Raw genomic sequence first — 72089 nt, forward strand, 5'->3', positions numbered from 1 at the left:
AAATCCTGCCTTCATGAATTCTTTCCTGATCCCTTACAATTCTAGTACCTTCCCTCTAATGTTAGTTCTTATTTATTCCGAACATATCTTCTTTGAATATAGTCGTTTATATGTTATCCTCCCATTTGACTATGAAATCCTTGAGGATAGGGATTATTTTGGCTTACTTTATATCCCAAACAATCTGTTAGTCAATTAGTATTTATTAAATCCCTCCTATGTCCCAGGTAGCTAGTCAACAGGGTGGATAGAATGCTAGACCTGAATTAAAATCTAGCCTCAGACAATTACTAGCTGTGTGACTCTGGACAAGTCAATCAACCCTGTTTGTTTCAGTTTCCTCATCTAAATGATGAGGAAATGAGCTAGAGAAGGAAATGGCAAATGGCTCTGGTATCTTTGCCAAGAAAACCCTAAATGGGATCACAATGAGTTCGATAGGAATGAAATAACTGAACAGATGTACCAGGGTTCTTGTGTACTAAACCCAACACTTAACACAGTCCCAAGCTCATTAATAAATGCTGCTGACTTGATCTACCTCACAGAATCTGTGTGTGAAGATCCTATAGGTTTAGAGCTGGAAGAGATCTCAGAAATCATCATAAAATGACCCTCTCATTTTAGAGAAAAGGAAATTGAGGCCTAAGGAAGTGAAAGGCTTTCCCTAAGGCTATAGTAACTCCCAGAACTCGGGTTTTCTGACTTCATTCAAAATGCTCCTTCACATCAAATAAGATCTTAGGATAATAAAACACACTATATAAATGCTATTACCATTAGGCATGCCATAGTTAAATAAATGTTGATAGTATGAGAAACTTTCTCATTGTCAAATATATCAACATTTGGACCTAAAATACAAGATACAAAAAATTTACCAGCTGATGGAAGGACAAGCCTTAGAGCTACAATTCAAGGGGAGCACAAATATTGTGACACTTACTTTGGCCTAAAAATAAGCCAATACTGCAAAACCAATCAGCTCAAGGTTCCATAAATATTCAGAGGATAATTAAATGGCTGAGATTTCAAGCAGAATATATACAATCTCCTTTGTGCAGGTACTTCCCAATGTGAACAGACTTAAAATTAAACAGCTTTAGTTCCTCTTCGTGGCAGATGATCCAAAAGTGTATTCAATAAGTCATCCTGGCAATGTACATCATTACTCTGACGCAGATCCTGTCAGGAAGTCTTGTTTTGTCTAAATAAGACAACTTAATTTAGTGCAAAGTGAATAATCCAAGGCTCCCATAAATCATTCATCCCTGGATTAAACACTATGGATTTTTCCATTAAATATGCATCTGGACATGTGATGTGTGTTAACTCGTTGGTTACTTAGCTTTGAACTACACTCTTCCCCAGAATGTGTTATACCTAGGATACTTACTAGCTGTGCCATCATAGACATGCTATTTAACCTCTTAAAACCTCAGTTTTCTCTTCTGTGAATAATAAGTGATAATGCTTGCACTACATACTTCCCGTGGTTATAAAGGGGAAAGTAGTTTGAAAATCAACCAATCAATCAATAGGCATTTATTAAGGACCCTCTATTAGTTATGTAGGCACTTGGCACAAGGGATATAAATATAATGAATGAAACAATCCCTACAGTCAAGAAGCTGAATGGAGCACTATTTCCCTTTGAAGCTCCATCTTTGGCAAATGGTAATCTAGCCTCAACTTGAATAGTTCCAGTGAAGGGGAAGCTCACTGTCTCTATCCTATTATTGCAAACCTCTGTTGGTTTTCTTTAAAAGTCTTCTTAGGACATTACATATGGCTAAATAATCATACTATCACTCTTTGTGTTAGCTGAAAACTGGAAGTCCAATGGATATCCCATTCATTGGGAAATTCTGAACAAATTGTGGCATGTGAGTATATTGGAATAGCATGTCATCATAAACAGAGACAAATATGAGAAAGTTGGACTAATAGGGTAGGATTGGCACATAGAGAAGTAAAACAAAGGGAGGAATTAATACATAGAGAAGAAAGAAGAACTGAGAGAATAATATTCAAAATGATTTCAACAAATCAAAAATAATACTAAGAGCAGGAAAAGTGAAGAATTATAGTAAATAATCTTCATTCTGAAGAACTAAAAAAAGAAAATCATTTTCTCTTCTTTTTGGAGGGTACAGGAAGTCCTATAGCTGTGGAATGAGGTATTTATTGTGAGATAGTTGTATATCAGTTTTACTTAAATGTTTTTCTTTGTTACATGGAAGAGTTCAATGGTGGAGAGCCACTGAGGGAAAATGATGAAGGTGAAAACAAAAAAGCAATAGTAAACCTTTTCTTTTTAGTTACATGCCAAAGATCAGGAAGAAAATGTGTTTTCATTTCTATCCATAGATTGAGGCGAGATTTGTCAATGAGGCTTTGAAATAAGATGAGTTCCCATCCTTAATGGGTGATGTAGAAAGTTCTTTTACTCAGAGTATGTAACTTCCGGATTATTATAGCTAATCAGGATTTTTATTATCTTGGAATGATATTGATTATCATGACTTATGTAGACTTAATAAGGTGATTTTGTAGATTGTTTTAGAAGTATGCTGACCCAGGGGGAAAAGAAAAATGTAATTTTGTTGACAGACCAACATATTTGCAAGAAAACCAATAACAAAGAGAGAAGAGAAAAGAGGAATGGGGAACAGAGAAAACCAAGAAAAATGAACAAATGAAATTAAGAATTTAGTCACATGAGAAGTAACCAGCATTTGATCACCAAGGTGACCAATTATAAACTGAGAACAACGCAACAATTCTGCATCTATTTCTGCTCTGAGTATCTCCATAAAGAGTAGTGAGAGGCATTATGCTAATCACTAGGGATATGAAGAAAGACCAAAGATGGTGCCTGAGGGCAGCTAGATCACCTAGTGGATAGAGCACAAGGCCTAGAAACTGAGAGAAATTCTGGGTTCAAATCTGACCTCAGACACTTTCTAGCTTTGTGATCCTGGGCAAGTCATTTAACCCCCATTGCCTAGCCTTTACTGCTCATCTGCTTTGGAACCAACATTCAGAATTGTATCTAACACAGGAGGCAAAGGTGTGTGTGTGTGGTTTTTTTTAATTAAATAAATAAATTATAAAATAATTATATATAAATATAAAATAAATTTTTTAGTTAAAACACAGTACCTATTCTCAAAGAGCTCATAGTCTAATAAGAAAGTCAATATACAAACAAGTGTGTTCATTCAAGTTACAGAGGATAAGTTGTAAATAATCAACAGAAGGAAAGCACTAGAAATAAGGGGGAATAGAAAGGCTTCCAGTATCATATGGTAGAATTTTAGCTAGGACTTGATGGTAGAAGGTAGAGGAGTAGAAAGAAAACAGACAGAAAAATAACAAGTTAGGAGATAGAAGGTCTTGTTCAGGAAAGAAAAAGGAGATCAATAGCACTGGATGGAAGGGTACTTGAGGCAATGAGAGATATAAAGAAAACTGAAAAAGTAGTTATACAATCCTGAGCAAGTTACTTAACCTCTGTCTGCCTCAGGAAACTTCCTTGGGAATTATCTACTTGGTTTAGAATCTCTGTTAGTGGAGTGTGTGTGTGTGTAAAAGAGAGACAGAGCTAATTGGTATTTAAATTAAGAAACTTTATTTGAGTGGTCTCTAGAAGACAGAAGTTTAGTTCATAGCTCAGATATACACTACACAGGCAACATGGCACTCTAAGGCAACTCTCTAAGTCTGTAAATTATAAGGAAGGTGTAAGACTCCATTTGTAGAAGTTTCCTCACTTGGGAGTTTCCTAACTAGTGAGATCATAGACTCAGTCCCTACCCCTAGTTAAGTGTCCCCAATGCTCTAAATGACTCCTGGCTTTGACCTCTGTTCTCATCCTCCTTTGGGTTCATATATTGTCTAGATCCATCCCCTCACACCCCCTTTCATTTCCTCTTTCTCATTTTGTGAGAGTGTGTATATAACACCTCACACCCACTTTCTTCTCTCCCCTCTCTCCAAGCTTCTGAGTTTCTCAATATTTGGATTTGAGGACCCTTTTATTCTTTGTTCCCTCCTTCTTACCTTTTAGCTCCTCTAGTAAATGCATCAAAAATGAACTGAGCCCTTGAGGTAATGGAATGCACAGTCACAGTGGAAATGGGCCATATGTGCTTCCTGTTATAATAGGTTTTTTCACTTCTGAAGAGGGCCCCCCACTGGAATTGGTTAATGGAAGGCATATGGTTAGGAACAACCTGGTTTCAATGGGGCTTTTGGAACCCTGTCCTTCATTTTTCAAAGGTAGTCCTATGAACAAAAGTCCTCTCTTCCTTTCCTCTCACTGAATAATCATGGAATCATCTCTTCATTTATTCCTCTGGTTTCTTCTGAAAAGATATATAGTTCTATCTTTGCCATAGGCTTATCTTTTCTATATTTTTCTTTCCTATCTTCTCATTATCCCCTTCCACTTTCCAAATATTCCTATCGTCATTTTTAATTACTCTAATAGGTCTTTTCCATACTAATAGGGACATTTAGGACATTATCTTGTCTCTTCAGACCTTTTTTGGACAGTTTATTGGTCATTTTATTGAGCAAAATCACTCACAAGTGCTGGACTCATGTAAAATTATGACTTAGACTCAAACTTAATCCTTGATTAATTAACTACATTACTTCATGGTACAAAGCTCCCTTCCCTTTAGACTTTCTAGACATAATACTATTCAGTCCTGACATTGAATCGAAGCAAATTAAAATCCACTTGGGCCCAACTGAAATGTCCATATGTAATGCCTTAATAATTGCGATAGATTTAGGAGCCTAGATTGATGGTAGAACATTGAACCAGGAAGATTTCTCTCTAATTGCTACATCACGTTACCCAGTGTCTTATGAAAGTAATGGAGTCGGCATAAGCACACAGTTCTGGGACTGCAGACTATGTGCCCCACTTGTGATGTCCACTTCCTAGGACTGGTTATTCTGGAAAAGGCAGCTAGCACTGATGTTGAACTGAGTACATGAGCTATGCATAGCAAAAGCTTAATGAACATTATTAACTCCTAAGGATGTTAAGTGCTTAGCATTACAGTTTTTGACTGTCTACAAACATAAATTTACATTAAATGTTTGATCTGGAAAGGAGGTAGCACTGTCATGTTATTAGATTGAAGGGTAACACATAGATAGTCTAAAGGATGCTCTAGTATCCAAAAAATGTTAACAAAACCAAAGGAAAACTCCCATCATGTGGGATGGATCCTCTAGAGAGCACTTGTTGAAAGACAAAGATGAGATGGAAAGGCATAATGAGGCATGTGATCTGTGCCAATGGAAGGATTATCCATACTAATGAGATCACAGTTGCATTTGAATTATTGTGTATAAAAATAAGTCTTCATCGATTTCTCCACCAGAACTTTGGGGTCTGGTTTGGTTTCCGTTAGGTTTAGAAGACACATTGATTGTATCTTCTGTGTACATAGCCCCATACTTAGCCCTAGTAGAAAGAAAGAATATACAAAAGAAAATATCCTTTCTGTCAGATTCCTAATCACATAGGTGGGAGCACAAGGGACAAAGAATTTAATGGGATGCCATCATTTAAGAGAATAATAATCACCTAATCTTAGAATCTATTCCATAGATTTATCTGTAAACTATTGAGCCTTAAAAGATTCTAAGAACCATCCAAAAAGGGAGTGGATGCCCAGTGGGGTGAGCATCTTGTCTTGGGGTGTTGATAACTGTGAGAAGGTATTCCTTTCTGTGGTGACCCAGAAATCATCATCACCACTTCTCCTACCTTATATTCTGGCTCACATTATGCAATGCACATTCTAACTCTCTTGCCCAGCCTCACTCTTGAGATCCTGTTGCTTCTACATAGGACTACCTTTTCCCCATAATTCTCTATAAAGGAAAAAAGTAGAAGTCTCTGAAATATGGATTGCTACATCTTCCAACATGACTATACCCCTATGTGTCCTCATGTCCTCACCACCACTACCACCACCATCCTACCCAGCTGTTTTTATCACAGGTAAAAAGATTCCTAATTATAACTCTGATCCCTCATATTTCATCCATTCATCAGTTTAAGGATCAAAATCATAGGAGTTTAAGCTAGTAGAAACCTTAGAGATCATCTGGGCCAACCCCTCCATTTTTTTAAGCCCTTACCTTCTGTCTTAGAATCAATACTGTTTATTGGTTCCAATGCAGAAAAGTGGTAAGGGAGTGAAGATTAAGTGATTTGCCTGAGGTCACACAGGTAGAAAATGTCTGATTCCAGTTTTGAAGCCAAGACCTCCACTGAGCCACCCAGCAGCCCCCTATCCAACTGTTGTTAATCCAGGTGAAAGGATTCCTAATTAAGACTCTGATCCATCCATCATCTTAAGGATTGTAAATCACAGGATTTAAAACTAGTAGAACCTTTAGAGATTATGTGGGCCAACCACTTCTTTTTAAAGATGAAGAAAGAAACTGAGGCCCATGATATTAAATAATTCAAATAAAATCATACAGGTAGAAAGTAGCTGGATCTAAATTGGAACTCATGTCCTCTGACTCAAATCCTGCATATACTATACCACATCAGGCTCTATTTTAAGACATCCAAGAAAGGACCCATATTCAACTGAAACAAGGTATTCGGCTTAAGGCACAAAGTGGATCCAACTACTCTTTTGCCGACAGCAGTCTTTGAGCTCTCTCTTAAGTGTCTTTAAATTGACATTAGTATTCATCTTGGGCTGGAAGGCTCTCCTTTACTGTCCTTCGTGTCCTCAGAGTACTGAGAGCTATTAGAGAGAGGTATTTCTTTTCCAGGCTGTAACATGTTTACAAATTCAAAAGAAGCTCATTTTCAGTCTGAATCTTTTTCGGCTTTCAAAGGTTTCCTCGTCTAGTACTTCACTCCATCGGGAAGTTGGCTTTGCAACTTTCTGTTTTCTTTAGAAAAAGAAAGAGCCTCCCCAACCAGCTCTCACAGAACTCCTGTTAACCTTTCATTAAGTGGGATGACAGCTGGTATCAGTTCTTCATGAATTACTCGAACACATTTCCATTTAAATATGTCCCACCTGGCTTCATTAAAGTACCAGCCAGGTTTTCTGCTGGCAATTTCCTTTGTAAATTTAAATCTGATTTCTGAGTAAATAATGGTGGGGGGAAAGGGATGGAGAAGGGAGAGAAGGCAGAAAAGAAGCAAGGGTTAAAGAACAAATCCAACCTGGGGCTAAACATACAATTCTAGATCTCTACATTCCATATCATATCTGGACCAAAAAGTTGCCTCATTTGTTCTTTGCTTGTCTTAACATATAGCAAGAGTCCAGTCAGTCAGTCGATAAACATTTATTAAGCACCTATTGTGTGCCAGGTCTTGTACTAAGCACTTTTAATGCAAAGAAAGGTAAAGCATCCTCCTGCCCTCCTCTCCTGGTACTACCAGGGTCCCATGAGCAGCAGAGAGACTACTCTCCAGATCTCTATCCCCCAATCAGAAATTTGGTGAGTCACGCACTGTAACAAAATTCTCAGTGGAACTAGTAGAAAAATAATTGGACTTCTAGGCTACAGTCCCAGCTCCATCATAGACCAGCTGTATGAGAATAAGCAAGTCATTTAACTCAGGGTCACAGTTTCCTTACCTATAAAATGATGTCAATAAGGCTTGTAGATAGATTCTGGATGCCATATAAGATATATATAATATATAACATATCATACATATATGTAACAAAATATATAAATTTTACATAGTTATTACAGAATTTTATATTTACTATGTTTGTTATAAATTATTTTTTCTTTTCCCCCAATGGCATGGGAAGTGGGAGACACAATGGATTTTTTTTTTATTAGAGAGGTTGGTGAGTTACAGATTTGTCATATGCATTTTCAAGGGAGGTTGTTAGTTTGACTTAAATGTTTTTCTTTGTTGCAAGAAATCTCTCACAAGGTGGAAGTAATCTGAAAGTATAGATAACATAAAAGAAAAGCTCATCAACAAAATTTTTTAAAAACATCTTAGTGTCTTTACATGGCCCTACTGTAAGGAAAATGCTTTTGTGAAGAAGATATAGTACCTATAAGGAACTGGAATCAAGAAGCCTTGAGTTCAAATCCTATTTCAGACACTGATTCTGGGCATGTCATTTAACCTCTGTTACTGAGTTTAGCAAACCTTAAAGTGTTATATAAATGTTAGCTATTATGATATACACATTGCTATATAAATACAAATGGATATTAATATTCTGTTTCTTTTTCTAGAACTTATATCTCTCCCTCCCATATTTAGTGTCTCTTTGATTTACCTCCCTAGCTCTTGCTTCATTTATTTCTGCTACCTATAGTTACTATCATAGCCATAGGCCCTCTTCCTCTCATTTCCAACAGACTCAATCTTTGGCCCAAATTCATCAGTATTCACCTCTCTTTCTGTTGTTCAGTCATTTTCAGTAATTTCTGACTCTTCATGACCCCATTTGGAGCTTTCTTGGCAAAAATACTGGAGTGACTTACCATTTCCTTCTCTAGTTCACTTTACAGATGAAGAAACTGAGGCAAACAAGGTTAAGTGACTTGCCCAGGGTCACCCAGCTAGTAAGTTTCTAAGGTCATGTTTGAATTCATGAAGAGTCTCTCTGACTCCAGACCAGCACTCTATCTGTTGCCTCTGCTCTGCTAATCCTTTCTGCTGCATTCAGGTCTCATCTGCAGGATTGTACAGGTTGACACAGTTCTTTTAGAAGGATATTGATAAGATGGTGATTGTCCAGAAGAGGGCAACATGAGTGGTAAAGGGATCCTTGACTCTCTGTCATAGGATTGAGAATCAGAGAAGAGAAGGCTTGGGAGGATATGAAAGCTGTAAGTGTTTAAAAGGCTGCCATGGGGAAGAGGAATGAAGACTTCTTCTTCTTCTTGATCCTAGAATACAGTCCTGGGAACAGCTGACAGAAACTACAAAGAGTCTAATTTGGACTCCATGATAACAAACACCTACTAGGTTAAGTTGAACAAGTTCACTTAGCCCGTGTGTACCTCAGTTTCTCCATCTGTAAAATGGGGATAATAATAGCATCTCTCTCTCCATCCAGGGTTGTAAGGATCAAATGATATGATACTTGTAAAGTGCTATAGAAATGCTAGTTCTTATTGTGCTGAAAGGAATAATGAACTGGAGGAATTCCATGTGACCTGGAACAACCTCCAGGAATTGATGCAGAGTGAGAGGAGCAGAACCAGGAGAACATTCTACACAGAGACTCATACACTGTGGTACAATCAAATGTAATGGACTTCCCCATTCTTGGCAATGAAATGATCCAGGACAATTCTGAGGGACTTATGAGAAAGAATGCTATCAACATCCAAAGGAAGAACTGTGTGAGTAGAAACACAGAAGAAAACAACTGCTTTTCATCACATGGGCCAATGGGGATATGATTGGGGAAGCAGACTCTAAGTAATCACCCTAATGCAAATATTAATAATATGGAAATAGGTTTTGAGCAATGACACATGTATAACTCAGTGGAATTGCTTGTCAGCTCCAGGAGGGGGAGGGAAAAGGGGAGGAAAAGAATATGAATCATGTAACCATGGAAAAATATTCTAAATTAATTAATTCATTGAATTTTTTTCAAAAGAAATGCTAGTTCTTTTCTTACTTTTTATTCAAAGACATTTCATTTTCTCAATTGCACATAATAACAATTTTCAACATAGTTTTTCTGAAATTATAAGATCCAAATTAGCTCGCTCTTCCTCCCTTGCTATTTGATCTGGATTATACATGTATTATCATGCAAAACATATTTCCATACTGATCATTGTTGTAAGAGAATATTGACATAAAACCATAAATAAGCTAAAGTGAAAAATCCTATGCTTTCATCTGCATTCTGACTCCAACAGTTCTTTCTCTGGAGATGGATAGCATTCTTTGTCATAATTCCTTCAGAATTGTCCTGGATCGTTGTATTGCTGAGAGTATTTAAATCTTTCATAGTTGATCATCTTAGAATGTTGCTGTTATTGTGTACAATGTTCTCCTGGTTCTGCTTACCTCACTTTGCACTGGTTCACATAGGTCTTTCCAATTTTTTTAAAACCCTTTTAACAACAATAATAAACAATAAACTCTTTTATACTTTGTATTGGTTCTAAGGCAGAAGAGTGGTATGGGCTAGGCAATGGGGAGTAAGTGACTTGGCCAGGGTCACACAGCTAGCAGCTTTTTTCTGAAAACATCCTGCTTGTCATTTCTTATAGCACAATAGTATTCTGTCACCAACATGTGCAACAATTTGTTCAGCCATCCCCAACTGATGGGCATCCCCTCATTTTCCAATTCTTTACCTCCACGAAAAGAGCTGCTATAAATATTTTGGTAAATCCTTTCCCCTTTTTTTACTATCACTTTAGTATACAGACCCAATAGTGACATTACAGGATCAAAGGTTTAAGCTAAATAAATCTTAAGTTATATAAAAAATACATTAAAAGTTTTGTAATTCTTTAGGAATAGCTCCAAATTGCCCTCCCAAATGGTTGGATGACTTCACAACTCCACCCAAATAAGAAATGCTAGTACTTATTATTCAATTCAGCAAACACTCATGAACTATATTCAAAGTACTATGCCAGGCACTGGAGATACAAAGACATGTTTGAAACAGTCATTGCCTTCAAGGCCTCTCTATCCCTCCTGGAGGGATAGAGACTGGACTTTTAATTCCATTAGTATAGGGAAATTCCTCTATCAGGCTAGGTAGGCACATTCTCTATAACTTCCAGTCTAAGAAAGTTGCCTAGAACCATAATTAGAACTGTTTAAAAGTAGAATGGCTTACCTAAAGGGTTAAATAGTTCTCGCTCCTTGGGCATTTTCTAGAAAAGTCTAGATGACCACTTGTCAGGACTTTTAATAGCAGAATGAAGATGATGGCACACTGAATGGAGAGCCAAGTCTAGAGATGAGAGGTCCTGGGTTCAAATCTGGCCTCAGACACTTCCCAGCTGTGTGACCCTGGTCAAGTCACTTGACCCCCATTGCCTAGCCCTTACCACTCTTATGCCTTGGAACCAATACACAGTATTGATTCCAAGAAAGAAGGTAAGGGTTTTATAAAGGGGGAAAAAATACTATTGATTCTAAGATGGAAGGTGAGCATTCTCAAATAAGAATAAGAATAAGTGAGTAGACTGGGTTATTATATCTGAGAAAGACTGATTCCATATTGTTAAATCATTGATTTTTTACTTCTGAGTTCTCTGAGACAACCTTTATGCAAGATATGCTTAATTCAAAGTGTCAGAGAGACCCTTTCCCAATGTGCAATTACCCACACTTGCTCTTTCTAAAACCACATCCCCATGACTTGTTCCTCAAACTTCTTCTTTGTTCCTCCTGCTGGTGGCCTTGATGCTGAGCCCACATATTCTCCCCAGTAACTAAAACCCAATATAAGCCCCAAGCCCCTCGTGGTAGGCTCTTTTTGAGGTATAAGCCCCTGTATACATCTCCACATTGGATGCTGCCCATGTGCTACCAAGAGTACCAGGAGTCCCATCACCCCCAAACCCGTCAGCCTAATAAATGAATCAATCGCTCTGATCTCACTAATCCCAGCAGCTTTGGTTGGTTTGAGTTCCTCTACAATCCTTCTGGCTCTTTGTCAGCTGTCAAGAGGGATTCCTTTTGGGAATGAATTGAACTAGGCAGCCTCTGTAGTACCCAACTCCCCAAATCTGCAATTCAGTGAATGCCAGTTCTATAGTAAACAAACTACGAAATCCCTGACTTTTTTCCCACAGGGGCCACTTTCTCTATCTTTATCTGAAAACTGACTTTTCCTGATAACTCATCTTTTGTTGTAAGCTTCTACAACATAGTTAGCTACTCTTTTTATTATACTATTCCCCCTGACCACAGGGAAAAGAGGAAGGGCCTAAAGTCTGCCATTTGTGGGTTATTGCCACCATCACTCAACAACCTCTCCTCTTTTGAAATTCACATTGACTTTTTTTTTAAACCCTTATCTTCTGGCTTAGAATCAGTACTCTATATTGGTTCCAAGGTAGAAGAATGATACAGGCTAGGTAATGAGGATTAAGTGACTTGCCCAGGGTCACACAACTAGGACAAATTCAAACCCAGGTCCTCTCATCTCTAAGCCTGGCTCTCTATCCACTGAGCCACCTAGCTCTACTATACATTGACTTCTTATTGCTCAGGCTTCCCATTTTGGTTGTAGTGTATAAGGAATATTAACAATTTCTTCAACCTTTTCCTTAGTCTGGACAACCAAGATTGTTTACCAGTGGTGAAAATGCTCACATAGGAAATTTAAGTGATTTCAAGACAGTTTAGTTGATTCTAGCACACCCCAAGTGTGCTTCCCAAGTCCCAGATCCAAGCTTCCCATTCCCTGCCTCCAGTGCCTTGGCCTGGAAAAGAACTCTATAAAATCCAACCTCATTTCTTCTATTTGGGGAGACTAATTCAATCCAGGAGCCCAAGTAGATAAAGCACTGGGCCTCCTCAGGAAGAATCAAGTTCAAATCCAGTCCCAGAAACTTACTAGCTGGGTGACCCTAGACAAGTCAGTTAACCCTGTTTGCCTCAGTTTCCTCATCTGTAACGTGAGCTAGAGAAGGAAATAGTGAACAATTCCAGCTAGAGAAGAAAATGGTGAACAATTCCAGTATCTTTGCCAAGAAAACTATAAATGGGGTCTTGAAGAGTTGGACACAACTGAAGGAACTGAACACCAATGGCAAATTCTATCAAAAATCCCAAGGGACTGACCTGTGTCTATCATCCCTGACCATCCCTCCATATTATATTGCCTCTCAGTAAAAGTTGCTTGCTCTACTTTTTTTCTGCCCTCTCCTGTTTCATGCTTCATTTTATTTTATGATTTTCCAGCTTTTAGATGAACCAGTTTTCTTAGAAACATCAGCTTGCCCAGGACTAGGACTAGGCTTTGTTGTTTGGTCATTTCACTTGTGAAGATCAATCTTCTGATTCCAAATCCAATGCACTATACACCAAGCCACCCAGCTAGCTAGCTGTCTCAAAGCTTCAATGTAGGGACAATTAAGGAACATGGGATAAGGACTGAATTGGATGATAGAATCTTCCTCTTCCCAGACACCAGGGTTGGGATCAGAGGCCATGTTCCAAATGACATGCTCCTGGGGCTTTTCCCTGGACAACAAAAGACAATGATATGGAGATATTTGTATTTCCTGGCACTGCTGTTTGGGATTCCTAATCTTACTCAACCTGTAATAAGTTGCAGTTCTCTATCAAAATCAAGAATGTTTTCCTGCCTTCTTCAAAGATTTTACTATCTAAATAAAGGTCATGCTTTACTCACTCAACCATCCATTTAATTCAGCTTCAAAAACATTTACTCAGCATCTACTATGTGCAAGGAACTGTTTGAAGTTCTGGGGGAATAAACATGAGGAAGAATACACACCCTGCCCTCAGTATTATAATTTAATAGGACTGGGGAAATAGGGAGGTACAACATGTGCATAAATAAATGTGATTCAAGATGTAATTTCATGAGGTCAGGAAAGAGAACCAGGCAAAGAACTCTAGAAAAGTTTTAGGTGGGAAAAGGCATTTCCAGTTGAGGAGATAAGGGAAGGCTTCCTGGAAGTGGCCTGAACTGAGCCTTGAAGGAAAAGAAGGATTTTAGCTGATAGAGATGAAGCAGTATCACCATACAAGCAAGGGGCTGACCTGTGCAAATGCATAGCAGTGAAAAAAGGAAAGCATGTAAGTAGTGGAGTTTGATTAGAGTATCAAGGTCATAAAGGAGAATAATGTGAAATAGAACTGGAAAGATATATTTGAACAAGATTGTAGAGGGTCTTGAATTCCATTCCCATACAGTCCAATAAACATTTATTAAATGCCTACAATGTTTCAGGCACTATGCTAAGCTCTAGGGTTACAAATAATAAAAATAAATATAATTCCTTCTCTCAATAAGTTTACAATCAACTCCCAAAATATTTCTTTACTGATTTAGAAAAAAACATAACAAAATTCATTTGGAATAACAAAAGATCAAGGATATCCAGGGAAATAATGAAAAAAAAACATATATGATGGGGGCCTTGCAGTTCCAGACCTTAAACTATACTACAAAGCAGCAGTCATCAAAACAATTTGGTACTGGCTAAGAAACAGAAAGGAAGATCAGTGGAATAGACTGGAGGAAAGCGACCTCAGCAAGACAGTATACGATAAACCCAAAGATCCCAGCTTTTGGGACAAAGATCCACTATTCAATAAAAACTGCTGGGAAAATTGGAAGACAGTATGGGAGAGATTAGGAATAGATCAACACCTCACACCCTACACCAAGATAAATTCAAAATGGGTGAACAGCTTAAACATAAAGAAGGAAACCATAAGTAAATTGGGTAAACACAGAATAATATACATGTCAGACCTTTGGGAGGGGAAAGACTTTAAAACCAAGCAAGACATAGAAAAAATCACAAAATGTAAAATAAATAATTTCGACTACATCAAATTAAAAAGCTTTTGTACAAACAAAACCAATGTAACTAAAATCAGAAGGGAAACAACAAATTGGGAAAAAATCTTCATAGAAACCTCTGACAAAGGTTTAATTACTCAAATTTATAAAGAGCTAAATTAATTGTACAAAAAATCAAGCCATTCTCCAATTGATAAATGGGCAAGGGACATGGATAGGCAGTTCTCAGATAAAAAAATCAAAACTATTAATAAGCACATGAAGAAGTGTTCTAAATCTCTTATAATCAGAGAGATGCAAATCAAAACAACTCTGAGGTTGATCACCTCACACCAAGCAGACTAGCTAGCATCATAGCAAAGGAAAGTAATGAATGCTGGAGGGGATGTGGAAAAGTAGGGACATTAATTCATTGCTGGTGGAGTTGTGAATTGATCCAACCATTCTGGAGGGCAATTTGGAACTATGCCCAAAGAGCGACAAAAGAATGTCTACCCTTTGATCCAGCCATACCACTGCTGGGTCTGTACCCCAAAGAGACAATGGACAAAAAGACTTGTACAAAAATATTCATAGCTGCGCTCTTTGTGGTGGCCAAAAACTGGAAAGCGAGGGGATGCCCATCAATTGGGGAATGGCTGAGCAAATTGTGGTATATGTTGGTGATGGAATACTATTGTGCTAAAAGGAATAATAAAGTGGAGGAATTCCATGGAGAATGGAACAACCTCCAGGAAATGATGCAGAGTGAGAGGAGCAGAACCAGGAGAACATTGTACACAGAGACTAATACACTGTGGTATAATCGAATGTAATGGACTTCTCCATTGGTGGTGGTGTAATGGCCCGGAACAATCTACAGGGATCTAGGAGAAAAAACACTATGCATAAGCAAAGGATAAACTATGAGAGTGGAAACACTGAGGAAAAGCAACTGCCTGACTACAGCGGTTGAGGGGACATGACAGAGGAGAGACTCTAAACGAAACTCTAATGCAAATATTGACAACATAGAAATGGATTCGAATCAAGAACACATGTGACACCCAGTGGAATCACGCGTCGGCTATGGGGGGTGGGGGGAGGAAAAGAAAATTATCTTTGTCTTTAATGAATAATGCTTGGAAATGATCAAATAAAATATTATTTTTAAAAAAATAAGTTTACAATCTAAAAAAGAGACACCACACAGGGGAAGCAGGGAAGCAGGGGGAGGGAGAAATCCTGTTCTGTGAAGTTGAAACCAGGCAGAGAGCAGGCACAAAGTTGAGTGATCTAAAAGTCTAGTCAACTATAAAGGAAGGCATTGGGTGGAATTTGGTACTCTGCCCTCCAGCACTCCCAACAGAGAGAGAAGAAAGTGGAGTCGATCAAGGCTTAAGTTAGCTGCATGATGGTGATTTTATTAAGTTTGCCCTGGGAGGAACATCTGGTTCCATGAAGTTGAAATTGGGTGGGGCAGTAGATAGAAAGTTGATGTGAAATTGCAAAATAATATTTTATGCTAGAGGTAACAGAGAACTGCTAAAGGTTTTTGAGCAGGAAAGCAACATGGGCTGGACTTCACAACTGCAATATCAACATTAATGATCCTTCCAAATCCTTGGCCTCATGGATCTTTGACCTCACTCTTGACTTCTTTCAGTTACAATGACTTTTTCTTCCCTTCTGCTTCAACAATTTACTAGCAGGGACACACTGTCAGGCTTGTCATTACTCTCTATTGTTCCATCTGAGTTCCTTAACTCTAAAATTCCCCTAATATATCTATCTAATGTATGCGTCTCTTCTACCTGCACCATTTTCTCATTCTTATTGAATCTCTTTATCAAAAACTCAGTGTCCTTGACTCTTCCCCATTGTCTTCATCCCTCTTTTGATTTAACTTTTCTCCTTACCCAGCCTGGACCTCAGGATCAACCATTTCTACTAGTATCCTAGCATTCAGCAATTACTATTATCCTATTCTCTTAATGCCTTGACTTTCCCCAATACTCTTCTTTCCACATCCCTCAGATCCCTCCTACAATCTGTTTTCTCTGTTGAAGCTTGCTAGTGAACAACCATAAAGTCATTCAATATTAGTTGTTGTAAGTTCAACGTTAAGAATTTCTCATTTGGATGTGAAGGCTTCTCAGATAATAAAAACTATTAAAATAATGACTGTTAATGAGATAAATGAGCTAATTGATGATAAAAGAGTTTATATAATATAGGCATCTGGGTAATCTGAATATCATCAGAGTATGCCAGATAATCCTAGAAAGTATTATGGGAAGAATGTTGAATTTACTCCTTCAAATATTACGAAGAAGTGAATTTTTGCTCATATATCATTAAGTATACAGCCTGTAAATAAAGGAAATCAATGGACAAAGCCACACATGATTGCAAAAACAGTTTCTATAGATAGGACATAGTGAAAATGGGCTACACAATGATATGTATCATGTAAAACAATATCTAATGATGAATTGGCTAATACAATACCAGTTAAGCCTCCAGTTGTAAATAGGAAAATGAAGTCTAGGGCTCATAGTATTGCAGGAGATCATTTAATATTATCTCCATGTAGAGTAGCCCTTTTCTCATTTTTATAACATTAGTATTCCTCAAAGTTCTGGCCGTGGTATTTCTCTCTTCTCTTCCTAAATTTTCTCATTGACTCCTATGACTTTACCTATTACCACTTAGCAAATGATTCCATTTCCAACTATCTACTGAATATTTCCATCTAAATATACTACCCCCTCCTTATATTAAAATGCTCTAGACTAAAATCATCTTTCCTTAGAATCCACTAATTCTCCTTTCCCTATTGTTTCTTTTCACTTATGAGCTATATTTAATCAGTTGTGAAATCTGATCACAGTTCCCAGGGGACTCCTAATAGTTCTTCTTACCTTCAGGCTCTCACCTTCTGATAATTTCTGCATATATTTGCCAAACTAATGCATTGTGCAATAGAGTCCAAAAAAACTATGTTTAAATATTGCCCTGGGGGACAACTAGGTAGTACAGTGAATGGAGCACCAGGTCTGGAGTTGGGAGGACCTGGGTTCAAATCTGGTCTCAAACATTTCCTAGCTGTGTGAATCTAGGTACATCATTTAACTCCAATTGCCTGGCCTTTGCCACTCCTGCTTAGAACTGATACTAAGACATAAGGTAAAGATTTTTTAAAGTAAATACTGCCTTGAAAGTACTACCTGTGCAACCATGGGAAAGTCATGTAATTTCTCTGGCCTGATTTTTCCTCTGTAGAAAGAGGGGATTGAACTAGATACGCTTTGAGGTTCCTTCCATTTCCAAGTCTATGACCAAAAAAGCACAGATAGATATTATCTCCCTACTCCTCAAAACCCTCATCAAGGAATTTTAGAAGGCTAGTGGGACCACTATGAAAGTAACATTAAATGAATCACATACTTTGGAATTTAAAAAGAAAGCAAACTGTGCAGTAAAGATCTATAATTTTATATATAATCCTCTTTTTCTGTTCTGTATATATGGAAATGTTCTTTTTCTCATTATCATCATCAACAACAAGCATTTGTTAAACCCCAACTACACAATGGGAGCAATGCCAAGCACTGGGGATGTAAAGAAACAGAAAACACAGTCCCTTTTTGTTTTTCTTTGGTATTCATTAAAAAATAAAAATCAACAAAACAAAAGCCTCTATGGCTCCCTACTATATACCAAACAAAGCCTGGGTTCATTAGCCTAGCATTTAAAGCCCTCCATAATCAAGTTCCATCCTACCCTTTGAACTGTCTATCATATTACTCTCTTTCAGGTACCCTAACTCTAGCCTGTCCAATGTTTGCCATTTCCCAAAGACACCTGTGTTTTCTCACCTCAGTAACTTATCACAAGGTGCTCTATGCTTTGAATGTCTTCCCCTCCCTTACCAATAGCAATCCTTCAAGACCTGGGTCACAGCAATCACTGGTCCATAGCTTAAGGTCACCCCTGCCTATTAGGAATTTCAATGCACTTCATACCTCTCATTCATCATACCCTGCTTTGTAGTTCATTTATCTGTATTTATTTCTTATTCCTACCTACTAGAATGCCAGCTCTTTGAGTACAGGAATGACATCTTTATTGGTAAGGAGAGGAAGAATATTAGTCTTTCTAAAAATATTTATTTTCTCTCCCTTCAATTAAACAATAACAACAAACTAAAAATAAAACTTTCAGTTAAAATGTGCATAGTAGTGGGGGCAGTATTGATTCTAAGAAGGAAGATAACAGTTTAAAAAAACAAAAACATGCAGTCAAATGAAGCAAACTGTTATTGCGATGTAAGAAGCAGTGAAGGGGGAATCTTTCAGAAAAAACTTGGGAGATTCATATAAACTAATGCAAAGTGAAGGGAGCAGAATCAGGAGAATAATTTTTAGAATAATAATATTTTCAAGACAAACAACTTTGAAAGTCTCAGGAACTCTATCAAAACAATGACTGATCAGAATTCTAAGTAACTCATAATGAAACATGTTATTCATCTCTAGAAAGAGAGGTGATGGACTCAGATTGAGACTTTTTTTATGTGATTAATATGGGAATTTGTTTTGATGACTAAGCATGTTTGTAACAGGAAAAGAAATTAAGTCTTTCAAAATTGCTTTTCTTTGTTCTTATTACAGAAATTATTCTTCTGATCCTTTGCGCTTTAGTTTGCATTCACTCACATTTTTTAATGTCCTGTTAACTTGATCAATTTACCACTTCTTATGCTCCACCACATTCATATACAAAATTTTTTCAGACATTTCCCAATAGGTGGATGCCCTTTAGTTTCCATGTTTTTGCTAGCACTTTCATTTTTATGTGAAAGCCCTTCATTGCCAAGAGGAAGGCATTTGTAGGTAATAAATAAATGCTCATTAAATTTAAACTGAAGATCAGGTAAATGAGTCTTTAAAGCCTCTACATTTGTATGAGATGAAAAGAGGTTGTACCATGACCTCTAAAAGTTTCTGTTGTTGGAATTACTTTTTTTTAACCCTTACCTTCTGTTTTAGAATCAAAACTGTATTGGTTCCAAATGAGTTGTATGTATTGGTTGCAAAAGAGAAGTATGGGATAGGAAATGGGGGTTAAGTGACTTGCCCAGGGTCTCACAGCTAGGAAGTGACTGAAGTCATATTTGAACCCAGGACCTCCCATCTCTGGGTCTGGCATGGTACAACCTCTATCCCCTGAGTCACCCAGCTGTGCCCTGTTGTAGGAATTTCTGAAACCACTTTCAGATACCCTCTCAGCCACGATATTTTATGTTGAACTCTGAAAGAATATTATTTGACTTAAATATATGTGTGTGTGTGTGTGTGTATGAATATATGTTTGTGTGTGTATACAATCTAACACTAACTATAAAGGCACCATTAGTTGTTTTCTTCAATTACAACAAAAAACTATACAACCAAAGTTTATAAGATTCATGATCCTTCCTATGGGGTCTAGGCTGAATTTTATCTTTGCTCAGCAGACCCCTTCTTCACAGATAGCACAAATTAATAGTGCATGGAAAAGCACGGGGGGGGGGTGTTTAAAATACTTTTTAAAAACTGGAGATTATTTTGAGATCTGTTAAGTGCTTCAGAGTTAAGTACTGTATGACATAAAAATAATTTTATATGTCACTTTCAAATCATAACTATCCATCAAATCAGATTTCCTAATGACTGCTAAAAGACAATACCACATTCTAGGTGGTTATATCTTGTAGAATTTATAATGATTTCTAGAATTTTATGATGATTTGCTAGGCTGTCTCTATCCCTGAATCCTGAATAGACCAACATTATCTCCTCATCACCCTGTCTGAAGAATACACCTCCAAGTGGGAGACTGATTCTAACTGAAGGCAACAGGACACAACAACCTCAGAGTTCATCAAAGTCAGGCCTGATGGGGAATCCCTCTGAGTCCAAGTATCCTTTTTCTAGGACCTGGGATCTTACTTTGTTCCTTCTAACCAAATCCCAATTTTGTACCTCAATTCTAAAAGCTAGCTCTTTATAGTCTGATTCTTTATCTGTTGTCTCAGATTTCAACAATTCCATTCAATTAAACAAGAACTTATTAATTGCCTCTTATATTTAAAGCAATGTGCTGAATTCTGAGTATAGAAAGACAAAAAAGGAAACAGTCCTTCACCTCAAGGAAATTCTATTATCCAAAATCTGACCCATGTAAATATATTTGCCTTCCTCATCCCTTCTGTAATATTGAAAAATTAATATTATGCCAAATGTAATATTTAGAAATTGGTTTAGAAACATAATATTAGCTTTAAAAAATTGTTGTGGTTGCCATTTATAAAATAATTAACCCTTAAGTCACAAGGATGATAGTAGCTTGTAACAATTTAATTTTAATATAAATATAGTCTAAGAAAGAAATAAGGAGATAAGGAAATAGAAAAATATTTCTTCCTAGCCTACCACCCTAATCTTTCCAGCCTATGAGAGTGTCTTCTGCCTGAGCCACCAACATCAAATCAGAGAAAGACCCCCCCCCCAGCCAAAAATCTCTAGAGAAAAAACCCCTCTCCTCTATGGTCTCATTTTTTTATAGCCCTCTTTCTCCATGTCACTTCCTTTCCCTGTGCACTGGTCTATCACATCTGGGGAACCAATCAAAGTCTCTGTTATGAGCATTCCACTCATACTAATGGACTGGATCAGATGAACAGAAAGTTCACAACCCTGGGAGGAAGGGGTTCTCTTTACATACTTCCAAGAATTGGAGTCATGCCTACAGAAATGAGAATTGAGTCTCATTATATATGTTGCTAAGAATTCTTATACTTTCACCCAATATATGCTACTATATATACTACTATGGTCCTCAATTGTTTGCTGTACCCAGAGAAGTTTGACTGGTGTCCTGATACCAAGCACATCTACTTTATGAATCATCTGGGTGGCACAATCAAGATATGGTTAATGCTGGAGTCAAGAAGACCTGAATTCAAATCCAGCTTCAGATACTTCATAGTTGTGTGACTCTGGGCAAGTCACTTAACCTCTGTTATCTGATCAGAGGTTTCACTAAATCCACTGGGAAAGGAAATAACAAACCATTCTAGTATCCTTGCCAAGAAAATCCCATGGAGAGTGATGGCTAATGTGGTCATGAAGAGTCAGACACAAATGAACAACAGGAAGAACAAGGTCATATAATGGATAAAGCATTGAACTTGGAGTAGGGAAGATCTGAATTCAGTGCCCCTCTAGCCCTTATTAGCTGCGGTTAGAGGACAAGCCCTGAGTAAGTTACTTACCTCTCTATACCTCGGTTTCCTCTTCTGAAAATGGGGATAATAAAACTCCTACTTCTCAGGGTTATTGCGAGGATCAAATGAGATGTTTGTAAAGTCCTTTCCAAACATTTAAATGTTATATAAACATCAGGTATTTTTAGTTTATCTCCCTGGACTTCTAAAAGCATATCAGTCCAAAATAGCATTTGACTCTTGGGGTCCCATCTCCAAAGATTAGATTTTCTCTTCAGCTCTCTTCTAGCTGATTTATCATGTGTATGTTTTGGTTAGTTCAAGTGATCTGAGGTAAATCACCAATGACAGACTGTAAACATTTTAGGGTTTTTTGTTTTGTTTTGTTGGTTTCAGAGCATGTATGAGTTTGGGGCTAGGCTACCTTTAAGTCTTTTGCTGAATATGAGAGTTCACCCTGGAACAACAAATGGAAAACAAAAAGGAATCACATGACATGAAACCCACCCTGAGCATTCAACTTTACTTTGGACAAACTAGCCATCTTTCAATGACATAAATAAGTGAACTCAGAGCTCTCTTTTCCAAAGTACCACAAAAGTACCTCCATTGAGGGGAAAGTAGCATTTCAGAGAGATTGCATGATCTGTATAAACTAGCAGCATGTCCTGTTACCCTTGTCTAAGTGGGTGCCTAATCCCCAGGTTGCTTTCGAATCAGAGATATGTACTCCTTGGGCAACTGGTCTGAACTCCATGTCCCATGAAAATTTAGGAATAAGATGTTCTCTAAAGAAGCTCCTTTCATGGACGAGAATCAATTGAAAGAACCAAAGGTGGTTAACTTAAAGAAGAAAAGACATTGGAAAATGAGATGGCTTTCTTCAAGTATCTGAAACTCTATAATATGAAGGGATTTGATTTGTTCTGCTCATCATAATTGGCCCCAGAGAACAGAACTGGGAGAAATAGAAGTTAAAGGACATGATTTCAGTTCAAAGTATGGGGAAATGTCCTAAGAATTAGAATAGGCATAAAAAATAAGATATAAAAATATTAACTAACATATATAGCATTTTTCAATTTACCAAGCACTTTGTAGATATCATATCATTTTAACCTCATAAAAAATCACATGAAGTAGGTGCTATTATCTCCATTTTACAGTTGCATATACTAAAGCAGCCAAAGGTAAAATGATTTGCCCTGGATCATATAGCCAGGAATTTATCTGAAGAAGGATTTGAACTTCCTGACTCTAGGTACAGTGCTCTATGCCACCTAGCTGCTGTCCAGAAATTAAGGAAGTTGCCTTAGACATTTTTTTGTTACCTAGAGTATCTTCAATCAAAAACTGGATAGCTACTTTTAAGGGATGCTGAGGAGAAAATTATTGGTCAAATACAGGTGGCTCCAAAGTCCCTTACAATTTTGTGAGGCTCCAGGATGCAACTGTAAAATCATAAAGTTAGCAGAGCAAGGGAAACAATGTATACACTATGATGACAATATAAGTACAAAGAATAATCATGGAATAGTCAAAGATTAATGTTGCAAAATTTACAAAGAATAAGCTTAGCCCTGAATAGATGTGCAGAGGTACTGTATCTATGAATATGTAGCATTGCATATTTTGTCAAATTTTTTTCAATATATTTATCATTTTTGCTGTTTTTTCCCTCTTCATCCTCTTAAAAAAAAACAACACCCTTACCTTCTGTCTTGAATCAATACTGAGTATTGGTTCCAAGGCAGAAGAGTGGTAAGGGCTAGGCAAGTGACTTATCAAGGGTCATACAGCTAGGAAGTGCCTGAGGTCAATTTTGAACCTAGGACCTTCTGTCTCTAGGCCTGGCTCTCCATCCACTGAACTACCCAACTGCCCTCTATTTTTTTTTCTTTTAAAAAATAATCTAAGATATATGGAAGAGTTATCTGGGAGCAAAGAGGAGAAGGAATATAGGGAGATATTTAGGTAATGCAAAATTAAAAGATAACAACAATTTATTTTTAATGGTGTCAAAATTTATGCATCCAAAGAAGAGACATCCTTCAAAGAAGTTACCTTATTCCTATGATATTGCCCTTGCTCAAAATACTTTTGAAATGCCTCTTTAGGAATTGCTTAATCAAGGCCATGTCATTTCTTTCCACCCCATATTCCTTTTTCAGCTGGGCATGTGCCAGTCCTGTCTGTCTAGGTATCTTTATAATTTCCATTTCCTTTCCCAAAAACAATTCTTGTGGTGAGCCTCATTATGGAACAAGGTCTAGATGTATGGTGGCAAACCTATGGCACATGTGCCAAAAGGGGCACTCAGAGCCCTCTCTGTGGGCACATGTACCACCATTGCCCCAACACAGAGTTTGCCAGAGTTCATTACTAGAAAGCTAGAGGGATGTGGAATAGGCTGCTCCCCTCCCCTTCCCTGAGGACATTTCTCACATCACCCACCTCTCTAAAAGGTTCCTCATCACTGGTCTATATGTTACCTTCTTTAGGCTAGCAAAACCCAATGTGATTACCTCAGCCCCAGCCTTGGAAGGCATGTATGCTAACGCTTAAGCAAACCTAGGAACTGGATGTTGTTCTATCCCCCCAGTCCCAGGCCATTGCTTGCTAGCCTTTTGCCTCTCATTCTTCATTTCTTACTAAGTAATTCAGAGAATAACCTCTTATCAATAGCCCACACTTCCCCCCATTACTCTGAGCTATTGATGTCCAAGAAGCTTCCATTAGTGTCAGGTCAGCTCTTTTTCTAAAATCTCTAATTTTAAGTCCTGAGTAGCTCTGGGCATTCCAGCAGACCAGGCATCCCACTGGACATCTGGGCCACCAACTAGCATTACACATCACATTGTGGAACAATAGTGGAATCTGTTGTTTTTTGTTAACACCTGGTCTATTCCCTTTGGCACCTGTTCTCCTCCAGCCTTTCTGAAAACAAAAAGCTTTATTAATCTTTGTTAGCCTGAGTCCCATGTAGTTTTGTTTCTATTTGACCAAACCACTCTCTTCACCTTGTGTACTTTCCATTCTAGCTTACAGGCCACAGTACAAAATCAAGCTCTTTATTTTATAACCCTTTCTCACATTATCTAAGGCAGCTACGTGGTACATCAGATAGAGAACTGGACCTAGAGATAGGAAGACCTGAATTCAAAACCAGAATCAGATAGTTACTAGCTGTGTGACCCTGGACTTAATCCTCCTGGCCTTAGTTTCCTCATCTGTAAAATTAGCCAAAGGAAACGGCAAACCACTCTAGCATCTTTGCCAAGAAATCCCCCAAAGGGAACACAACTGAAAAAAAAATGATTAAAGAACAACAAAACTTCACATTTTAACAAAAAGGGTATTTCCCAGCTTGATCATCCACCTCATTCACCAAATTTAACTTGGAATCTGAACTCTTTCCAAAAATCAAAATTGCCCCCCACCAATAAAACTATTGAAGAGGGTGCTTCAGGTTCTACAGACAATTTCCGAACAGGGATCATAAACTGTTAGAGCTAGAAGGCACTTGGAGACCATCTAGTTGAACTCCATCGTTTTAAAGTTAGGGAAACTGAGATTCAGAGAATGAAGGGACTTGTTCTAGGCGATACAACCTGGAGGAAGCATGCCATCTATGTAAAAGATCATAGGGTTATCAAATTTAGTGCAAAAGGGAAATTTAGAGATCATCCTGTACAAAAAGATGCTCCTCAAAGAGAAGGCCTGAGTTTTATATGCCCATGGCAAGCAAAATAGGCACTTAAATGCTTATTGAAATGAAGAGAAGCGAGTCTAACCCAACCTCCTCATTTTATTCATAAAAATCAATGTAAAACTTGTAGCTGCCAGGAACCTATATTTTAAAAGGGGGAGGGGGAATGAAATGATCAAATATAACAAAAAAAAGCTATTTTAGAACTTATGATATGGGGCTTCTCACATTTGTAATTAGTTCAGGTCTCTATGCTTCCATAGATCTACTCCCTTCCTCTGATTGGCTGGTTCCTACCAGCACCTACATTTTAAAAAGAAATACTTAGATGAACCACATGTTCATTCCTTTCCAGGCTCTATTCCTGACTCTCTACTTACTTTTTTTTTTAAACCCTTACCTTCTGTCTTAGAATCAAGACTGTGTATTGGTTCTAAGGCAGAAGAGTGGTAAGGGCTAGGCAAATGGTGGTTAAGTGACTTGCCCAGGATCACAAAGCTAGGAAGTATCTGAGGCCAAATTTGAACCCAGGATCTCTGGTCTCTAGGCCTGACTCTCATCCACTGAGCGACCTACCTATACCTTCCTAACATTTTCTGTCATCACCTTCTATAGCTATCTTTCTTCCCCTCCACCACACTTTTCAGATTCCTTTTAGGTGTCATCGTTCCCTAATCAAATACAAACTCTTTGAGGGTAGGAACTATCTGCTTCTGTTGGAATCCCCAGACCTTGACACAGTATCTGGCCCATAATAAGTGCTTAATAAATGTTTGTTGACTCGACTTCTTTATTTCACATCTTTTTAACAAATTGACCCTACTATATAGGCAGTTCTGTTTTGATCATCCAGTTTCTACTTCTGAAAACTTACTTATCTCTGTGAGCCTCAAATTCCTCATCTCAAGTAGATAATGATACTTGGAGTATCTACCTTAAGAGGTTCATAGAATCATCGAGTTAGAATAAGAAAGACCTTCCAAATCATCTAGTCCAACCCTTTCATTTTACAGATAAGGAAACTGAGGCCTCAAGAGTTGAAGGATCATGCCTAGGATCACAAAATAGTTCAAGACAACATGTAGAATATAAGTCCTAGACCTAGATTCCAAAAGCAATGTTCTTTGCTTTCAATTACATCACAAAACTTAAATGAGATAATGGGGATAAAGCATTTTACAAACTTCAAAGCTCTATATAAAGTCAATTACTAAGACTACTGTGTACTAGAGTAGGTACTTCATTGTTTTGATGAGCAAGTTAATATAGATCTTATCTGTGGCCTCTCCAGGGTCATATGACATATATAATAAGGCTTTGAAAACCATTTTCTTAGAACCTTGCCCTGAAATGTTATGAGCAAATGGAAATACTGGAAGAATAAATATGACTACTTTGAAAATGCTGGCATCCATTTATTTCCGGTATATTTTTTTAGTATATTTAGATCAACTTATTATCAGACCTCCAATATCACCTATGCTCGTGCACGTGCACACGCACACACACACATACACACACACATACACATCCATACTGCTCCAAATGAAAACTATTAGAGGGTGAAAAAGCCATCTTCTTCTTCCATCCCATTAGGTAAAGCTAAGGTACTGCGAGCACTGCTAACTTCTGCATTATTTAACCTAAAAAGAGAAACACAGATTGTTCATGAAGAAGCTGGTCCTAAAATAGAATATTCAGTCATAGTAGAATCATATACATTTTGAGCTAGAAGTCTAACTTCACTCATCCAATCCAACCCCTTCCATTTATAGACAAATAAACTCCAGGCCAAAGAAAGAAATTCTTTCCATGGTCCATGGTCTTTATCTACATATTTATGGTGAGGAGACTAAAAATCTATATTGACAGAACATGAAGCATTTGTTGAAAGATGAATGGAGAATGGAGACTGGACCTTATGATTTTATTGGCATAGGGAACTACTTATACCAACGTGGATGGCATCTTTCTGCAATGAGACTTCTCTAGAAGACTGAGAGTTTAAGTGATTTGCTCAGGGTCTTATGAACAGAATAAGTCAGAACCTAAAACCAGGTCTCCTTGCCTTCAGTTTCTCTAGCCACTGGTCATGATGTCCATTGACAATTTACAAAACATTTTGTTCTCCTCTCAAATACCTTCAGAGGGAAAGAAATGGCAAGAATTGCCTTTATATGGTAGATTAAGTACTGCTCAGCTCAAACTGGTCTTAGGTCTAGAGGGAGAGAAGAGCAAAATCTAAACACTGGAATCTTATTTTCACCCAAACCTGGAGTGGCCCATCATTTCCAACATGCAGCTGGAAGCTGAAAGGCAAGGCAGGCCCATTTGCAACTAGTCAGAGGATAAGGAGCCATTAAGCTATTGAGCTTAATGAGTCTAATCATCACCAACAACTCCTGTAGTCATTACCACACATCAGAAGAGAGGCAGGCAAGATAGATTACCTTTTGTGTATATCTGAATAATTCTTTCTCATGATTTTACCTAGAAACAAAACAAGGTTACAATATTAATGTGGTTAAGCAAAAAAGTTGATTTCAGTGAGAATCCCAAAGTCACATTGGATTATGAATGGAAAGAACACACAGCTAACAGCTATCAGATTGGCCCTTGGGAAGGAGGGAGATTCTGTACATAAATGCATTGTTACGTTTCTGGAAGATATACCCCATACTTCCCTAGAGAAGTCAAGAAGTTATTCTATTAGCCTGCTCTAATAGTTGAGTCCCCTACCAACTCTTTTTTTTAATAACCCTCACCTTCTGTCATAGAATTGATACCAAGTATTGGTTACAAGGCAGAAGAACAATAAGGGCTAGATAATTGGGTTCAAAGACTTGAACAAGGTCACATAGCTAGGAAGTATCTGAGGCCAGAATTGACCTACACATTTTTTAAATCAAATTCCCACATGTTTCAAACCTGTCATATCTCCACTACAATATCTGAACCAATGCAAACATCTATATATATATGTATATTTGTGTAAGGTCTAACCCAAAATAGCTCAGTATTTGCTTTCTCAGCTATATATGACAACACCAACAAGTGTAATGAAAAACCAAGCACTACTTTCAGATATTTTTACTTGTAACCAAATTAAATAGCTTCTGGTCTTATTTCCTCAATTTGAAACTTAAAATCATTGTATCCTGTGAATCTCAAATGACTAGTCTCTATTTTACATAACAGAATGGGAAGTTAAGTTCCTATATTTAGCTTGAAAGCTAAAAACTTGATTCAGGAATCCCATATTATTAATGAAGAAGCAGCCTGGTGGTGTAGAAAACAGCTGAGCATGGCATCAGGAAGAGTTGGATTCAAATTTTATTTCAGCTGCTTCTCAACTGTGTGACCAGGGGCAAACAATTTAATCTCGTTAATCAAGTTCTTTATCTATAAAATGGGGGTCATAATCTACTGGGTTGTTTTGAGAATCAAATAAGATATTGTGTGAAAAGTACTCTGGAGACCCTAAATCACTATAGATGATTGTTCTCATCACAATTACTCTTAGAGAACTACAGTATGTAATGGACAGGGAATATAGTACTCCCCATATCAATTCACCAAAAAGAAAAGAGAGAGTTATGGTTGACTAGGAATAAACTGAGTAAACAGATTCCAACTGGTATGATTTGAGGATTGAAAAGAAAGTCTCCCTTCCAAGAGCTGTATCTCCCACCTATTAGCCCATTATCTAAAACTCTCTATTGAGAGGCTCATTCCCTTGGATGCAATACTGCCCTCTCCACCTGGAATCAATGTAATAGATTTCAATAGAATTGATGTAACAGAAATTGCTAAAATCCAAATGGCCCTGGAAGTCATCACAACCATAGTGTGAATGAGTCTACCAGGTTTCTCTTCTCCTTACTAGGAAACCCCCCCTTTGGGGAAGGGAAGAGAGCTGAGATATTAAAAAAGAGCGAAAGGATCCAGACAGAGAACATGGTACTCAGTCAAGAGGGTCTATCAATTTTCTCAGCCCTGCCTAGAGGCAGATCTGACTAGGGTGTTTATCATTCATTTATAACATTGTTCATTTTTTTCTTCCACAAAGAATCATTGGGTGCCTATCATATGCAGCATGAAGAATATTTGACCCTGTCCTCCTTACCTCTCAAAATAAAAGCCAGCAGCATCAGAAGGATCACAAATCCTACCAATGGGACAGTGATGACCAGTAGTTCAGGGTCTCCCCAAGTTTTCACCTAAATGGACATAGGAAAGCAGAATAGTTCATACTCTTGCCTACATATTGGCTCTAAGAGTTTTCCCCTGCCACCTTTCTAGTCAGTAAGGACACTTACTTTAGGATAACTGAAAAGCCATGAGCTTTATTGTGCTCAAAACCTATCGCCAATGATTTGCCCTTTGATACCCTACTCTCTTTCAGAGTATTTCCAAAAATCTGAGCTAAAATCTGAATAGTTTTGGAAGTCATCGCATTAATGTGATAAAATCAAGGCCAGGTTTGGTGTGGTTTGATTTTTTTGGACTAGGATTTCATGGGTAAAGATAGAGAACTCCCAATGAGAAAACTCCTTTCACCAAGGCAGGTTGACAACTGCTCTGCAATTTATGGTCTTAGAAAATTGCCTGAGATGTACAAGGAATTAATTTCTATCTCTCATCCCCCTCTCTCCTTGTATCACGTCTATTTTGCCTAAAAGGATGGAATTTTAACTGGGTTGTTTTTTTGGTGGTAGTGTGATGTCTGTTGGTGGTTCTGTGTTTTTAATTAAAATCACATAGTCCATATGCTCCATGATGGATTACTTTACCTCTTTGAATTCTGAATCATTTTGTGGAAAACTTGCTATATCTGCCATCCAGGGGAGAAAAATGAAGAAAAAAAAGGGAAGAAAGTGATTATATTTTCCATCATAGCTAAATATAAGTTTCTCATATTATATAAAAGTTTCAAAGCCTATCAAGAAGTTCAAACAACATACTTATTTTTTTAAACCCTTACCTTCCATCTTGGAACCAATATTGTGTATTGGTTCCAAGACATAAAAGCAGTAAGGACTAGGCCATGGGGGTCAGTGACTTGCCCAGGGTCACACAGCTGGGAAGTGTCTAAAGTCATATTTGAATCCAGGACCTCCCATCTCGAGGCCTGGCTCTCAATCCACTGAACCACCCAGCTGCCCCTCTCATCTTTATTGGTTATCAGTAAGGATGTATTTATATACTGTTTCAAAACTCATCTGCTTTCATCATTACCTTTTGGATGAATTGAGGCTTTGAGAGATGAAGTGGATTTGTCTAAGGTTTCTTCAGTCCATAGCCCTGCAAATGGACTTTTTATCAGGGAAAGAGGAGAATCAGAATGGAATAAGGAACCAAAAGGGAAATTCAACATATCTTAATATCCTGCAACTAAGTTTTTCTCTCTGCTATAATCCCAAGAAGCCGGAAATTGTAGGTAAGACTCAAGAATTCCTGTCTCTGCTCTATTAGAATCCTGTTTGATTACAATCATTTCAAAAGGATGAGCCTGAAATTGAAACCATCAAAGAGAAAAGCCAGCTGGGGCAGCTGTTATCAGGGTTAATATGCACTTTAAATTGGAAATGTCTAATGTGAAAATCATTGTCCTGCAAATGCAAACAGTCTCCAGGGACATCAAATCATTCCTATTTTTCTTCAGATAATAGTAAAATCCCAAGTTAAAAACTACTAGGACATCAGGTTCCTTGTAATATGGCAGCAACAACAACAACAACAAATGCAAATCATGGGACCTGAATCTTTTGTAAAAGGCAATAATGTCTGAGTGACAATCAAAACCAGGTGTGACAGGCAAGGTCTACCAAACAGTATTGCTTTCCCTGATTATTAGAAGATAGGATTTGAAGTTAGAAAGAAGATTAGAGATCATCTATGCTAGCCTCCTCATTTTACAGAAGAAGAAATGGAGACCCAGAACTCTTAAAGGAGCTTGCTTAGGGTCACTTAACTAGAAAACCACAAAAATGGCATTGTGGTGTAGTAGTTCTAGAACAGGGCAGCTAGATAGCACAGTGGATAGAGCACCAAGCCTGGAGTAAAAAGGTTCATCTTGAGTTTAAATCTGGCCTCAAACATTTACTAGCTGTGTGATCCTGAATAAGTCACTTAACCCTATTTGCCTCAATTTTCTCATCTATAAAGTGAGCCAAAGAAGGAAATGACAAACTATTCCAATCTTTGCCAAGAAAACCCCAAATGGAGTCACAAATAGACAAACACAACTTAAAACACACACACACCCACACATACAAGAAGGTTACAGAGTTAGTTTCAGACTTGGGAAGACCTAGGTTAGACTTTTATCTTAGACAGTTCTAAGCTGTGTGACCCAGATCAAATCATTAAAATTCTCTGAGCCTCAATTTCCTCATTTGTAAAATGAGAGGTGTTGGACTCCATAACTGCTGAAGTCCTTTGCAGCTTAAAATATGATGCTACTGTGAATGCAGTCACTCCAGTGCCAGGATCCAGTGTACTTTACTATATGCCATACAAATTATTTTTAATAAATTAATTATTCTCTTTTTTAGACATTGCCTAATTTTATTGCTGTGTACCCTCTTATCCTTATCCTTCCCAAAAAAGTTATCTCATAATTTTTTTAAATCAAGAAAAGAAAGAAGAGGAAAAAATCAGCAAAAGTGATTAATTCACCCAGGAAATCAGAAAATATATGGAATATTCCATACCCATGAACGTACTATATTTATAAATGAGGGAGGGGGTATAACACACATTTTATGATGGGTTCTAGAGCAAGTCAAGACCTTTTTCCTCTTCTGGAAACTGAAAGCGTTGAACAAGCTATATTAAGATCTCTCCTATCTCAAAGTCTATGACAATATACAGCATACAGTTAAAAACTGGAAATTCTATGTTGGCCTGGACATAAGAATCTCTGAATGGTATAAGGGGTGTATCATTTTTCTGAAGCCTTGTCACAGTGACATTTAAAATGGAACCAAGCTGACAGCTCTGAGAAACACATTAGCCACAAGAATAATCCCACAGAATAAGCATATGCTCAGGAAGACCCACTGAATCAACTCATATCAACTTACATTGAGGAAATAGGATCAATGCAAAAGAGTTGCATCATTGGGCTCATGGATCTAAAGCTGGAAAGGACTTCAAAAGTTAGCTATTCCAACCCTCTCATTTTACAAATCTGGAAACTTGAGCCTCAAAGAGGTTTAGTGGCTTACCTAAGGTCCCAGTCTTCTTATACCTTACTTCCCACTATGCACTCTTCAATACACTGGCACTGGCCTCTTAGCTGTTCCACAAACACTCTATCTCTTAGCTCTGGACATTTTGTCTGGCTGTCCCCCATTCCTGGATGCTCTTCCTCCTCTGTTCCACCTATGACTTCCTTTAAGTCTCAATTAAAATCTGCTATTTTATTGGAAGCCTTCCCAAACTCTTGAGTTCTGATGCTTTACCTCTGTTAATTATTCCCTGTTTATCCTGTGTATAGCTTGTTTTGTATAAATTTGTTTGCATGTTGTGTCTCCAATGGATGGTAAGCTCCTTGAGGGCAGGGACTATATTTTGCTTCTTTTTATAGCCACACTTCAGCACAGTGCTTGGCCCATAACCAGTTGAGGAAATAGAATTGTCCTTTACTTCAATATTTCCAAATTCCTAAGAGTATAATGAGTCTGTCTATACTAGTCCTGTCACACACACACGACCCCCAACCCTTCCATGGTCATATTGTTGGGTTGTTTGGGGTATCGGAGGGAGCATGTAGAAAAATGATAGCTAAGTTTTATAAAACACAAACTGCCAAAGGTATTTAAACTCACTTAAGTAGTGAAATTTAGGCAAGAATCAAGTTAAAAAATAAAATACTACCCAGTTAGTAGCATTAGGATGCATTATTAAACATCCTATGCCATAGTTTTGACTAATCACCGAAATCACAGGCAGCAGGGCTTAATGATTTAGAGCTTGAAATGAACCTCAGAGTTGACGTAATCACACTCCTTTATTGTTCAGAGGAAGAAAGTGGGCACAGGCATTGTGGCACCACAGGGTCCCTAAGGTAGCTTAGTAGTTTGAATTTCAGTCTTGGTGTTGGGACTAAACCACACACTTCTCACCTTCCCTCAAATATTGCTGGTGATGGCTACTGGCTGACTCTCAGAACTCTGCTAGCCATCTACGTTTTGCACACAAAATTTGTTCTAAAACAAGTCATTTCAGTAATATGACCAAAATTCAGACCTACAATGAAAATATTTATGCCACAAACTTCTCAAAGCATTTTCTGTCTATTCAAATCTTTTCCCTGTGTCTCTGTCTTACTCTGACCCCTGCTGGATAATCTGTGATATGATTTTGATTTTTTTTAAACCAAAAGAAGGGGAGGAGAAATGCCATTTAATCAATTATAAGAAGCTACAGATGGAAGAATTTGGAGATCATTTAGTCTAATTCCCTTGATTTACAAATGGGGAAATTGAAGCCCAGTGACAGGAAATGGTTTTCCCTGTGTCTCACACAAAATTGATGATATACACTGACAAATCCTAGCTCAATGCTCTTTCATGAGGCTGAAGATGCCTCATAGGCTTACAGATGAAGACATTACTAAGGTAAACTCTGGCCAACACAAAGAACCTCTCTCAGCCTCAGTTTCTTCATTTGGAAAAAGGGGGAAAGAATAGTACTTATTTTGCATGTTTTTTGTGAAGTTCAAATGACAACATATTTAAAGTACTTTTAAAACTTCAAAGTGCAGCATAAATGTTGGCTATGGTTAGAGATCATCTTAATCCAACCTCTTGTTTTTACAGTGAGAAAACCGAGCATCAGAGGGGTTAAGTAATTTGCCTACTATCACACAGTAAGTAGCTAATTTGGAACTGGAACATAAGACTTCCTTAGCAAATTATCAAGTATCTATTGAGCAACTATTATGTTCAAAGAACCAGCTCAGGAGTTAGCATATCCATATAGCCCAAATTACAAAGAGGGAGATTTAGAATGCTGGAGATTCAAGGGATCCTAGAGATTGTCTAATTTAACTCCCTCATTTTGCAGATAAAGAGATTGAAGTCCAGAGAAGGAAATGACTTGCCCAAGGTTGCCAAGAGATATTAAGTGGCAGTTCTAATATATGTAGCCAAGTCTTCCCATGTTAAGCCCAAGGCTCCTTCTACATCTTGCTGCTGGAAAGATTACAGGTCAAATATTAATTTAGTATCTATTATATACAAGTGCCTGTATTGGGCACCATGGAATATTTTTTATAAAAGACAAAATCTTCCCTGCCCTCATGGATCCTATAGTCGACAAAAGGGCACAAAACAAAACTAATAGCCTGCACAAGTTCAGGAAGAAAATTAATATTTTCTAATTATGTAACCAAATTAGGAACTCATAAATAACATTAAGTCCTAAGGCTTTCTTAATTAGAAATCTAACTCCCAAAGGTCAGCAGTTGAACACAACTTTCCCACAATGGCGCCTACCCTTCAAACCTAAATCTGGTAGTGATATATGTAGCCCAAGGTCAGAAGAACAACACCTCACTTAGCCTGATTTGTATAGTGATTATATATAAAAAGAAGTGTCACTGAATTAAAGATCTCATACCTTTTAAGATTCTCAAGATCATCTCATCCAGCCCTTTGTCATCAAGCTCCTCATTTTACAAACCAGGCAGTTGAGAAAGCCTTAATTCAGTAACTTGTCCAAGGACACATAACTAAAATAAGTGACCAAGAGAGGACAAGAAACCATCTCTCTCTTTGAACCTTTTGCCTTAGCATTCTTATCAGCTACCATGGGTTAATTTGTTATCTAAACTGATAAATTTCAAAAAACTACATAACTAGGGGGCAGCTGGGTAGCTCCATGGGTTGAGAGTCAGGCCTCGAGATGGGAGGTCCTAGGTTCAAATCTGGCCTCAGACACTTCCCAGCTATGTGACCCTGGGCAAGTCACTTAACCCCCATTGCCTAGCCCTTAGCACTCTTCTGCCTTAGAACCAATTGATTCCAAGATGGAAGGTAAGGGATTAAAAAAAACAAAACTACATAATTATCCCTGATCAAGAACTCCAGTCCTATTTTATCAATTGATTGCTAGACATCTGCACTTGGATGTCCCAATGGCACATTCAAACTTTTTGCATGCAAAATGATACTCATATTCATAATGATACCACCAACCTTCTAGTCACCCAGTTTTAGAACTTTGGGTTGTTACTTTTCCTATAGTGTATACCTGTCTCCCCCTTTCAATCAGCTGACAGTTCTTGCCAATTTCATCTCTATCATTCCTCTCTTTTTCATCTCTATATCTTCCCCCTCCATTCACATAGATTCTCTACTAGTTTAGCCTCTCTCCTGAGACTGACTTTCTATGGGGAATAAATAAGATATAAAAAGACAACTATATACAAGATATATACAGAATAAAAACAAAGTAATTTGGTGTAGGAAAATGAGCACTAACAACTAGGGAAAGGTCATTGGTAGGATGAGATGGTGCCTAGACTGTGTTTTGCAGAAAGAGATTTCATAAAATGGGGATGAGCAAAGAGAGTATTCCAAGTGTGGAAACATGGGAACAGAAGATAGAATGTCATGTATAGCAGGCCAGTTTGGCTGGAACACAGAGTGTGTGAAGGTGATTAATGTGAAATCACTCTGGAAAGATAGCTGGAGTCAGATTGTGACAGACTTTAAATGTCAGCCAGAGCAGTTTGCATTTGTATTAGATACATTACAGAACCACTGAGACTTCTTGAGCAAGGGAGTGACTACCTCCTTAACTCAAACATCTGACATCTCTTGACTAGGTTTTTCAATAGTTATTAATTAGTGTTCCTGCCTCAAGCCTTTCCCTATTCTAGTCCATTTTACACACTGCCACCAAAATAATTTTCATTAAAAACAAACCTAACTAAAAAACACCCCTACTCATTCAACTATAGTGGGTAAGGGCTTAAAGCAGGGTGGTGGCAGAGAGAATGAAAAGAGGGAATTGGACGCTTTTTTTTTTCTTTTGTCTAAGTTACAGGCTAGTGCCTTATACCTAGTAGGCACTTAATAAATATCTGCTTAATTGAATTTAATTGAATCTATGTCTCTTGACTCCTTCCATGCAGTAACCTATTCATGCCTAGCATGTATCTATTGCCCTTTGGTTTATCCACTACTCTTCAGACTTTGTTATTCCATGCTAGGTAGGCATATAGCATCAAAAGAGTACTACTGTTTGAAAAGATGATGCTTCTTTCAGGGAGAAATTAACATTATCATTACAACCTTTTATGATTTCCCAAAAGCAATCCAATCCATTCTCTGCCCTTACCTTAATTTCATACCCAGTTTATTGATTTGCAATTCTTTATCAAATATATATACAGTGATGTACCTACATTATAGATTATGTCTTACTTCCAGTGCCTTACCTCTGTTGATTATTTTTTATTTATCCTATATATAGTTTGCTTTGTTTGTCTATCTGTCTTTAAGCTCCCTGAGAGAAGAAACTGTCATTTGCCTCTTTTTGTATCCTTCCTCCATTGTTCAGCCCGGTTCCCATCATAGAGCAGATAACTTAATAAATGTTTATTAATTATTGGTTGATATTGAAGCTATTGAAGCAAAAAAAATGGGAAAAGGATAAAAGACAGATGCCAACACAGACTCTCACAATTTCCTTTATAAATTAATCACCAAAATAAAGATATCAAAAGAGATAGCAAATGCACCTAGCCAAAAAACACTTACCTTCCTTTTCAAGTAGATGGATATGACAACCCAGACCAGCTCTGGTTTGGAATGCAAAAGTCTTTTGAAAAGTCATATAGACATAAAGATTCAAGTTTTAAAGATAAGAAGTCACAATCTGACTTTTAAAAATTGATGGGAAAGGGGAAAGGTAGGTAGTTCAGTAGATAGAGAGCCAGGAAGTCCTGAGCTCAAATATGATTTAAGACACTTCCTAGATGGGTGACTCTGGGCAAGTCACTTAACCCCAGTTGCCTAATCCTTCTCACTCTTCTGCCTTGGAACCAATACTTATTATTGATTCTAAGAGACAAAGTAAGGGTTTAAAAAAAACAGTTTGGAAAATTGGAAAATGATTTGGCAGAAACTAGGTATAGATCAATATCTTATATCATTTGCTAAGATTAGATCAAAATAGATCATGATCTAAACATAAAATAAGAAATCAGAAGCAAATCAGAAGACCAGGGAGCATTTCACCTATGAAATTTATGGGTAGGAAAAGAATTTATTAAAAAAACAAGAGACAGAGAACATTGTGAAATGTAAAATGAATAATTTTGATTACATTAAATTTAAAAGATTTTGTACAATAAAATCAATATAGCCATGATTAGAAGGAAAGCAGAAAATTAGGTGGAAAATTTTATACAGTTTCTCAGATAAAGGTCTCATATTTAAAATATGCAGAGACCTTTGTCAAATTCATAAGAATGTGAGCCATTTCCCAATTGATAAATGATCAAAAAATATAAAAAGGCAGTTTTGGATGAAGAGCTCAAAGCCTTATATGATCATATGAAAAAATGCTACAAATTTTACTAATTAGAGAAATATAATTCAAAACAGTTCTGAGATGTCACGCATCAAATGTTGAAAGTGAGGTGGAAAAAATGAGGACATTAATACATTGTTGGGAGAATTATGAACTGCTCTAACCATTTTGGAGACCACTTTGGAATTATGCCCAGAAAATTATAAAACTATGCATATCTTTAGATACAGCAATATAACTATTAGGTTATATTATACCCTATATAACAATATAACCAAGAGTGGCCAGGGGAAAAGGGAAAGAAGTTATATGTTCTAAAATATTTACAACAACTCTTTTTGTGGTGGCAAAGAACTAGAAATTGAGGGAATTTTTATTAAGTGGGGAATGGTTGAACAAGTTGTAGTATTATAATGAAATACTACTGCACCATAATGCATGATGAGCAGATTAATTTTTTTTAATGGGAAGAGCTACAGGAAATTATGTGAAGCAAAATTAGTAGAACCAAGAGAGCATGATACACAGCTACAGAATTAGTGTTTGAAAAATAACTTGTAAGCATATACCTCTAGAGAAAGAATTGACTAATAGAAATAAAACAGGCATAGTTTAAATAAACATATTTTGTGGGGGGGTCAAGCAATGCCTCTTCTAATGTGGGGAGGGAATAGAAGGAGATAACCTGGGGCTTTTGATGTAACCAATAAACAAATAAATAAGTTTTAAAGGGATGGGGGATTTTATAGATGATGATGTAAGATTACAAGCACTGTCATCTCTTCTTAAAACTCAAAAGAGTTAAACTCAAAACTTAAAACTTAAAAGAAATAGTGTAGAGAATACAAAGTTACAGACAACTTGAGGACAGACCCAAATAAGCCAGGTCATCCTTAGAACATTTAAGATAAAAAATAGGAGAGGAGACCAAAAACAAACAAACAAAACATCAGGTTGGGAGCAGGGCATACAGATAGCATAGTCAGAAGAACCTGAGTTCAAATCTGGCCTCAGACACTTCCTACTTGTGTGACCCTGGGCAGGCCATTTAATCTCAACTGCCTAGCTCTTACTGCTCATCTGCCTTGGAATCAATTCTAAGACAGAAGGTAAGGGGTTTCAAAACAATGAAAGGAATAAAGCATCTGCTAATATAACTACAACAAGTTTTTTTTTTTAATCATGACAATGGAGTTATCATATTTGGATTCTAGTACATTCCCCAAATGTGCTTTATGAGGAAGTATAAATGATGCTAATGAAAACAAAGATGGTAAATTGCTAGATATCAAAAATTTTAAATGGCATAAGCAGAGCAGCCAAATCTGAACATGCATACAGAGCTATGAGGTTCTGCCAGAGAAGATATGATGTTGAGGATGTCAAGAAATCAATTCTAAAGATATATGAGAGAAGAAAGGAAACTGCTGTTGGGGGGGGATTACTACTTTTAAAAGTGAATCAAGAAAACAACAGCCACTGCTAAAACCATATATCTACTTTCTTATCTCTAAAAACTCTTCATGAGAGTAATTTTCATAGGAAACATTTTCAACAAAGGTTCTAGAAGCCTGATTTCATAACTGATATGTTCATAAACCAAATTATTCCTGTGATAAAATTGCATAATAACTACAGTGAATACAGGATCCCACTGTCTACTTGCTCATCATAAAGAAACATTTGATTTGATAAAGCAGTAAATGACAAGCTAAGTTCTTTTCCAACAAGTTGTCTATCATCCAAATGTTAAAATTATACATTTTCTTGAAAAATGTAAGACATAAAACTTGGGTGATCCTCTGAATTATTAATATCAAGTATGATATAAAGTAGGGGAACCCATGATCTCCAAAGTCAGTTGCTACTATCATGGAGTATGGTTGGCAGAGTCTAAATTGAAGAGAAATCCTCTGTAAATTGTGAGATCCTCCAGATTCTAGTTACTAATGTAATTTTGGTGATTACAAAGTCTCCTAAATGAGAATTATAATCATTCAAAAGAATTCAGCTGAACTATCCATACAGGGAAAACCAAGTGGATAAGGAAAATCACCATGAGCAAGATATAAAACAAATGGTGCCCAACAAAAGACATAGCCTTTGAAATTAATTGCGGTCTATTTTATTCTAACTATGGTTTCAAATGAAAACACAGAACTTTCTGTCAATTTCCTATCTTCCTTCTGCCTATCTTTCAACTAGAAGTATTGTTCCTCTTGCAATATCATGTCCTTTACAAAATCATTCACTGAAATGAAATTTTCTATTAGATTTTGCCTTTTTTTAAAGCAGCTGAATATAGTAGAAAAATAACAACACTAGATTTGAGTCTTGAAATTATAGATTATTGTATTAATTGTAGTCCCAACCCTGCCTGCCTGCTGGATTCTGAACAAGTCATTTTCTTTATTTGGGCCTCATTTTCATCATTTGTAAAATAAGAGGGTTAGATCCAATGATCTCAAAATTCTCTTCTGGTTCAATAACTTTATCTCCACTTAGCAAAGTCAAATTGCTTAGATCTCATCTTTTCCAAAGGGTTCTCTTCTGAAAATCAAAAAGCACTTCATATCATTGCCAGGATTCCAGAGAAAATGCCAAAGTTATAAAGAACTGATATCTCCAACCTTATTTCTCAAAGTGATTCTTTTGTTATATTTTATTCATGCATTTTAGTCTTAACCACAGAATAACTTCCCAATAATCTGCCTCCTCCCTCCCCCCTGCTGAAAAAAAAATAATCCCTAAATGATCCTTATGAACCCCGGAAGGACTAATATACAGTAGTTGACATTCTGAGCCCTAAAGTATAATCTAGCTTTACAAAAAGCCAGGATGTAAAAAGGAAAAGTAAATTTCCTGAAACTGTCCCCCAGAGACCCAGAAAAGGCTGTGGTAAGTATCTTCGGGAAAAGATGGATGTTATTACAGGCAATGTTCATTTTATCCAATTTTGCTAAATTGATCAAGAAGTCTTCATCCTTCTGTTTATGTCCATTTAAATTGGAAATCAGTCTCCAGTTTGAATTAATGCCAATGACAGGATAATGATTCATTTGGGGACCTGAGTCAAAATCTTTTTGAAGCTAATCAGACAATCTGTCCTCAGACAGGAAGTCTGTATTCATGTCTGGACCACTTCATCCTATTTAAAAAATCATAGATATGAAGTTCTATTCTTCCCAGTATCAAAGTCTTTCCTTGGTAGCAACAGAGGCCTTTAGGGAGCCATCAAGGGCCTATTTTGTAACTTCTTATCAGAAATTATGTCCTAGAATCCTGAATAAAGCTTCTTAAACATCCAACTTATTCCACAGAAGGGATTTAAGATGGCAAGAGAAATTGGTTCATATGGCATTTTTCCACCCAATTATTAACAAATCAATATGTCCATAAGTCTCCTGAGCTGATGAAAAACCTGGAAAGGATCTCTTACAACGTTTTCTGGAGCTATACAAAGCAATGGTTCTAGAGTAAGAGGACACAGGTTCAAATTTTACCTCTGCCATTGAGGAGATTAGGTGACCTTGGGCAAGTCACAACATCCCTGGACCTCTGTCTCATCTATCAAATGAAGAGGTTGAACTAGAGGGCCTTTGAGCTTTCTTCTAGGATCCTATGATTTCTAAGATCATGGCTGTTCACTTATAAGCTTATGATCTTAAGTGGTATGAAATAGACAAAAAGAATGGACTCTTCCCAACGACACCAGTATCACCAAGGACACACAAACCTACACATGGCACAACAGTTCATTTTCAGTGTCACACAACATTAGCACATCCACACTTTTCCTGCCATTTTCTTCAATTATGGCTTGGATGCCCACATTCACATTTCCCCTCCCCACACTGTTCTCAAGAATCAATATATTTCACTTCCTGATGAAGAAGAAAAAAAGCTCAGAGCTTTGATATCATGGTCTAGACCAAAGGAATCAACACAACCTGAGTGTTGCAACACTCCCAAATGTGACCTGAACCAGATTAAAAAATAATTGGGAAATAAATTAAAATGCAGTAAAAAATAATGTCAAATTTTGTTTTCTACAGGAATTCGCAGTTGTCAGTGCTCTTTATGTATATAAGGTTTAGTGGCCCCATTTCCACTTGAGTTTGAAACCACCAGCTGTGTGACATTAACCAAGTGACTACAACTTTCTGGACCTCCATTTTTCAAATTACCATTCCAAAGCTCATTTATCCACCCTGACCCTCATTTTTCACTTCCAGTTTCACTTCTTACCCTCAATGATAATTGCCTATTTCTTACTCACAAAGACCAAAAATTTTCATTCTTCTGTTAACATTCCTGTTGCCTCCAAGCCCAGACTTGCTGATCAAGGGTCCTCAAGGCTTTCATGGAAGAATATCCCTGTACACAGTACAAATGAGCCCTAGACATTCTGAAGGAACCAGACATTTGTAAAATATAGGGATAGTACAAAAATTACTTAAGAATTCTGCCCAGTACAAAACTGATAGTAGAGTGAAATCTTTGATTTCCTCAAATTTTTACATTACCCTGTCATTCTTCCTCCCCCCCACCTCCCAAACCCCTATGACATATTTGTTATCATTCAGTTATTTTTCAGTCATGTCAGATTCTTTATGACTCCATTTAGGGCTTTCTTGGCAAAAATACTGGATTGGTTTATCATTTACTTCTCCAGCTCATTTTACAGATGAGGAAATTGAGGCAAACAGGGTTAATTGCCTTGCCCAGGATCACACAGTTAGCATTTATGGTCATAATTGAACTTGGGTCTTTCCTAACTCCAGGAAAACTCTATTCACTATGCCACCTAGCTGCTCCCAGAACAACATAACAGGTACATAATAAATATTAGTTGGATCAAACTAGAAAAGAAGCAATATGGAAATGGTGGGTTCTTCTCTATTTCCCTCCCCACCAAATGGAGATGTACTCAGTAGAAGGAAAGCTGGATTTAACTTTTCCCCTGGCTGTCTATGTGGCCTTGGGCAAGTTATTTGACTTCCTTGCATCTTAGGTTTTCTAATCTAGAAAAATGGACATAGAATTACCTACCTTGCAGGCAGCTAGGTAGTGCAGGAAATGGAGTTAAGGTACCAGCAGTCAGGAAAATCTGTCTTATTAAGATCTGTTTCTTCCTGAGTTCAAATTTGGCCTTAGACACTAACTAGCTGGGTGACTCCAAACAATTCATTTAACCTTGTTTACCTCCGTTTTCTCATCTATAAAATAAACTGGAGAAGCAAATGGCAAATGACTCTGAAATCTTTGCCAAGAAAATCCCAATGAGATTGCAAAGAGTCAGATATAACCAAAAAATACTAAACAATATTATGCGTGTCTTACACACAAGGCATTGGAAGGATCAAATGTGATAACAAATAGTACTATGGCTTGTATGAAACATTCTACCAATGTCAAGGATGGTAATTATTTCATTAATTTAGCTAAATGTCTTTATCAAGGCTAATAGCTAAATAAATCTACATCTCAGAAGTAACGAACAGCATACATGATATGCCTCCAATCTCAAATCTATTTCTCTGATCTCTGTTGCATAAAAATCAGAAAAGAAAAAACACTCATTAGAAGGAAATGTATTAGTCTTTTTCAAGAACCATTATTTTAGAAAGTCTGCAATTATGAGGTGCTATAGCTCTATTTTAGTAGTAAGGATATATGGCTTATTAAAAATCAGTCCTGAAATAGGAGTCAGACATTTCCTAGCTATGGAGCCCTAGTCAAGTCACTCAACCACAACTGCCTAGCCCTTATTGCTTTTTTGCCTTGCTACCAATACACAGTATTGATTCTAAAATGGAAGCTAAGAATAAGAAAAAAAAAAGAATCATAGCTCAACATGAATAACATGACAAGTCAAAAAAGTTAAACACAATAGTGCAAGAAATAATATAAGAAAGCTGTCCAGAACTTCTGAACACAGGAAACAAGGTGCCCATCAAAAAAATCCATAGATCACCTCTAGAAATTTCTTTAATGCCATAAACTCAATATATAAAGTGATTAAATTGACCAATTACAATAAAAAATAACATTCTACATGCAACCAGAATAAAGATCTTCAAATATAAAGGAAAGAGATTTTGAATTTATTCTATACACAGAAATCACAGAATAATGTATTCCAAAGAGCAAAGGAGTTCAAGATACAATCAAAGAGATATCCCCAGAAAACCTACCTCTAATAATCAGTTTTTTAAAAAGGATGGTCAACAGAAGAGATACATTTGAAGCATTCTTAGAAAGAGAGCTAAACAAATACAGAAAGACAGACAGACAGACAGACAGACAGACAGACAGATAGATAGATAGATAGATAGATAGATAGATAGATAGATAGATAGATAGATAGATGGATGGATGGATAGATGGATGGATGGATAGATATATAGGTAGATGAATAGAGCAGTAGATGGATAGATAGGTAAATGGATGAATAGAAATATAAAAAAATTAATAAATGCAGTCACCAAAAAAAACATGAGTAACAAAATAAATTCTCCCTGAAGAAAAAAAAACTAAAAGGAAAAAATTACAAAAAGGTTAAAAATTACAGAAAAAAGAAAGCAACAATTTTGGAATTATTATGAGATTTCTCTCTAAAAGTACACAAAGAAATAAAGAGGCAAGTGGAACTTAAATAAAAGATATATTGGGGAGGAACAGGACTAAAAGAACATAGACAACACCCTTCCCAAGGTGAAACAATGTTTTGGGGTTTTGTTTTCATTTTGGTGGGATTAAACTACAGAATGGGAAAACATAAAGATGGAAAGAGGAATAAGGTAGGAGGAAATATGTGGTATTACCCAAATTAAGTCATGAATAAACAAGGAAATGAAAATAACTCCTATATATTCTGAGGAGGAATTGCTGCTATGGGAAAATAGGTGAGATAGTAAAGGGAAGAACTGAAACAGGGTGGATGAAAAAGGGAACTCTCATTTCAATGGTGATAGAGATTGTCATTAAAAAATACTTGTATGGGAAAAAGAGAGAGAGGGAGAATCCATAATGGATTCAGGAGGTGAATCAGAGCTCTTGCTGGTAAATGATATCCAGAAGAGGGAAAGAACATGGACCCACAGAGGAGAATTCATAGCAAATGAGATAGAAAATGATGATGGGGAGGGCAAAAAATAAAAATGGACCATAAAAAAATCATAGTACATGGATGTAATGCAATGTCTCTATATTATAAAAAATGAAGAACATGATGAGTACAAAGGAATATAGAAAGGTTTACATGAACTGATGCAAAGTGAAATAGAAACAAGAAAGCAAAATTCATAATGACTAAAACAAAACACAACATTTAGAAGTTTTAGAAACAAGCTTGGCACCAAAAATAGATTTGAAAAGATATCCCCCTTTACCTCCTCTCCATTCCTTTCTAGAAGTGGGGAAGGAGAAGTTCCCAAGTATGAAACATTACATATAACATAAGAACTTTTCAGTATGTTGGTTGGTTGTACAGCATTTTTATGTTTCTTTTGTCTTTTATCTCTCTTTTTTAAAAATATTCATCATAAACAATAGCTCACCGAAAAGGGAAGCAGGAGGACAAATCCTGACAAATCTAGGTGATGTAAAAACAAAACCCCCCAAAAGTAAAAAATCTGTGTTGTTGTTGTTGTTGTTGTTGATGTTGCTGTTTTTTGGCTTCTTTCCTCTCTGGTTCAATAGAAAAAAACTAACATTTCCCCCTTGAGGGGAAAGAAATATAACCTCAATGGACAGAAAAAGGATAATAAGAAAGAAATGAATATAAAAAAATCTTAAAAGGAAAAAAGTAAGTAGCCCAAGTAGGTATAATTTTTGCAGGCTTTGTCCAAGAGTAACCAGCTCCAGAAAGAGATGTGAGAGGCATCTGTGGTTGACTATGAGCTGGTCCCAACAGTGAATGGGGAAGAACCTACATAAACATCAAGCATAGATTTGGAGAGTACTTCCTGAATGGGGAGAAATTGAAACTTCACTCATCTTCACAGCTGCCTAGAAACTTGAACTGAGAAATCAAGTTGCTAATTCTTTGAAAAATAAATTGCTTCTCTAGCAACTTAAAATTGGGGGGGGGGGGGGGAGGGAGAAAGAGAAAGGCAGTTGAGCTCAGGTAGCTCAGTGTAGTGAGTAAAGCATTGGGCTAGGAATCAGAAAAGTTCAACTTCATGAATTCAAATACAACCTCAGACACTTATTTGCTAGTCTCTGTGAGTCATTTATCCCTGTTTGCCTTAGTTCTTCATCTATAAAATGAGCTGGAGAAGGAAATGGCAAACTACTCCAATATCTTTGCCAAGAAAACCCCAAATGGGGTCATGACGAATCAGATATGACTGAAAAATAACTGAACAACCACCTCCCTGCTGGCACACAGAGATAATGAGATGAGGGAAGCTATACTCCTTAAGGACATCAATGAAAGGGAATTACAGAAATAATTTCCAAATCTAATGACCATTTTTTAGCCTTCATTTTTTACTTCTCTGCACCTTTTTACACTATTTATTATACCCTCCTTCTTGATACCTTCTTTTAGATACCACAGTGCCATCCTTTGCAAGCCCTTGTATTTGTCTGTTTCTTTATTGACCTCTGTTCTAAGCCATTTATCCCTTCCCAACTCCTAAGTATGGATGACTTCTAAGGAACTGAACTTAGCATTCTTTTCTCCCTACATTCCTCTCTTCTGACCTCCAGTCTCATATCTTCAACTACCTATCATAAATTTCAAATTGGATGTCCTGACACATGTTAAACTTAACATATCCAAAACCTGAATTCATTATCTTTACTCCCAAAACCTTCCCTTCTTAGTAGCTTCCCCTGTAACTGTCAAGGACACCACCATCCTCCAAGTTATCCAGACTGTGTCATCCTCAACTTCTCCCTTTCTTTTACTCTTCTACATTCAGAGTTGCCACCTCCTGTTAATTCTACTTTCTCTCTTCTGTTGCAATCCCAGTGCAACTCAAACATGCACTGGTAACATGGACTTCCTTTTTGGTTTCCTCAAATATGAACTCTTTCCAACTCATCCTCCACTCAGATGTCAAACTGTTCTCCCTAAAGCATAAGCCTGACCATGTCATACCATGTCATACTCTCAGATCAAATATAAAATTTTCTGTTTAGCTTTGAAAGTCCTCCACAACCTGACCACTCCCTACTACCTTTTTAGTCTTCTTACAATTTATTCTTTCCCATATCTTCTACAAACCAATTTTACTGGCCTCTTGACTCTTCCTTACATGACACCCCATCTTCTGACTTCATGCCTTTTTATTGACAGTCCTTCATATCTGTAATATTCTCCCTCTTTTTCTCCACTTCCTGGCTTCCCTAGATTCCTTTCATCCTCACCTAAAACCCTATTTTTCTTGGAACCCCTCGATGCTAGTGCCTTTCCTCAGAAATTACCTCCAATTTACCCCACATACAGATTGTTAGTTATTTGCATGTTGTCTCTGCCATTCCAACATAAGTTCCTTGAGCACAAAGACAATTTTTGCCTTCTTTTTTTCTATCCCCAGACCTTAGCGCAATGCCTTGCATATTTTTTGTTCTTGTTATTGTTCAATCATTTTTTTAGTAATGTCAGAAATTCTTCTTGACTCCATTTGAGATTTCCTTGGCAAAGATACTAAAATGACTTGTCATTTCCCTCTTAGCTCATTTTACATATGAGGAAATTTAGTCAAGCAAGGTTAAATGATTTGTCCAGGGTCACAAAACTGGTAAGACTGAGACCAGATGTGAACTCAGTAAGGTGAGTCTTCCTGACTACAAACAGAATATTCTATCTACCTATGCTACCCTTACTGGCCCATAATGAGTACTTAATAAATTCTTATTGAAAATAAAATAAAATAATTCTTGTTGACTTTTTGTTGACATCCTTGGTAATCTTACCCATTGTCATTAATTGAATATATCAACTTTATTCAGAAAGTTCCAAAGTCATGCATACATCTCTCATACTATCCTGATCTCCATCCTCATATTTCCAACTATCTCTTCCATATGACAAGTCTCTGTAATCTTAGAATGACAAAAAGAGTAGAAATTTGTCACTTGCCTTCAAGACCAAGAACACACAACCTAGGGGTGAGCTAGCATAGGAAATTGTTCTAATTTAGCAAGTGATTCATGTACTTGTTCTTTCTTATCAGCCTGACCCTGAATTCAAATCCAGACTTACTCAGTTATTTCCTAGTTAATGTGACCCTAGGCAAGTCACTTAACACCAATTGACTAGAGTTTACCACTCTCCTGCCTTGGAACTGATATTTATTATCAATTCTAAGACAGAATGTAGGTGTGTGTGTGTCTTTTTTTTAAGAGTAAAGGAAAGTACTCACACTCATGAGATCATAGATCCATTGACATAAGCATTTAAGTTGTCTAGCCTAAGGCAGCCTTTAAAAGGGCTTCTAAGAGAGCCTTTGTATTATCATATGAATTTTTTTCATTGTTATCAGACCAGCATCAGAGACTAAAACACAATCATAACTCAGAATAATCTTCTCAAAGCTACAGAAATAAAGAATTGAATATTCCAAAAGATGGTAGAGATAAAACTTATAATCAATTCAAGAATATCATAGATATAATTCTAGATGATAGACATGTAACAGAATCTAAAGATATTTGGGAACACCTGTACTTGGACTTTTGAGATTGATATCATAAAGGAAAATCATGCCATCCCATTAACAACCCATAAAACCATAATTCTCTATGTCAGAATCAACTCTGTCTTAATAGATTACAGCACTGACATAATTTGGCATTTATTGGGTTCCTTAAAAAAAGAATCCTTCTAGATTCTATTCCCAGGAATCCAAGTAAACCTAAGAGAAAGAAGAGAAGCCTTCTGATCATCTTTTATACCTGTAGTCCCAGGGGCAACTTCTGTCAATGGAAGGGTAGTCAGAGCTGGGGTTATTGCTTGATTAGTAGTTGTTTTCTGAGGAAGAGCTGCTGTGTTTGACTTGAGAGTGACTGTAGATAGCTGGTGTGTCATAGTTAGGTTAGAAATAGCTGAAGTGGTTCTTTGGAGAGTTGTTGTGGCTGTTGTAGTTGGACAAATTGTTGTAGCCAGATAAGGGGTTGTAGCAGTAAGAGGCACTCTAGTCAGATGAGTTGTTGTAACTGGATGAGGATTTGTAGCATGAAGAGGAGTTGTAGTTGGAAGAAGAGTTGTTGAAGCTGGAAGAAGAGTTGTAACCAGATGAGTAGTTGTAGAAGGCAGAGGAGTTGTAGTTGGACGAGTAGTTGTAGTCAGAGTAGTTGTAGTCGAACGAGTAGTTGTAGTCGAACGAGTAGTTGTAGTCAGATGAATAGTTGTAGTCGGAAGAGTAGTTGTAGTCGGAAGAGTAGTTGTAGTCAGAAGAGTAGTTGTAGTCGGAAGAGTAGTTGTAGTCGGAAGAGTAGTTGTAGTTGGACGAGTAGTTGTAGTTGGACGAGTAGTTGTAGTTGGACGAGTTGTTGTTGGAGCTGAAGTAACCAAATAGAAGACACATCCAATACCAAATTTCAAGTGAAATTCACGTTTAGAAATAAGCACAAAACAGAAAAAGCAGTCAGCTAAGAATGTCAAATTTTTAGTACTAGAAGATTCCCCTATGCAAAACTTTCAGATTTGGGTAAAATGGCTATGATTTTATTCTACAGCTCCAGGTCTTACTTAAATGGGAATGTTGCCTAACTCTAATAAGCCATGAAAGGTTCACTTATTTTTAGTGGACAAGGAAACAGATACATCAACTGCTGAGATCAGTAAGTCAATTCAAATTTTTGTAGAGTCATCTACTCATTATCATTTCAATTATACACTTTCACCCTATCTGTTATAAGTTCATGTGTTAGTAACCTGTGGGTATACTTATAAATACAAATAACCAAAATTACAAAAGATATGAAAGTAAAAAAATATTTATCAACTGTAATTTTGTCTCAGGAAGATAAATTAAGTCAGCTCTAGCAGCCCAGTCTTTCCTACTGTATAAACAAATTAATCATCATCTACTACTATTTTCTAAGCAAAGAACCTATAGCAACACTGAATTTCATACATCTGAGAATTTCCTTCTGAACACACAAGTTTGGGCTCACCTTTCTCCAGCAGCAGAACTATGTTCTTTTTGATATCATTAAACCACCCAGGCACCTCTATCCGGCAGCAATATGTTCCAGTATCTAATTCATTTGTATTTTGAATAGTCAGGGTCACATCACCTCTCCCAATATTTCCTTGAAGTTGATATTTTGAAGACTTGGACCATGTCACTCGATTTCCATCAGTCCTGACAATCTCTCCACTGCATTTGCTATTGGGACAAAAACCCTTTCCCCAGCACATCACTCTAGTGTTTTTAGCTGAAACACTGTAGGAACAAGGCAACTTTACAGAGTGACCCAGGAACCCTGTCACAGTCTGTGATGTGGCCTGAGCTGCAGAAAAAAAAAAGAGAGAAAAAGTCATGTCAAGCACACTAAATCTTCTACTGCTCCTCCAATACCTATTATATAACTTTTTGTTGTTGTTGTTCAATTGTTTCAGTCATGTCCAACTCATCTTTACCCCTTTTGGGATTTTCTTGGCAGAGACTGGAATGGTTTGTTATTTCCTTCTTCAGCTCATTTTTCAGATGAAGGAATTTGGGCAAACAGTGTTAAGTGTCTTATGCAGGGTCACACACCTAGTTAGTGTCTGAGGCCAGATTTGAATTCAAGAAGACAAGTCATCCTGACTTGTCCTCTATCCACTGTATCACTTACCTGCCTCAGTTATACTACTAACTCTTCCCTTGAAAGAGATTATATTTTTATTTGTATGCTTCTTTAGCATGGATCCTTATTTACTCTTATTGATATATCTGTCCCAGTTCTTCCATTATATTATCACTAGCAGATTGAAAAATATTATGTTGTTCTTTTCACACTGATACGCTACTGAAACTTCAAACCTACCACCAAAAAAAAAGGTCTTAGTCAATAAACATATTTTCTAGCAATTGTAATGAATTCGCACTTAACAGTTCATATTGTCCCATCCAGACCCTTTTACAACCAATGGCATCCACTTATGAGATGGCCAGCAAGGTGAAAGCTAATGCTTCTAGTCATTCCACCCTTGATTATATTTGTGCTACAATATATTCCTTCGGGTGTTTTGTTTCGATGGATGTATTTTGTTTTTGCATCATCTTTTTCTCCAAAAATATCCTTATCATCTCCCTCACCTTGTGACAAGGATCAAAAATGAAAAAACTAAAAAACAACTCAACAAAATGAGCCTGCATATTAACCATGCCTTATTTTGTTGGTGTTCAATCACCTCAGTTGTGTCCAACTCTTTGGGACTTCATTTGGAGTTTTCTTCGCAAAGATACTGGTTTGCCATTTCTTTTTCCAGTTCATTATGGGAAAACTGAGGCCAACAGAGTAAAGTGACTTGCACAGGGTCACATAGCTAGTAAATGTCTGAAGCTGAATTGAAATCAAGATGAGTCTTCCTGATTCTAGGCCTGATAGTCTATCCACTGTGCTATCTAGCTGCCCCTTGTGGTCTCCCATCTCTGCAATGAGGGGAACAAGGTGTGTTTTCCCATGCTAGCACATATTTTTGTAGAGTATTGTGTACATTTGTTGTATCTTCCCTCTTGCCTCACTAATTCCAGGGTCCACTACTTTGTGGGTGAAGGAACACCTGCCAAATCCTTCTTAGCCTTATTAGAAGGCTTTTTCAAGTCACTATTACAAAAAAAAAACAAACTAATTACTATCTGAGAAATATAAGTATAAACTTCTCTGTACTTAGCTAGTCTGGTTTTCATATGACAAACAGACTAGAATTTGAAGATTTTTTTACATTGTCAGGACAAACAAGAATTGAGTCTCCAGCTATAACCTTCAAAAGCACAAAGTTTGGGGACAACTGCATGGCTCTGTGGATAGAGAGCCAGGCCTGGAGATGGGAGGTCCTGGCTTCAAATTTGACCTCAGATACTTCCAGTGACCTTGGGCAAGTCACTTAACCCCCATTGCCTAGCCCTTGGGCATAGTACAGATTCTAAGGCAGAAGGTAAGGGTTTAAAAAAATGTTTGCTCACTAAATGACTGGCACAATATTATAGCACATGAGAGAAGCCAGGGATGATGATGATGATGATGATGTGTGTATGTGTGTGTTGGAAGAATTAACATTCTATTCCTAAATAGTCATAAAAATTATTAAAATTTTTAGAACATGAGGGAATAGAGTATATCAGAAAGAATGCTAGATTTGAAGGTAAGACTTCCAAAGTAAGACCTTGGTTCAAATCCCAGATCCACTATGTATTATCTGTGTGAACAAGTCATTTTGCCATTGAAGGCCTTGTTTTTCTCACCTAATAAAAGGCAGGACTTGATTAGATGATCTCTAAAGTTCTTTCCATTTCTAGGTGTAAGATTCTATGAGCCACTGAACCCTTCCAGCTCTAGATCCTATGATCATAATAATAAAATCTCTAATAATACTCTCTACCCTATTGAATTTTTCTTTTTTTTGAAGACCTTCAGACAATTAGCCACCACTCAAAAGGCCACTACAGCCTGAAGACTGAAGGTTCTTTATATAGATAGAGCCAGGATTCAAATACAGGTTCTCTGGCACCCAATCTAGCAATCTTCCCATGAGATCATGTAGCAATATCCTACCATCTCATCACTTCCTTCTCTTTCCTAGAGAAATGGAGTTCCTGGATGACAAAAAGAGATTCAGGGGTTGAGGTTCCACATTCCTATAGAACATTAAACCCACTGATTTCCAGTGAGTTTAGTCATCCAGTCAAGTTAGTGAACAAAGAAAAGTATTATATGTAGCAAAGAACAGCCTCCTGCCTAGAGACAAGGGCAAAGGTGCCTCATCATTACCTAGATAAAAATAAACAATTTTTTAAATTTGCCTATTGAGTTTAAAGAAATTGGCTGATCATACAAAAGTATAACTGGATTCACACATGCCTTCTTTTATTCTGTTTCTCCACTTAGATATACATACTATCCTTCCCCTACCAGAGTTAGAATATGCAGGCATCTAAAAAGTAAGAATTGAAGGGACTCTTAAAATTTTCCTTTAGTATATCATCTGCTCCAGCCTAAAAAATCTTCATCATTAGGATCGCTCTTTGGGATTTGCTGAAAAAGATGAAACATGATCTCCAGAAGGACATTTAAAATTTATTCACTCAACAAGCTTTGCTAGGTACCTACTGTGATCCAGGAACCATTCTAAGGACTACAGTTACAAAAGCAAAAGGGAAATAGTCCCCACCTTCAAACAGCTTAGTCTGTGGGAGGAAACAAGAAGTAAACAGGTAAGTGATGCATTTAGATATAGATTTATATTTTATTTAGATTTAGATATTATTTAGATATATTTAGATATAGATGTATGCATATATATAGTAAGTAAAGACAAAGTAATATGGGAAGAGGCACTAACAACCGAAGAAGGAGGGTCCAGGAAAAGCAGCATATGCTACCTGGAAGGTGAAAGAGAAATGGAGCCAAAGAACAAACCTTTAAAACTTCAAAATCCTTTAAAATGTTCGCATGGTCTATGGATTGGGAAGTAGTCAAATTGTGGTTGGCAAACGGAATGGAATGTTCTTTCATGTTTAGAAATGATAAATATGAAAAATCCAGAGAAACATGGGAAAGTTTATATGAACTAATACAGAGGAAAGTAAGCAGGATCAGGAAAACAACATATATAATATTTATGGAAAGAATTTTTTAAATCAAAATCTGAACATTGAACAAATAAAATGATCAAGAGGTTTGAAATCTTGAAATGCACCTTCTTCCCCTTTTCACAGTGGTTGGGGACAATGGTAGGGGTCATTGCACATACTGTCAGACTTGGGTGATTGATGCATTAGTTTTGCTGAAATCATTTTTTTCTCTTTTTCATTCTTTGTTACAATGGATGGTTTGCTGAGCAGTGGAAGGAGAGTATGACATTTTAAAAGTATGTTATATCAAAATGAAAGTTTTAATAAATAAAAAATTTTAAACATTAGCATGGATTCAGTGATGAAAGTAAGCTCCTAGCAGGCAGGAACTATTTGAATTTTAGTCTTTGTATCCCTAGTGCAGTATAATTCCTGGCATATGGTAAATCCCTAGTAAATGCTTATTGAATTCAACTCAATTCAGTGGGATCATTTATCAACTTAGTCACTCCCTTATAAAAATAGAGAATAAAGTCTTATGATATAAAATGCATAAGTCTAGAATGAGATTAGGATTAGAGATTGGTGAGAAAATATGGAACATGGGGCAGTTTGTCAGAAGAGAGGCCCCAGGTGGGGCATTCCAAGGGGGAGAAGGGGTCAACAGACTTAAAAAAAAACTGTTGCCCTATAGAGAACTCTTCCCTCCCATAAAAGTAAACATGGAACCCCTAGTGTCCTGAATCTACTTTCCCACTAGAACCCATAAGTAAGCACTGTTTTATAGACTAGGTTTGAGACAAATTTAAGGTATAATAAGAGTAAGGAAAACCCTCTGGGCCAAAAAAAAAAATGACTACTAGAAGTTACTGCCCACAAAACTAGAATGAACCTGGGATGTTTTCAAAGACAAGTAGAATACTGTTTTCATTCTTCACATTATTAGGCTAGAAGAAGTAAGAATTTTGTGGTCAAAACCAAGGACTTATTTTATTGACTAAGATAGGTGACTCAAAAGATTTTTACCATTTTTCAGTAAATCAGGAAATGAGATAGGTAAGCTTTGTTAGTCTCATCGATAGGTATGATATCTATAGACAAAAATTAACATACAAAAAACCCTCCTCCCCTTTTAAAAAGTCTTTGTTATATGAGATGGCTCTCTAAGTAGTTGAGATATATTTGAAATATTTGGAAATGAAGGTGTTTGGGAGCAGATAAATGGCTCAGTGGATAGAAAGCCAGGCTTGGAGATGAGAAGTCTTGGGTTCAAATATGTCCTCAGATACTTCCTAGCTCTGTGGCCACGGCAAGTCAATTACCCTCATTACATAGCTCTTACCACTCTTTCATCTTGGAACCAATATTTAGTATTCTTTCTAAGACTAAGCAAGGGTTTTTTGTTTTTGTTTTTTAAGAAAGAAAGTAAATGTGTTTCTAAAAGCAAAAGATATCAATCATTTTTAATTTAAAAAAAAATAACTTTAAACATGTCCCTTAAAAATACTAAACTTCTAGAGCCTGATATGGTACCTACAAATCACAGATTTAGACCTGGAAGAGGTCTTAGAGATGATCTATTCCAACCTTCTCATTTATAGATGATTAACTAAATGTCCAAAGAAGTAAAATAATTTGCCCAAGATCACACAATTCCTAAGGAACAAAGTTAGAATTCAGAGCTATGTTTTCTAACCCCATGTCTAGTAAACTTCCCACAAGATCATACTGACTTCATAATACTTTTATTCTAATATATGCTTGAACATTACTTGAATTTTTGACTTTTGTATGTATTATCAAGTGAGTTAGCCAAGTACAACATGACAGAGCCAGGTCAAACTCCTAGATCTGCTGAACCCACTCAGTTCAATTCTCTTTTCATTAGCTCACAAAAAAGCCAAAGTTATTTGCTAACTTAGTTTAGGAATCACAGACTGATTCAATTCAGTTCAGTTCAACTGAAACATTGGAATGAACTGGAATGACTGTAGAGGCAATCTTGACTAACCTTCATATTTTTTCCAGATGAGGATTCTGAAGTCCACAAAATGGAAGTCACTTGCCCAAGGTCAGACATAATAATTAAAAGAATTAGGATGAATCCAGGTCTTCTGGCCCCAAATCTAGTGTTTCTGCCTCATCTACACCATTCAGACCAACTTCTGTGTTCTTCTCTTTGAGCCTGGGCTAAAATTCTTGTCCTTAAACTTCCATCTCAGTGCTCTTCCCACTAGTCCACATTTTGTCCTTTATTTGAACTTTATGTGCCACCAAACATCATAAAATATAAAGAGAAGCGATATCCCCTGAAGCTTCTCTGCCTCCCCAAATGTCCTTTGACTAGAGCAAATAGCAATAGAGCTAATAAGACTAATAGGGGCTTAGATCAGAATAAACATCCCAGTGACTTGTGGCAGAAAGAACAATATATATTGAAGTGTTATCTGCTTTTGATTTTATGTCACCCCCTTGCATCCGTTTCTTTTTAAATTGCTGAATGAGCACCTCCCACAAATTCCAAAGGCCACAGAGGGATGACGCCCTGCTTAAAAAAAAAAAACACAGGAGGACCCATCATAAAAAGAGGGGAATCACCTTATTCTTTCCTGAGGGATGTCATGCATTTCAACAATCCATCAGAAGCATAAGGTGCGTAGTGGTGAATCACCCTCTGGGGAGCTGTGCCCAGCAAACCTCAGAACACTTACTCAGACAGAGCTCAAAAACCATCCAGAGAAGCAGCACTCCACTGGTCATTGTGGCTGATTCCCGACCCTTAGATTCTGTGTCTCCTTCCAAAATGCATTGCTTATAAATGCTAGAACGCTGACACGGTCCAGCTTTTGGAGTTTCGTTTCTCTCTTTGCCTCACACTTTTTTTTTTCCATCTCCTCTTAAATGGCCTCTCAAGATACAGATTTTGCTGAGCACACTTTTCTAGATAGGAGGTTGGATCTGGGATGCCTGAGTGTGTATGGTTGCATTTTGTAATTTTTACAATTACTCAGCATTCTGAGGAAAGACAGTCTAAAAGACAAAAATAATGGGGGGGGGGGGACAGATTGTTTTTGTTTAAAAATAATTTTTCAGGCCCATGGGAGACTAAGGGAGGTTAAACTGAAGTTTGCTTCCATCTGATATATCTGTGCTATCTTTCATCTTGATCCTTGGCAAAATCTTTGCTCTGAACACTACAGATGAAAAAAAAAAATTAGGGAAAGCATCCAGGCACATAAGGGTAAATGGTGGTAGTTAATACAGTATGGGGAAAAAAAGAAAGAAAGAAAAGATGTAGTCCTTACTGCTCTTCTGCCCTGGAACCAGTAGTTAGTATTGATTCTAAGACAGAATATAAAAAGAAAGAAAAAGAGACAGACAGACAAGACACAGAGAGAGAAAGAAAGAAAGAAAGAAAGAAAGAAAGAAAGAAAGAAAGAAAGAAAGAAAGAGAGAGAGAGAGAGAGAGAGAGAGAAAGAGAGAAAGAAAGAGAGAAAGGAAGGAAGGAAGGAAGGAAGGAAGGAAGGAAGGAAGGAAAGAAAGAAAGAAAGAAAGAAAGGAAGAAAGAAAGAAAGAAAGAAAGAAAGAAAGAAAGAAAGAAAGAAAGAAAGAAAGAAAGAAAGAAAGAAAGAAAGAAAGAAAGAAAGAAAGAAAGAAAGAAAGAAAGAAAGAAAGAAAGAAAGAAAGAAAGAAAGAAAGAAAGAAAGAAAGAAAGAAAGAAAGAAAGAGAGAGAGAGAGAGAGAGAGGGAGTGAGGGAGTGAGGGAGGGAGGGAGGGAGGGAGGGAGGGAGGGAGGGAGGGAGGGAGGAAGAAAGAGATGGAGGTAAAATTTGAACATAGGTCTTCCTGATTCTGAGTCTAGCTCATTGTAAATGGTGCCACACTGCTTTTGTACATTATCATATTCTACTTACAATTATAATACATAAATCAAAATAACAAAATAAATAAATAAATACAAATATAATACATAAATACATAAAAATAAATACAAAAATACAAAAAAAAATAAAGGATCATAAATACCTTGGGGAATAATTCTGAGCACCAACTTAAAATATCACAGACCCACCTCCAACCAAACAGTGACAATCAGAACTCTTCCCTCCTCTACTCCTTCTTTCAGCAGGAAAAAATCCCTCAGTTTCATATCACTGGAGGGGGATGCCTCAGGCCTTGGTGCCACAGTTCAGGAAGGATTGTGGCTTGGGAGGAAATAGGGTCAAATCTAAAGTCAAGCACAATATAGCTCCAAAGGATCTAAAGTAGTAAGAAACCAGAGTCAAGACCTCCAACAGTTGTTACAACTCCTCTTTATTTTCACTCTTGGACTTCAGGGTCTGGTCTATTGACTTCCCTTTCTATTTCTGGTCTGAGATCTCCTCCCAGGCACACCATAGAAGAGGATATAGTCCCAAAGATTCTTCCCCTTTCTATAGCAAGTATAAACCTTATTCAGAAGTAGACCAAGGAGGAATGGGAAGAAGAGGAAACAATTCCATGATGTTAGCAAGAATATATATCTTGCTACTGGAGCAGCTATTCTTAACTAGTCTTTCCTAGATAAGGGACCTAAGGATATGTATAGGCAGTTTTAAAGGAAGAAATACAAGCTATCAATAATCAATTTTCTAAGTGCTCCAAATAATTAGAGAAATATTTATTATATTATATTATATTTATTATATTATTATATATATATATCATAATTAGAGAAAAATACATTTTTACCTCACTCCAACCTCAGAGTAACAAATTTGATAAAAATTGAAAATGACAGTTACTGGACAGGCTATAGGAAAACAGGCACATTGATGTATTGTTGGAGCAGCTGTGATTTAGTGCAGCAGTTCTGGAAAACAATTGGGAATTAGGCCAAAGAAGACACTAAACTATTCACACTATTTAATCTGTCAATATCTCTGCTGGGTCCAGATCCCAGTGAGATCAAACAAAGAATAAAAGGACCCAAATGTGCAAATAAATTTATGATAGCTCTTTTTTTGTTTATATATATATATATATATAATTTCTTCAGCTATTTCTTGATTGATAGATGCTTTGGAAACTAAAGGTGTATCCATCAATTGAGATATAACTGAACAAATTGTCAAAGATGACAAAAAAAAGAAAATGATGATTATTGTATGGACTGCAGGAAAATAGATATATTCTTGTAACATTGGTGAAAGTGTAAATTGTAAATTGTTCCAATTATTCTGGAAAGTAATTTGGAATGTTGTCCCAAAAGTCCTTGACCCATTGATACTGCTATTAGACTTAGAATCCAAAAATATCAAAAAGAATAAGTAGACTCATGTACAAAAATATCCATAGTAGCTCTTTTTTATGAAAGCAAAGAAATGGAAACTAAAGTGGTGCCCATCAGTTGAAGAATAACTAAACAAATTACAATATACAAATGTAATGGAATAACATTGCAATGTAAAAAAAAATTAGTTAAAAAATAAGTAATTTCAGAGAAACCTGGAAAGATTTACATGAGCTGATGCAAAATGAAATAAGCAGAGTAAGGAGGAGAACCTAACAATAACAACATTATAAAGAAAAACAGCTTAGAATGATTTGAGAGCTCTGAATAATACATTAACCAATCACAGTTCTGAAAGACTCATGATGAAATTTCCACTTATAAAAACGTGATGGATTTGAGAGACAGAAAATATTTTCAGACCCAGTCAATATAGGAATTTGTTTCTCTGGACCATGAATTTTTTTACAAGCACTTTTCTTTTTTCTTTTTCTGTTTTATTTCAGTATTATGGAAGAGTAGGGAATGAAGAAAGGAGTAGAATAATGAAAAAAAAGGAAAAGAAGAAAAGCAGATCATTGAGCATCTTTTTTTTTTTTTATTCAAATAAGAGAACAGAAAGAAGTCCAAAAAGAAGCATGGATAAACAGGTGTGACAGAGGCTGGCACTAAAGAAAAGTGTCAGACTTAAGAGTGTGTGGAACTGATCACCTCAATGGGGGAGGGGCCCCAGGAGATTGGAATCTTGAGGAGGAGAAGATTCTGGTTGGGAGAGGAGTTGGTCTCTCTCAGTCTAGAGAAGATGAAGAGAGAAGGTTGAAAAAGACTTTCTCCTGAGGTTTGCCCACTTTTCCTGTTTGTGGCTGGAAATCCTTCCCCCCCCCCCCCCAGCATTTCCAAATTCAAAAAAACCTATTGAAGAGAAACCTGAGAAAGGCATTTTGAATCTCTGTCAGATTTTACCTCAGCTCTTGTTGCCTGGGTCTGAACTGTGGCCAAGGACCAAACCCAAGGTGAATCAACCTGACTTTCTCTTGGAGGGGGGGGGGGATGCTTAGGCTGCCAAAGCCTGAGTTTCCCCACCCAAACTCAAGGAAGGAGGAAAAGGGTTTTAGATAGAGACAGGGACCCCCTTCTTCCCCACTTTCCTTTCCCTGCCAGTTATTTCCTTTGTATTACCCTGATTGAGTTGACATTAAAATAGTTATCTTTTCCCCAAACTGTGAATCAAGTGTGAGTGAACAGATCAAGAGGAGACCCTTTGACCTCAAGTAGTAAAAGGGGGGACAAGAGGGACAAGAGAAAATCTGGGAGAGCAGCCATAGCTAAAGAGGGAAAGCAGAAGGGGGAAAATCTTCAAACCTCCTCTCCTTTCTCTGAGCCAACCCTTTATATCTGCTGTCTCCCCTGAACCCTGCTTTGAGAAGGTGGGGTCTCCACTCTTCTCCTCTCTCTCTATTCTGAAAGACTAAGCCCCTCAATTTCACAGAACAGCTTTGAAAACCACAGGTTGAATAAAATTTTTTATATATTTTGAAAAGAAAGGCTAGTTGGACAGAATAGAGATCTGTATGATTTTTTTCTGTTCCAATGTCTTTATGGAAGTGCTTATTTTGCTTGGTGTTTTTTAAAGTTCAAGATAAATTAATATACTATATATGTATACATATATACATATATTTTAAACAAAAGTTTTTTTTTTAATTGGGAGTAGGGATAGTGAATGGGGAATATATTCAGCTACAGGTAGAGAAAGAAGCAAACAAAAACAAACAAAAAAGGGGGCAGCTGGGTAGCTCAGTGTGTTGAGAGCTAGGCCTAGAGACGGGAGGTCCTAGGTTCAAATCTGACCTCAGACACTTCCCAGTTGTGTGACCCTGGGCAAGTCACTTGACCCCCATTGCCTAGCCCTTACCACTCTTCTGCCTTGGAGCCAATACACAGTATTGACTCCAAGATGGAAGGTAACGGTTTAAAAAAAACAAACAAACAAACAAACAAAAAAATGGAGGGAGGGAGGGATAGAATAAGGAAGAAAGGGAAATGAGAGTCATTGAAAACTATTTTTTGAAATTCATAATAAAGAAGCAGAAGTAAGGCCAGAAGAAATCACAAAGTAAGATAGCTTTGAAAGTAGCAGGTTGACCATTCCCCAAATGGCAAATGGTCAAAGGATATGAACAACTTTCAGATGAAAAAATCAAAACCATCAATAATCAGACAAAAAAATGTTCTAAATCACCCTTGATCAGATAAATGCAAATTAAAACAATGCTGAGGTATCACCTTACATCTATAAAATTGGCCAATATGATAGTAACGGAAAGTGGCAAATGTTGGAGGGGATATGGCAAAATTGGGACACTAATGTATTGTTGGTGGAGTTGTAAACTGATCCAAGCATTTTTTTTATTTTATTTAGTCAATTTAGAACATTATTCTTTGGCTACAAGAATCATATTCTTTCCCTCCCTCCCTTTCCCCCACCCCTTCCCATAGCCAACGTACAGTTCCACTGGGTTTTACATGTGTCCTTGATCAGAACCCATTTCCATGTTGTTGGTGTTTGCACTGGGATGTTCATTTCGAGTCTACAGCCCCAACCATATCCCCCTCGACTCATGTAATCAAGAAGTTGTTTTTCTTCTTTTTCTACTCCCACAGTTTTTTCTCTGAATGTGGATAGTGTTCTTTCTCTTAGATCCCTCTGTTCAGGATCACTGCATTGCCACTAATGGAGAAGTCCATTACATTTGATTGTACCACAGTGTATCAGTCTCTGTGTATAATGTTCTCCTGGTTCTGTTCCTCTCGCTCTGCATCACTTCCTGGAGGTTGTTCCAGTCTCCATGGAATTCCTCCACTTTATTATTCCTTTGAGCACAATAGTATTCCATCACCAACATACACCACACTTTGTTCAACCATTCCCCAATTGAAGGGCATCCCTTCATTTTCTAATTTTTTTGCCACCACAAAGAGTGCAGCTATGAGTATTCTTGTACATGTCTTTTTCCTAATTATCTCTTTGGGGTACAAACCCAGCAGTGCTATGACTGGCTGATCCAAGCATTTTAGAGGGCAATTTGGAACTATGCCCAAAGAACTATAAAATTGTACATACCCTTTGATACAGTAATACCACTACTGGATCTGTATCCCAAAGAGTTAATGAAGAAGTGGTAAGAACAAACATGTACAAAAATATTTATAGCAGCTCGTTTTGTAGTGGAAAAGAATTAGAAATTGAGGGAATGCCCATCAATTGGGGAATGGCTAAACAAATTGTGGTAAATGTTAATGATGGAATATTATAGGTCTATAAGAAATAATAAGCAAGATGATTTCAGAAAAAGCAAGAAATATCAACAGGAACTGATGAAGAGTGAAATAAGCAGAACTAGGAGAACATTATACACAGTAACAGCAATGTTGTACAATAATTATCTGTGACAACTTGGCTACTCTCAGCAATACAATGATCTGGAATAATCTTGAAAGACTTATGACAGGGAATGATATCCACCTCAAGAGAAAGAACTGTTGGAGTCATTTTTCACATTAGTATATTTATCCCTTTATTTTTTTTGTAGTTTGGGTTATGTATGAGTTTGCCCTTACAACAATGACTAATATGGACGTGTATTTTGCAAGACAATATAAATAAAAAATTTTAAGAAAGTAGCATGGTAGATTTGTTATATATTTTAAAAAGAAGGGAGCAGGTAGATGGCTTGAGATGGGAGGTTATGGGTTCAAATATAGCCTTAGACATTTCTTGGCTGTGTAACCCTAGACAAGTCAGTTAACCCCTTACTACCCCTCTGATTTGGAACCAATACACAATATTGATTCTAAGACACAAGGTAAGGGTTTGTTTTTTTTTAAAGAAAGAAAAGAAAGTTGAATATAATAAACATCTACAGTTTCACCTATAGCCTCTTTCTTCTATTGTGTATATACAAATGCACATTTTAGTTCATGTTAATTCTAGAATTTTATAAATAGAGAAAAACTTTCCCAGGGTTAAACTACTAGTGAAAGTCTAAGGCAAGATCATGAACTTGGGTCTTCCTAACACTGGATCCAACATCCTATAGCACCTACCTGCCTTTGAAGAGAGTAGAGTAAGCCCCACTAATATCTGTAATGGATATTTTCTCTGTGTGGATTACCACCTTATAGCTTCAGTGTCTGCGTTTCTGGGTATTCACATAAAAAATTAGTAAAATTTTCAACAAATCTTTATTGAGCATCTCCACATAAAAGGTCTTATAGGAAATATCTAAAAGCATAACACACAAACAAATGCAGAAAAGCAAAAATATTAAATGCATCTTTTTCAGGTCATAATGCAATGTAACTTAGTGGAAAATTGGAAATCTTAAAAGTCAAAGGTGAGTCTAATGACATTGAAAATAAGAAAATCATTACACTAATAAATAAAGTTAAAAGCTGTTTTATGGGGGGAGATCAATAAAATAGATAAGCCATCAGCTAGTTTGATTTTAGAAAGGAAAGAAAATAAATTACCAGGGTCAAAAATGAAAAAGGATGAGTTCACCACCAATGGAAAGGAAATTAAATCAATTATTAAGAATTCTTTTACTCAATTATAAGCCAATAAATTTGATAATTTAAGTGAAAAGGATGAATATTTACCAAAAAAAATGTAAACTGCCCAAATTAACAGAAGAGGAAATATAATGCTTAAATAATCCAGTCTTGGAAAATGAAATTGAACAAGCCATCAATGGACTCCTCAAGAGAGATTTTTTTTCTTTGACATGGAAGCACCAAATTTTGACTATAGTATCCCTGAGAACTCCTTTAGTTATTTGTTTCAAATGATAATTGGGAGATGGGGAGGGGGAAGGACCTGTTTGTACAAAAATATCTTTAATTATTCTTTTTGTGGTGGCAAAGAATTAGAAATTAAAGGAATATCCCTCAATTAGGAAATGGATAAACAAATAGTGGTATATGATGGTAATGAAATACTATAGTGCTGTAAAGAATGATGAACAGAATAATTTCAGAAAGGGCTACATGAACTAATGCAGAGTTAAATAAGGAGATCCAGGAGAATATTATACAAAGTAACTAAAATATTGTGGCATGATCAAACGTGATAGACTTTGCAAACAGCAGCACAATGATCCTGAACAATTCTGAGGACTTATGAAAAAGAATGCTAATTACCTCCAAAGAAAGAACTGTTAGAATAGGAATACAGATGAAAACGTGATTTATCACTCATTTATTTGGGTATATCTTTTGAGATTTTGGTTTTATAAGATTATTCACTCATAAAAATGAATAATATGGAAATGTTTGTGTGATAATTCATGCACAACCCAGAAAAAAATCAAAACTTACAATGATGATCAAAGGATTTTTTTTTTGTCTTTGCCCTCTGATTCTAATATATCCAGGAATTTTTTATTTCTAATTTCTTGAGATATGGTGTCCAGGATCTTTATTAAGTCACTGCTTCCAAGGAATTAAATCTTTCTTAAATTTTCTCTCCTTGTCTTGTTTTCAAGGAGAATTATATATATATATATATATGTATATATATATATATATATACAAAATGGCATGTTTTCTTCTTTTTTTCAGTCCTTTAATTTGGTTTTAATATTTCTTATCATCTTGTGGATATCTCTTGCTTTACCTCTTTTGGATATTCACAGAGTCATTCTGGCCTTTTTTCCCCCTTTGAGTCACCACTTAAATCTATAACCATTTTTTAGACTGGTCAGCATGTTGATTTGTTCATGTATTCAATTTTAGTTCCTAAAATTGGACTTTATGCCAGGGCTAGGTTCCACCCTTGATGCATTTTTGGGTGGAGCAGTTAACCCTGTTTATTATCTCCCAAGGTCCCCAGGATTCCCTGAGTTCTTATACTGATTTACAGCACTCAAGATTAATTTCCCCACCCCAACTCCCACCTCTACCCAATCACCCAGCTAATCCATGTAATTCATAGCATCATGTCTTTAGGGGCTTTCCAGGCTCTATGACTTGTCAGGACAGAGTGCTAAGTACCTCAGAGCTTCAAGGCTCTTGGAGTGTCCAGGCTGAACGCTTCTATGTCGCTGTAATTATGGCCACTCTTCAGTTACCAAAACCTTACACTGGTGGTTTCTAAGTATCCTGTGGCTTTCTAACTACACTAAATCTTTCTCAAGGGTCTTTCCATTATTGTTGCCATCAGATATAGAATATTTCACGCTACATTTGTTTTCTGACCCATCTCACTGAAAGGTTGGGATTTGTTTCCATGCCCATTTCCTATAATCTGTGAGTTTCTGGATGATTTCTTATGAAGCCCTAGAGAAGAAGAAATCACTCTTACTGTATTTTCTCATTGGAATGTTTTATCATTATTTTTTCTAAAATAAGTATGCTACACAAGTAGAGTGAAGGAAAGGAGCTAGAACAGTATCTATTATGCTTTGGCTGAAGTTTAAAAAGCAGAAATTGTAATCATAATCTCAGACAGAACTAGAGCAAAAATAGACCTAATTAAAGGAGATAAGAAAGAAAATTATATCTTGACAAAAGGCACCATAGACAATGAACTAATATCAATACTAAACAAATATGCCCCAAATGGAATAATATCCAAATTTTTAAAGGAAAAGTTAAATTACTTAGAGAAGAAAATAGACAAAAAAAACTATATAATAATAGGGGAGCTCAGTTTTCCCTTCTCAGAACTAGGCAAACCCAACCAAAAATATAAATAAGAATTTAAAGAAGCAAATAGAATGTTAGAAAAGTTATACATGTAAGATGTCAGAAGAAAACTGAATGGGAATAGAACATATATACCTTTTTCTCAGCAGTGCATGGAACTTACACAATTAACCATTAGAGCATAAAAACCTCACAAACAAATGCAGAAAAGCAAAAATATTAAATGCATCTTTTTCAGGTCATAATGCAATGTAACTTAGTGGAAAATTGGAAATCTTAAAAATCAAAGGTGAGTCTAATGACATTGAAAATAAGAAAATCATTACACTAATAAATAAAGTTAAAAGCTGTTTTATGGGGGGAGATCAATAAAATAGATAAGCCATCAGCTAGTTTGATTTTAGAAAGGAAAGAAAATAAATTACCAGGGTCAAAAATGAAAAAGGATGAGTTCACCACCAATGGAAAGGAAATTAAATCAATTATTAAGAATTCTTTTACTCAATTATAAGCCAATAAATTTGATAATTTAAGTGAAAAGGATGAATATTTACCAAAAAAAATGTAAACTGCCCAAATTAACAGAAGAGGAAATATAATGCTTAAATAATCCAGTCTTGGAAAATGAAATTGAACAAGCCATCAATGGACTCCTCAAGAGAGTCTATAGGGCCAGATGGATTCACAAGTGAATTCTACCCAACATTTAAAGAACAATTAATCCCAATACTGAATAAACTATTTGGGAAACTAGGCAAAGGAAGAGTCCTACCAAATTCCTTTTATGACACAAATATGGTGCTGATGCCTAAACATGAAGAGCAAAAACACAGAAAAAAAAATTATAGATCAATCTCCCTAATGAATATTGATGCAAAAAATTTAAATAAAATACTAGCAATGAGATTACAGTAAAATATCACAAGGATCATTCACTATGACCAGGTAGTATTTTTACCAGTAATTCAGGGCTGGTTCATACCATTATAATTGACCATATCAGTAACAAATCAATATATAATATGTCATATAATTTCTCAGTAGCTATGGAAAAATCTTTTGACAAAATACAATACCCATTCCTGTGGAAAACACTAGAGAACATAGGAATAAATGGAGCTTTCCTTAAAATAAGTAGTAAAAAAAAACCATGAGTAAGCATTATCTGCAATTAGCTAGAAGCCTTTCCAATGAGATCCAAGGTGAAACAAGGATGCACATTATCACCACTATTGCAGCTATAGTAGTAAGAGAAATCAAAGAAATCAAAAGGAATTAGAATAGGCAATGAAGAAATAAAACTCACTTTTTTGCAGTTGATATGATGGTATACATAGGAAATCCTAGAGAATCAATTAAATAGGTAGTTGAAATAATTAACAACTTCAGCAAAGTTGCAGAATATAAAATAAATACATAAAATCAGGAACATTTCTATATATTAACAACAAAGCCCAGCAGCAAGAGATAGAAAAAGAAATTCCATTTAAATTAATGGTAGGTCATATTTGAGAGTTCAACTGCCAAGACAAACCCAGAAAATGTATGAACTCAATTACAAAACACTTTTCATACAAATAAAGTCAGATCTAAATGATTGGGAAAATATTAATTGCTCATGGGTGGGCCAAGCAAATAAAATAAAAATAATAATTTTAACAAAATTAATCTATTTATTCAGTGTCATACCAAGCCCAAAAAATGGTTTGTAAAGCTAGAAAAAATAATAACAAAATTAATCTGGAGAAACAAAGATCAAGACTATCTAGAGAATCAGTGAAAATAAGCATGAAGGAAAAATGGTCAAGCAATCCCAGATCTCAAACTATATTACAAAATGCTAAATTTCAAAACAATCTGATATTGGGGGTAGGTAGGTGGCTCAGTGGATTGAGAGCTAAAGCTAGAAACAGGAACTCCTGGGTTCAAATCTAACCTGAGATACTTCCTAGCTATGTGACCCTGGGAAAGTCACTTAACTCCTATTGCTTCAAGTTAAATTTATGAAAATATAAGTTATTCTCCAATTGATAAATATTCAAAGAATATTAATGAGCAGTTTTCAAATAAAGAAGTTAAATCATCGATAGTAATATAAAAATAATCTATATCACTCTTAATTAACAATTCTGAGGTACCACCTCACATCTATCAGATTGACCAATATGAAAGAAAAGGAAAATGATAAATATTGGAAGGGATGTGGGAAAATTGGGACACTAATACACTGTTGCTAGAATTGCGATTTGATCCAACCATTCGGGAGAGCAATTTGGAACCAGACAGAAAGGGCTCTAAAACCATGAATATCTTTTGATCCACCAATACCATTACTAGGTCTGTATTCCAAAGACATTTTAAAAGGGGGGAAATGGTGGAATTAACCATCAATTGGGAAGTGGCTGAACAAGTTGTGGTTTATGATTATGAAGGAATAACCTTGTGCTGTAAGAAATGATGGGAAGGATGATTTCTGAAAAATCTGTAGAAGATTTAAATGAACTGATATGAAGTAAAGTGAACAGAACCAGAACATTGCACATGATGACAGAACTTTTTTAATGAGCAATTGTGAATGACATAGTTTTTCTCAGTAATGTGGTAATTCAAGACAATCCCAGATGAAAAAATGCCATCTGCCCTCAGAGAAAGAACTGATGGAGTCTGAATGCAGACTAAAACATATTATATTTCACTTCCTTTTCTCTTCTTTCTTTCTGTTTGAGATCTCTTCCACAAAATAACTAATATGGAATACTGTTTTAGATGATCATACATGTGAAATCTAGATCAGATTTTTTATTGTCTTAGGGAGGAGGGAAAAGTAAAAAGGAGACAGTTTGAAAATCAAAATTTTTTAAATGAAAGTAAAAAATTGTTTTTACATGTTATTGGAGAAAAATATATTTTAAAATAAAATAAAATAGGTATGTAGCACCTGGTTGGAATGTCATTTTTCATACAAGGAACTATAAGCAAAACCTCAAAAAAAACTCCTGGAAATTGGGGTCAAACTCAGGAAGAGCTCAAAAAGGAATTCAAAAATCAAATAACACAGGTTGAGGAAAAAATGGGAAAAAGAAAACAACAGCTTAAAAAGCATAATTGGTCAATTAGAAAAAGTGACATAAAAATCAAATGAAGAAAACAGTGTCTCAACAACCAAAACTGACCTACTAGAAAAAGGGGAGGGGGGGCATCTGGGTAGCTCAGTGGATTGAGAGCCAGTCCTAGAGATGGGAGGTCCTAGGTTCAAATCTGGCCTCAGACACTTCCCAGCTGTGTGACTCTGGGCAAGTCACTTGGCCCCCATTGCCTAGCCCTTACCACTCTTCTGCCTTGGAGCCAATACACAGTATTGACTCCAATATGGAAGGTAAGGGTTTTAAAAATTAAAAAAAAAGGGGGGGGTGGGAATCAAATGAAGAAGAGTGGCATGAAAAGAAGAATAGGCTGAATGGAAAAGAGGGATCAAAAGATCATGGAAGAAACTGAGTCTTTAAAAATTAGAATTGGGAAAATAGAAGCTAATAATTTTGCAAGACATCAAGAAATAATAAAACAAAATCAAAAGTGAAAAAAAAGAAAATATGAAACATTTCAGTGAAAAAACAACTTACCTAGAAAATATAACCAGGAGAGACAATTTGAGAATTATAGGACTACCTGAAAGTCATGACAAAAAAAGTCTACATATCATATTATAAGAAAACTGTCCTTATACTCTTGAACAAGAGGGTAAAATAAAGATTTAAAGAATCCCTAGGTCACCTCCTACAATGGATCCTCAAACGAAAACTCCCAGGAACGTTATAGTCAAGCTCAAGAGTTCTCAGGCTGAAGAGAAAATAATTCAAGGGGCCAGAAAGAAATAATTTAAATACCATGGAGCACCAGCCAGGATTATACAGGATCTGGCAGCTTCCACATTGAAGGACCACAAGGAATATGATATTCCAGACACAAAGGAACCTGGGCTCATAACCAAGAATCACCTACCCTTCAAAACTGACTGTATTCTTTCAGGGGAAAGTATGATCATTTAATAAAATAGAAAATTGCCCAGAATTCCTGAAAAAAAAAAAAGACCAGACATAAACAGAAAATCTGATGTTCAAATATAAAATTGAAGAAAACAATCAAAAGAGAAATAAAAAAGAGGAAAAATTTTTAATCTGAATGTGGTGATGAACAGAACCAGTAATAAATGCCACATAAACAAAAGAACTGGGCCTGAGCCAATTTATGAAACAAGTCAAAGTGACTAGTCTTAATATGTATGCCTCCACAAATAGAAAGAGGAAATGGGAAACATGGGTGGACCCTTGGATTCTGGGCAGGGGTTCAAGAAACTATTATTACATGACTTTCACTCCTTAAAAATGAAAGACAGTATCTAGATAAAGCAATGTGTGAAATACCAAAATTATAAGAACAACTTAGTATTTCTGGGAAGTAGATTCTATGCCTTTGAATTGAATGTGGGTGAATAAAAAATGGGACTGTATGATTTGGTTTTTTCTTCCTTACACAAGACTAACCCAATGGACATGGAGGAGAGTATTTGGCTTCAATGGTAACTCTCTGGATTTAGCTTCAGGAGATCTGCTACTTGCTACCTGTAGGACATTAAGAAGCCACTAATTTCTTTGGACCTCAAATTCCTCATCTATAAAATAGAGGGGTTCAGTTCCATGACCATATAGTCCTTCCCTACTCTAAATCTATGATCACACTAAATTCAATAAACTTACAAAAACTATTATATAGAATCTATTTATTAAGTGCCTACCATATACCCCAGGGCAGCAGAGTGATGCAGTGGATAAGAGCACCAGGCCTGGAGTCAAGAAGACCCAAGTTCAAATCTAACCTCAGATACTTTCTAACTGTGGGACTCTGGCCAAGTCACTTAACCCTGTTTATCTCAGTTTCTTAACCTGGGAAAATAAGCTGAAGAAGGAAATGGCAAGCCATTCCAATATCTTTGCTAAGAAAATCTCAAATGGGGTCATGAAGAGTTAGACCCAATTGAATAGCAACATCTACCCAAACCTAACACTGTGCTAGGTGGTATGGCTTATATATATTTGACATGGACATAATTAACTAAAACAACTAACTATAGGAACTTCTCCTTATATCCTTTCCTTCCCTCTATACACATATCCTTTCTTGGAATTATATTTTTTGATGCTGTCTGTTTCTCACTCAACCAGTCATTACCTAGAACAACCTCTTTTCCATATCATCATTCAGTTTACCATTTTTCACTTCACTCAAGAACCAATGATTATAAGGACAGAGAATGGCAAGACTAGGGGCTCAAGGGGGAAAGGAAGGGCAAAGAGAAAGACATTCTCTATAACTTTTCCCTTTGCCTCCTCTCCTCCAGTCCAGTGTCCCCAGTCCAGGCTTTCACTTCATTCTCAAATAGTTAAAAACAAAATCAAACAAACAAACAGTTTATCTTCTATCTTAGAATCAATACTATCATGTTCCAGGCAGAAGAGCTGTAAGGGCTAGACAATTAGGGATAAATGACTTGCCTAGGACCACACATGTCTGAGGCCATATTTGAACCCAGAAACTCCCATGTCCAAATCCACTGAGCAACCAAGCTGTTCCTCAAGTAAATTTTGTTCTGCATTTCACCCACTTCCTATATGCAAAGCATTGTTAACTTAAATCTGTGTTTTTTTCTTAAATGTAAGTAAATTACACTTCAATCCTCCAAAGAGCCATTATTAGCATGAATGAAAAGTGAGAAAGGAAATGAAAAAGGAAAAGAAAGGGAAGGCAATGAGACTGAGGTTTGTTTGTTGGTTTCTTTCCTTATTTGCTGTCTGCTTAGCCTTTCTTCTATTTTTCTCAATCCTCTATTGCTTGATTGCTCTCTCCTGTGAGGTTTTCCTGACCCTGACTTTTACCTCATTCTCCTCCTACATATCTGCCACACTTTCTCAGTCTTTTCTATTGTATTATCATCCATATTTCACTCTCCAAATGTGTGTCCCCTATTTCCTGGTTCTTCTCTTCCTTCTCTATTTATTCTTCCCTTTTGTGCCTAAGGTTCTAAATATCTCTATGAAGGAGGTTTCCAAATTTATGTATCTAGAAGACCTATTCTCTCTTTTAAATTCCAGTCTTGTATTACTAACTTCCTTTTAAATATTTCCAACCAGATGGTCCGTAAGTAGCTGAAATTACACATGCCCAGAATGAAACTCATTAATTTCTCCATCCCTCAACGCCACCTCTACTCCAAATATATCTGACAGAGAGGTGATAAATTGAAGATATAGAACGAAACATGTT

General features: G+C 36.6%; 1 protein-coding gene across 1 annotated transcript; it reads right to left on the reverse strand.

Annotated features, from left to right (window-relative positions):
• Nucleotides 1-26897: 26897 nt before the first annotated feature.
• On the reverse strand, nucleotides 26898-56653 carry TIMD4 (T cell immunoglobulin and mucin domain containing 4). Its single transcript, XM_007473939.2, has 7 exons — nucleotides 56502-56653; nucleotides 50183-50521; nucleotides 48959-49564; nucleotides 30289-30329; nucleotides 29622-29715; nucleotides 27946-27985; nucleotides 26898-27138 (listed from the first exon to the last, which is right to left on the reverse strand). Exons 1-7 carry the CDS (start codon nucleotides 56548-56550, stop codon nucleotides 27051-27053), a joined length of 1257 nt encoding a protein of 418 aa, XP_007474001.1. The 5' UTR covers nucleotides 56551-56653; the 3' UTR covers nucleotides 26898-27050.
• Between the last annotated feature and the right edge of the window lie 15436 nt (nucleotides 56654-72089).

This window comes from Monodelphis domestica, chromosome 1 (assembly GCF_027887165.1).
Source record: "Monodelphis domestica isolate mMonDom1 chromosome 1, mMonDom1.pri, whole genome shotgun sequence".
In the NCBI taxonomy this organism is placed as follows: Eukaryota; Metazoa; Chordata; class Mammalia; order Didelphimorphia; family Didelphidae; genus Monodelphis; species Monodelphis domestica.

Excerpts from the sequence above, each read along its gene's own strand:
- TIMD4 (XM_007473939.2), bottom strand. The coding sequence starts at position 56,550 with ATGACCAGTGGAGTGCTGCTTCTCTGGATGGTTTTTGAGCTCTGTCTG. Across the intron at positions 27,986-29,621 it reads GCTGGCTTTTATTTTGAGAG|GTAAAATCATGAGAAAGAAT; the intron begins GTAAGGAGGACA and ends TTTTGTTTCTAG. Across the intron at positions 27,139-27,945 it reads TATTCAGATATACACAAAAG|GTTAAATAATGCAGAAGTTA; the intron begins GTAATCTATCTT and ends TTCTCTTTTTAG.